Source organism: Pinus tabuliformis, chromosome X (genome assembly GCF_031772625.1).
Source record: "Pinus tabuliformis cultivar Carrire ecotype Pingquan chromosome X, CPIR1, whole genome shotgun sequence".
In the NCBI taxonomy this organism is placed as follows: Eukaryota; Viridiplantae; Streptophyta; class Pinopsida; order Pinales; family Pinaceae; genus Pinus; species Pinus tabuliformis.
In genome coordinates, this window is record NC_142308.1 from 165,324,214 (window position 1) to 165,396,302 (window position 72,089).

Genomic DNA, 72,089 nt, shown 5'->3' on the forward strand with positions numbered 1-72,089 from the left:
TGCAAAGAATGCACTATTGTAAGTTTGTGAATGCTTTGGTGAAATTATGGAACATGATTGTTTCTTTTAGATATCAGACTACTTTCCTTTGTTGATGCACTATTGTATTCTTGGGAGACAATTTGATTTGAAGAAAGAAGTTGGTCTATGTCATTTGTCAAATGAGCAGGACTTCGCACATATGGTACTATTATCTTGTATGATTGATTTTGTTTTCATTTAATTAGTGGAAAAACTTTACTTTCATGAATTGTATGTGAGATTTATTATTTCTATTAAGCATTAATTGCACTTTTGTATGATGCCTAGTTGAAATTGTGATTTTCATATATAACTCATCATATATGCGATATATTTTATAAATTTATTTGACTAACTATTTAGTCAAAGGAATTATCTTTATACGTTATCATCTCTGTTTAGTTGTGATTAATCTTTATTATCACATGTTAAGCAGATATCTTTGTAGATCGCATACCACACAGGAATACTCGGGTTTATATTAGAATAAGTTAGTTAGAGAATTAAATTATAGAATAGGTCATTTATATTATCATTATTCTATTGCAAATACTCATAAACCACCCACTCTCATACTAACACCCACACTGGGAAACTATTCCACTATCCCCAGTCAGAGCCACCACTTTAAACGGAAAAGGAGTTGTCTTAAGGCCTGGACCGGGTGGTTATCCCCCATGTTTCGGCAACAAAATTCTAAGGCCGCAACATTTTGGCACTAGAAGGAGGGCCTCCAACTATGAATGGCATATAAACCTAAAGACCATTCGAAAAGAATTCATAAGAGTCAAACCCCCCCCCCCCCCCCCCCCACAATGTCTATACCTTCTAAATCTCATTTAGAATCTCCTGATCAAAAGTCTCCAGTTGTAGAGACATCTATGTTGAACCTCAGAATTACCCTCTCCTTGACATTTGTTCTCACCTTTTTCTTTCATTTTCTCACAGGACTACAAACCCAATCAATGATAAATGTTAGATTTTATCTTAGGGAAAGCATTAAAATGATCACCATATTATATTTTCATGTTCTTGCTATTTTAATAGATTTTTGAAAAGTAGCTACAGAACGCATCCTATTCTGTAGCTAATTGTGGATTTCATAGATACTCTCATGGTTTGGTAGGTTCCAGGTGTCAAATGAAGAATTGGGCCACATGGGCATTTCTAGAATCATCTCCACATGGATTCTATCCTATTCACTCGGTCCAGATCAATGGAAAAGCAAGCCTAAGGCCATGGTCAAAGATGAAGTCAAAATATGTTATCTAGAAGCAGTAGGACTCTTGATTTTCTCTTTCGTAGCTAATCAAGAGTCTAACAGTTATGTTGAAGATTTAATTCGAATTAGCCACCTGTAGCTGATTAGAAGTTAAACAGTCCTATTACAATTCGAATTAAGCCACTTGTAGCAAGTTTTCTCATAAACAATCATGTTAGATTTAATTTGAATTAGCCACTTGTAGCAAGTTTTTCTCATAAAATAGTTATGTTATTTTCCTATAAATATCAGTTGCATGGAACCAAGAAGTAGTTAGAAGTTAGAAGGAATTACGTTAAGTTCAGGCTTTTTGTTGATACTCTGTATTCAAACTTCATTTTGTTCATAATACAAACTTCATGTTGTCAATGATGGTTTAAAGTGCATCCTTAACTAGCTAGAATTCCAGCCACATCAGTTGCAGAGGGCCCCTGCACTGAAGGAGGTTTTTCATTTGTTGTTTTCAGTTTAATTTCTATTACTATCTTTTCAACAAGTCTGTTTTCTAATTTAGAATGATATTTCATTTCATTTTTTAACAAATAGTGTAAGGATAAAATCACAACTATGCAACCTTGTTCTTCTAATATATTTCATGGAAAAATGACTTTGTTTCCAAACTAAATTAAGATTGAAGTAATAAGAATACACAGTTGCTTAGTTTTCTTACTGTTTTGTTATTCATTCTCTTAGAACAAAATTGTCAATTAATTGTGTTAATGGATGTTTTCAAAAACCATTTCAAAATTATGATGACCTAACTTAAATGGTTAGATATCTAATTCATACATTGATTGAATTTACTCAGCACATTTTTAGTTTTATATGCTTTTACCTTTCTTTTCTGCTTTCCGGTCCTTACTTAGTTGCATCACTGATATTCCAAAAAATCATTTCAAGGAGATTGATTTCATCATATTCCACAATTGAATGGTTGAATATTTAAATGAATGCAATTATTGAGTTACCTTCTTGTTATAGACATATTTTGGCACTGCTACCCCAATCTTATATGTCAATAAACCAAGGGCTCTTTAACCCCTAAAAGTGTTGTTTCATACCCTAAAGGATCATAGTCAACTGATTACATCATTCCCCAAAAGTTCCACCTGAAAAACCACTTAGAACTAGCCCAGACTGGACCATACTGACTACTCCACTGTTAGGGTGTGATGCATACTGACTCCTACACTAGCCAGGTGCGATGCATACTAAAGAGGCCTTCTGTGGGGTGCGATGAGCGAGAATGGACAAATGTCTAAGACAATTTTCTAAGTGGATGCTCATGGAATCTTCTAGAAACTTCTCCTATGACACTTGCCTCTTTGAATTCGCCCAGGGATGAGTAAGAGATCCAAGAAATATCCAAGTGGAACCAAAAACTACAAGTGGAATGACACTAATCAAAAACCCAGAGATGACTCACACCCTTGCAGACATCTATAAATGGATCCCTCATCTGAGAGATCTAGAGGCGGGAATTTTGTAATTTGTAAGGAAGTGCTAACAGTTTGTCTTTGAGAAGAGGCATCATATTGTTGGGTGATCTTTCCTTTCATGAGGTGAAGAGGACTTTGACGCTGGGAGGATGATGTTGGATCAGACAGCTGGGTTGTAATTCTCCCTTCTATTTTAATAAATTTCTTTGAGTTTTCCTCCATATAATCGTGTACTTGTGAATCTTGTTATTTATGAATGCTATTGTATGTTCAATGTATTTCTGATTCTGCATTGTTTATGATATAATAGATCGAGATGTTTTGATGGTGTTTTGTTACTTTGTTTACACAGGTATTCTCTAAGCGGGACAAGTAGGAGAGGAGTTTAAAGCTCTATTAAAGGGGAGAGAAATCAAGCAAGGAGTCAAGCGGAAGATCCAGGTTAGTCCCTTTGCTTCTCTCTTATCTATCATACATAGAGGAAATCTCAAATTACTTTGATTCTTTGTTTCTAAGATAGCTGCCAATCTTAGTGGGACTAGCAGATCGAAAAGACACTAGTTTTCCCGGAAACAAAATGGCAACTCCACTAGGGAGCGAATAGTTTGTTTGTTTGTTATTGATTTTTTGTTTTATAAACTATAGACGGAGCCTGAAGTTAGCCAGATAGCCTTCGAACTGCTCTTGCTCTGCAATTGCAAAGTAGATGAATGTTGCTTCAGTCAATCTCCAGTTTGGTTTATGAGTCAAACATCTGACTTACAAACATTCTAGCTGCCCTTTTGGTAGCTCGATAACCTCCCAAGATCATACCCCTGTAATTTGCTCCTTACTGTCCATAATATCTCAGCTTAACTCACTGAAATTAGTTGCAAAATTAAGCCAAAACCCATCTCAGTTGCATTCCTTGGCCCATCGCACTGTCTGTAACTGGAAGCCAATATGCATCGCACTTCCCATGTGTAGTAGGTGAGATGCATCCCTGTTTCTATGAAGCACAGGTGCGATGACTGAGTAATCCTATTTCTCTCCTTGAAATTTGGGTTTTTTCCTTGTTTTCAGCTCTGTTTAATTGTTTTCGCTGCTTATGAATAGTATCTCATTGCTAAAACCTCCTTGCATTACATAGATCAGCCTCCATTGATTAGGATTAGTAATTTTTTTTAATGTATTTGTCCATCATTTACAGTCCTTCGTCGAAAAGTTGCGTAAATCGAACTGTCGTTTTGGTGCAAAAAGTGTCGTAACTGTCGTTTTGTGTCAAAAAGGAGAATTGTCGTAAAGTCTTCCTTCTCTAGATAGTCGATTGAAGGTTTGTCGTGTATTTGATTTGAATTGTTAATATTTGAAGTGTCGAAAGCATTTTTCTATTCGAAATCAAAAAGTGTCGTTTAGTCTTCCTTTCATTTTGAAAAGAAATTGTCGAAATGTCGTTTTGAAGAAAATAGTTCAGATCTATACTTAGTTTTCCTTTCTGGCATTCTTCACATCAAGGGGAATGAAAAACAAATACATGCATGTGCATTTTCATTTAGACTATGTGCGAAAAATGATTTAGGAAAAGTGCATCTAGTGTGTGCTCTCTGCTCTCTGTTTGAAAAAATCATAATCTTCTTTCCTTAGTAGCTTGGATTTTCATTGCTAAAAGCGAACAACGATTGTTTATCATTTTGGATTGCATATTTAGGAATTTTACATCTACATCACGCGGTGAACCTTGAAAGGCAAACTTCTAAAAAATATCAACTCTAAAATAAATTTCAATGAACATAACAACGCTTTGGAACCTAATGCAACACATCTAGAGGTCTAGGCTAGAGACGTGTTCCGACGTCGTAAAGTCTAGTAACTATCATTTTCATCGAAGGTTGGGTGATTCCTCCTCTTTGATACGACAAGTGCTAGCACGGACTTGTGCTCCCCGTACCGTCAAGTATATATTTGGAGACCACAATAGGCTTATATCCTTTATCCATAGGAAGTTGTCTCTGCCGCCTTATTGATCGCAATGCACTGAACACAGCATTCAGGAAGATTGACTGTCGTACATAAGTCCTTGGTAACTTCTCTTTAATTTATCACCAAGGTGTATATTGTAGTTTTGTGATTGGTTTGGTAATCCCTCTGTCTATATTTCCAGAGTAGTCACTTTCATTCCTTTTCGACTCCTTAAAAGAAAAGGTCCATCTAAGCACTTGTCACTTCAGGCTCATTAAAAATCAAAGGGGACTAGAGTCATCTTTAGCTTTTTCTCGACTCTTAAAAATTGAAAAAGCAAAGTTGTGTCAAAGCGTCATTAAAATTTATTAAATTCAAAATAACATCCCTGTTCCTTTTATGATCTTAGGTTGAGATAATGGATTCTACCAATCAAGGAATCCCTTTTGAGGGGAATCCTAATCCTTTCTCCTCATGGGGAGATATTGGTGCTCCATATATGGCCACATTGTCCCTTTCGGGAATCACAATTGGCCTACCGGTATGGCTATTCTCAACCTCTGTCGTTCAAAATACCGTAATTCCTCAGTAATCGAATCAACAACGAGTTAATACTAGAGTTGACCCTTCGCCTTCCTCTTTGTTTGTTCCTCCCTCCCCTTCTTCCTCTTTGCTTGGTGAAAATAGTGATACTAGTAATCAAGTAGCTGAGAAGAAGAAGAAACGGAAGGAGAAGAAGAAGAAGAAGTCAGCTAAGCAAGGGGGCAACCATGAATCATCTGGTGAAAATCTGCACACTAAATCTCCCAGATATCCTTGTGTAATTTGCAAGGGAACCATTTACAGCGAGATTGTCCTTGCATTCTGTGGATCTTGAGAGAATGGTCTCCCCGTTCACATCGTCCGGTGTCATCAACCTCTAGCGATCATGTTGACAGCACACCATCTGATCAGGTGCTTAAGTCCTAGGTGTTGTAAAAATGCTCAAAATTCAAAGTGCTCAGAACTGGTTCACAGCTGAAAAACTGGAAAGTGCTCGTCCTCCCGATTCCGGCGCCGCAAACGGTTCGGAAAACGGTCGCCGTATGAGGGAGATATGGCCAAAAGAATATTTTGCCCAAAACATTAGAAAATTTGAATTTTTAAAAAAATTAAAAAAAGAATATTCCGAAGAATATTCCTTGGAATATTCCAGGGAATATTCCCTCTTCAACAGCCAATCACAGGCCGCCACGTGGCCCCATGATGACGTCAGCAACTAAATGGGCGCGGCGCATTTCAAAAATGTTTTGGGAGTTCAAGGGACCTCCGTTGTACCACTCCACATTCCTACCGTTGCACCACCGCAGCTACATTTGAAATATGGGCGGCACAAACTAAATTTTAAGGTTTGAAATTTCTGGGCGGGAAAACTAAGGGGGCCAGCCCCCATACCCATATGACCGTGACAACAGAACCGTGGGCTATCCACTAACCGCCAGCCAAAACAGCCGGGCACGCACTCCGAGGCAAACATTTAATATAACAGCAGTTAGACTGGCAGATTTTTTGGCGGAGCGCCAAATTTGGCGGACCCGCCATAATTGGCGGAGTTAACTGGACTCCAACTAAAGTTAGCTGGAGTTCTTTTAGGCCAAACTGGCAGTCAGGAGTAAATGGCCATAACTTTGGCCCAGAAAGTCGGTTTTGGATGAATTTTTTTTTTATTTTGGGTATTTTCGACATTCTGAAGCCATTGGTGCAGGTCTTACAGCCATCAGAGGTCATTTTCATACGTTTTGGAGCCGTGAAAGTTCTAGGAGCCACTAGGGGCCAGTATTGGGAAGACTGTACAGGGTTGCAGGTATCCATTGGAGGTGATCCAATAGTCAATCCTGAAGGATTCATGTGTTCTGAATCCATTTCTACCATCTATTTCTCCTGTAGATGCTTCTATTCAGCTGTATTTTCAATTTGAGCATTTAATAAAAACAAGGACAAGCCCATTTGGAGGCTTTGGACCCAGCAGATGTAGCCCTGGAGGGGGTGAACTGCTTTATCAACTTCTTGTGCATATGTGGTTGGTTTATTTTGCAGAACAAATTCGTTTTTATGTGTTAAACAGTAAAAGGAAATAATTATGCTATGCTTAAATGGATTGTAATCAGCTGAAAAAATCATGTGTTTCATTTCTGCAAGACATGGGAAGCTTTTAAATATGTTTATTTCTGAATTGAATACCTTGCAAACGAATTTCAAGTAGTTTCATATTCAGATCAAGTTGGTATCAGAGCTCAGGGTTTTTGTGCAAAGATCTTCTAACTGTCTTGCAAGTATTGATGCTTACCAGGTTGAAACTTAAAAGAGGGGAAGGACAGTTGACTAGAGAACGAGAGAATCCTCAGTCAAGGAGGGCCAGAGAGCCATCACCTCCACCTTCAATTTCACCCTCAAGAGTCTCAGCAGAAGCTTCAAGGATGTCTGAACATGGAGGAGAAATTCCTATAGAGACAGATCCAAGAGAAGAAGAAAGAATCTTCAGAAAGGCTTTCTTAGATCTCACTGAAATGGTGAGGATATTGTACCAAGAAAGAAATGAGAAATTGGCTGGAGAAGGGTCCAAACATCCACCTGAAGGAGAAGGCTCTTCAGGAGGTAAGAAGGATGATGATCATTCCAAGAAAGGACATGGAGGAAATGGTGATCCACCACCCCCATCTTCACCTTCTTCCTCTTCATCTTCGTCTTCTTCTGTTCATAAGCATAGATCCTCTGGAAAAAGTCCTTTTTTAAAGCTTGATGTAAAATTTGAATTACCTATGTTTAATGGCGAAGTGAATGCAGAAAAGCTTGACAGCTGGATTAGGCAGTTGGAAGTTTACTTGAGGATCCAAAATATGCATGATGATGCCACAAAGATTCAGTTGGCTTCTTTGAGAATGGATGGAGCAGCTTTGGTCTGGTGGGAGGCCAAGACTAAAGAGGAGATCAAGAAATTTGGTAAGGTTACCTTAACATGGCCTGAATTTCTGTTAGCCATTAAAAAACAGTTTTATCCTCTTGCTCACATGCAGAAAGCCATTATGAACTGGCAAAATTTCAGACAACTTAAGGGTCAGAGTGTCCAAGACTACACCCAAGAATTCAGGAGAAGAGCTCTCTTGTTAGGGGTAGATTTACAGTCCCAAGACACCTTGCTGAAATACATTGGTGGCTTGCATAGCTACCTTAGACACACCATCTTGATGTTTAACCCTACTAGCTTGGACGAGGTTTGTGTCCAAGCTACCCATTTAGAGGCAAGGGGAAAAAACACATTTGAAGAGGGTAGAAACAAGCCCCCCAAGGGGAAAAGCAAAGAGAAAACCTCCAAGGGAAAGGGTAAAAAGAATGCATCTGTCAAGCAGGAGAGTGAGAAAGTGATATGTAAACACTGTTCTAAACCAGGCCATGAGGAGAAAAACTGTTGGAAATTACATCCTGAAAAAAGACCTCAATTTAACAAATCCAAAGGGAAACAGAAAACTGTTGCTACTACATCTACACCACAAGATTTAGGGGAAGATTCAGGTGATGAAACCAAAATTGCAGCCATGGGTTTGAAAAACTTGAAGGGAAAAGAAATTGAAACCCAAGCCAACACTAGTACCTCAAATTGCCATGTACAAGCTCCTAATGAGGAAGAAAGAATTGAATTGTTTCATGTGAGGGTGATTTCAAAACATACTAAAATTGACACACTTTTTGATAGTGGGTCACAATCAAATCTTATATCAGAGGATTTGGTCAAGCAGCTTAAACTTGAGACCGTTCCACATCCGAAGCCATATCCACTTGGATGGATTTGCAAGGATGCAAATTTACAAGTTTCAAGAAAGTGCACATTGCGCTTTGCAATTACTGCACATTTTATTGATACAGTTGAACTTGATGTGGTACCTTTTGATATAGCAGGAATTGTTTTGGGAAGTCCTTACTTGTTTGACAGGAAAGCTATCTTTCATCGCCATGAAAACAAGTATCATCTGTTCAAAGATGGCAAGGAGTTCATTGTTAGAGCTCATCGCAAGAAGACAAATATAGCGATGGTAAATGCAGGACAGGTAAAAAGGCTGGTCAATTCAAGTAAGAATTTTGTTCTTCTTATGATTAAGACCAAGGTTGATGTGAATCATGAGTCATTTGAAAATTGTGATCCAAAACTTAAATCAGATCTGTATGATGTAGTTGATGCATATCATGAGATGTTTTAGGAGCCAATAGGTTTGCCTCCTAAGAGGGAGATTCAGCATGAAATACATTTGCATCCAGATTGTCCTCTTCCAAACATAGGCATGTACCGCATGTCTATTATGGAGAATGCTGAAATAAAGAAGCAAATCAAGGACTTGTTGGACAAGGGTTTCATAAGGCCAAGTACTTCGCCATGTGGGTCACCGATTGTATTGATTCCAAAGAAAGATGGCACTTGGCGTATGTGTGTTGATTTCAGGGCCTTGAACAAGATAACGGTAAAGAATCATTACCCACTCCCAAGGATAGATGATTTGCTAGACCAGCTGAAAGATGCTCGATATTTCACTAAGTTAGACTTGCGTAGTGGATATCATCAAGTAAGAATTGAAGAAAGTGGCATATGGAAGACAGCCTTTAAAACCAAACAAGGACTCTTTGAGTGGCTTGTGATGCCATTTGGTTTGTGCAATGCACCTGTAACTTTTATGCGGGTAATGGATGATGTCTTGCGTCCTTTTCTTGATGATTTCGTTATTGTCTACTTAGATGATATCTTAATTTTCAGCAAGTCTAGAGAAGATCATGTCATGCATGTTAGAAAAGTACTTGATGTTTTGAAGAAGAATCAGTTATTTCTTAAAATGTCAAAGTGTGAATTTGGAAAGACTTCTTTGGTTTATTTGGGACACATAGTAGGAGGAGGTGCTTTGAGAATTGATCCTGCTAAGATTGAGGCTATTGTGAAGTGGCCTACTCCCAAATCCATAACAGAGGTAAGAAGTTTTTTGGGTGCAGCTCAATATTGGAGGAATTTTATCTCTAACTTCTCTTCTATAGCAGCTCCTATGCATGCAGTGACAAGTGTGAAGCATGCTTTCCAATGGGGAGGCAAGCAACAAAAAGCTTTCGAATCTTTGAAAGAGAAGATTAGTTCAGCTCCAGTCCTTGCATTACCGGATTTGAGACAGCCATTTGAGATACAAACGGATGCTAGTGATTATGCTATGGGTGTAGTTCTTCTACAGCATGGTAAGCCTATTGCATTTCATTCTGAAACTTTTAATGGTGCTGTTGTAAATTATCCTACATATGATAAGGAGTTGTATGCGTTGGTACAAAGCGTCAAAAAGTGGAAACACTATTTGATGGGCAAAGAAACTGTTATACATACCGACCATCAGCCCTTACAGTACTTGCAATCACAAAGCAAGTTACAACAGTCACGACACTTCAGATGGATGGGCTTCTTGCAACAGTTCCATTTGGTAATAAGGTACAAGAAAGGTACTTTGAATAAGGTTGCTGATATGCTTTCAAGGCCTATTATTGGTGCTGTTACTTTACTTAAGAATGATTCCATTGTACATGATAGTTACATAGAACAATATGCATCTGATGATGAATTTAAAGATGTGTATGCTAACTTGAGTAAAGGGAATCATGTAGAGGAAAATGATTATCACATGCATAACAATTTGCTGTTTCATTTGGGCAAGTTGTGTATACCACAGGGGGAGAGGATAAATGTCATAAGAGAAGCTCATTCTTCTCTTATTGCTTGCCATTTTGGTGTGAGCAAAACAGTTGCACATCTACAGAGGTATTGCTATTGGCCTCGCATGGTAGATTATGTTTCAAGGTTCATAAGAGGTTGTTCATTATGTGCTACAAGCAAGCCTAGCAATAGGAAGCTTGGTTTGTATACTCCTTTGCCGGTACCTTCTAGACCATGGGAGAGCATCTCTATGGATTTTGTAGGAGGTTTGCCAAAATCTAGAAAGCAGCATGATTATTTATATGTAGTAGTTGATCGTTTCAGCAAAATGTGTATACTTATGCCTTGTAAGAAAACTATAACTGCTGAACAAACTGCTGAATTATTTTTTCATCATGTGTGGATTCACTTTGGTTTGCCTACTTCCATTATTAGTGACAGGGATTCCAGATTTGTGGGGAATTTTTGGTCCAATCTATGGGAGATGATGGACACCAAGTTGAAGAAAAGCACCGCTTTCCATCCGCAAACAGATGGACAAACCGAGGTTGTGAACAGAACCATTGTGCACCTCTTGAGAGGTTATTGCAGCAAGCATCCCAAGCTTTGGGATGAACATTTGCACTACATACAGCATGCTTACAACCGTGCCAAGCACTCTTCCACAAACACCTCACCGTTTGAAGCTTGTTTTGGTTACTTGCCAAAATCACCTCTTGATTTCATTCTTGAGAAAGATGTCGCCATTGAGGGACATAGTGATATTGACAAAGCTCGTTCATTCATTGAAAGAATTCAGCAAATTCAAAAACAGCTTGAAAAGAGTCAAAACAAGTACAAGGAAAGACACGACAAGCATAGAGTCAATCACAAGTTTCAAGAAGGGGATGAGGTATGGCTGTACATTAGTAAGGAAAGGATGCAAGGAGAAGGTAGAAAGTTGAAGCCTATTCGTTATGGTCCATTCAAAATCCTCAAGAAGGTTGGAAATAATGCTTTTCAATTAGATTTGCCTTCCTACATGCAAATGTATTCTGTTGTCAATGTGGAGAACTTACGTTTGTATGAACCTCCTTTGATTGCTGATCATGAAAGTGTTGTTCAGCTGCCATCTATAGAAGATTTCTCGCCAGAATTCTTAGATGAGCTGAAAGAAGATACAATCCTTGACAGAAGGACACGTACTTCAAGGAGGGGCAGTGTAGATTATGTTCGGGTTGGTTTGAAAGGCAGCAAACCGAACAAGGAAAAGTGGATGGAGGTGGACAGAGTGAGGGAGCTGTACCCTCACCTCTTTAATAGGTAATTGAAGGCTTTTGGGGTCCAAAAGCTTCCCAATGGGGAGGCGTGATCAGGTGCTCAAGTCCTAGGTGTTGTAAAAATGCTCAAAATTCAAAGTGCTCAAAACTAGTTCACAGCTAAACGACTGGAAACTGCTCGTCCTCCCGATTCCGGCGCCGCAAACGGTTCGGAAAACGGTCGCCGTATGAGGGAGATATGGCCAAAAGAATATTTTGCCCAAAACATTAGAAAATTTGAATTTTTTAAAAAATTAAAAAAAGAATATTCCGAAGAATATTCCTTGGAATATTCTAGGGAATATTCCCTCTTCAACAGCCAATCACAGGCCGCCATGTGGCAGGCCCGGAGGGCACCACGTGGCAGGCCCCGGAGGGCGCCACGTGGCCCCATGATGACGTCAGCAACTAAATGGGCGCGGCGCATTTCAAAAATGTTTTGGGAGTTCAAGGGACCTCCGTTGTACCACTCCACATTCTTACCGTTGCACCACCGCAGCTACATTTGAAATATGGGCGGCACAAACTAAATTTTAAGGTTTGAAATTTCTGGGCGGGAAAACTAAGGGGGCCAGCCCCCATACCCATATGACCGTGACAACAGAACCGTGGGCTATCCACTAACCGCCAGCCAAAACAGCCGGGCACGCACTCCGAGGCAAACATTTAATATAACAGCAGTTAGACTGGTGGATTTTTTGGCGGGGCGCCAAATTTGGCGGACCCACCATAATTGGCGGAGTTAACTGGACTCCAACTAAAGTTAGATGGAGTTCTTTTAGGCCAAACTGGCAGTCAGGAGTAAATGGCCATAACTTTGGCCCAGAAAGTCGGTTTTGGATGAATTTGTTTTTGATTTTGGGTATTTTCGACCTTCTGAAGCCATTGGTGTAGGTCTTACAGCCATCAGAGGTCATTTGCATAAGTTTTGGAGCCGTGAAAGTTCTAGGAGCCACTAGGGGCCAGTATTGGGAAGACTGTACAGGGTTGCAGGTATCCATTGGAGATGATCCAATAGTCAATCCTGAAGGATTCATGTGTTCTGAATCCATTTCTACCATCTATTTCTTTTGTAGATGCTTCTATTCAGCTGTATTTTCAATTTGAGCATTTAATAAAAACAAGGACAAGCCCATTTGGAGGCTTTGGATCCAGTAGACGTAGCCCTAGAGGGGGTGAACTGCTTTATCAACTTCTTGTGCATATGTGGTTGGTTTATTTTGCAGAACAAATTCGTTTTTATGTGTTAAACAGTAAAAGGAAATAATTATGCTATGCTTAAATGGATTGTAATCAGCTGAAAAAATCATGTGTTTCATTTCTGCAAGACATGGGAAGCTTTTAAATATGTTTATTTCTGAATTGAATACATTGCAAACGAATTTCAAGTAGTTTCATATTCAGATCACCATCAACTAGTGAAAATGAAGTTCCTGGACATAAAGGAAAGGTCACAATTCCATGTGGATTATGTGAACGGGACCATCACCTTCCCCGTTGACCTTTTTTGGATGAGGCCAAAAGAGTCTTGCATAACTGTCTTGCTTCACCATAGCAACTTCCATCTGGATACAAGAAACTCTCCCCAAGTACTTTACTAGTTGAAAATCCGACTGACATGACTCAATCATCAGTCAAAATACCTATCGCTGAAAGTGAATCTCCTGAGTCCATACCGGACCAAAGTGAACAGGTCGAAATGACAGTCAACCTAGTTTTACCTTCAGAAGGTCCACCTTCAGGTGATACCCTTCCTGAAAAGAGTGAGAACGATATTGTTCAAATTCTTTTTGTTACTTCAGAGTCCAATGAACTTGGGGGAAATCCACCTGTTCCTTCACAACAGGAGGAAAATCCCCTAGTTCCTGTTACTCAAGAGGTTCAATCAACTGTTTATTCGGTACCCCCTCCAAGCAGTCTAGTCGCTTCCTTCAATTGTAATCGACTAGCGAGACCCCGCCTTCCTTCTAATGTACCATTCAGAATCATAGTACAAGTGTACAAAATGGTCTAGTATGGCACTATCATAGATGAAGGGGCTTTAGTGAGTATCCTTTCCTCAACTGCTTGGAAAGCGCTTGGTTCTCCATCGATTATGCCTGTTACACAGAATTTGTCAGGCTTTAACAAAGGAACCACTTGACTATTAGGGATCCTTCCTAAGTTACCGGTCACTTTGAGAAGGAAAATCATTCATCTGAATGTGATGGTAGCCCAAGGACCGTTAGATTACAATCTACTCCTTGGACATGACTATGTTTATAGCATGGAAGCTATTTCCACACTCTTTTGAGTGATGTGTTTCTCGCATGAAGGAAAAATTGTCCAAATTATTGACAAGCTTTCATTTCTCGGTCCAAACATAGCTCCAAGTCAAACATCATCCCTAAATGGTCTCTTTACATCAAGAGTGTCTCTTCAACCTTCATTCCATCCACCTGATTGTAGCGAGTAGTCTGGTGAATGTAAAGAAGCTTAGGGGGCTTGCACCCTTGTCTATTTTGAGACGAACCCAGCTGAAAAGATAGGTTTCCCTGTAGGTTAAGTGATTGGTCTAACACACCATTCACCTTTGTCTATTCGGCGGACGAAGCCAAGGAAGTTTTTTTGTCTAACCGCTGACAAAAAAAATCTTGCTTAACCGCAGTGACTTCCATATGGTTACCTAGATACTCTCCTTTTCTCGAAGCTTGGGGGCATGCAAACCTTTTTATGCAAGTGGAAAACGACCAATTTCATTTTTTAGCTTTTTAGATTTTTTAGCTTTTTTGTTTTTCAACTTCTTAGGTTAGGTGATTGGTCTGATCCACCATTCAGCTTTGTCTATGCTGAAGGCAAAGTAAAGGAAATGTTTTGTCTAAATTGCTGATGAAACCATCCTACCTAACCTCAGTAGTTCCTTAGCTTTTTAGTTTTTCTAGCTTTTTAGTTTGGTCGTTCCTAGCTTACATAAGAAGGAAAAATGAGCAATGTTTCCGCAAGGTTCAAGCTCGTTAAAAAATAAACTTGCCATTGAGCATATGTTCCCCCAAAGTTCAAGCTCGTTAAAAAATGAACCCACCTTCGGTAAAAAACATTTGTGATTGCCATTCTATTTGCCTTTTGAACCTTGGTTGTGTTCCTGCCATCACCTCCATTCTTTTGGCCGATCATACGCTTCCACTTGATTGTTTACCATTTTGAGGAATAGTTGCGATGAGTGGTCCTGTTAGCCACCCTCTTCACACCACCATGTTTTGAGAAGTTCCAAGATTACCCGGAACCAGTTTTCTACCCTAAACGCCACTCGTTCCTCAAAAGACGAGTCTACTTTAAACTCTTTTCATACTCGCTAAATATGAAAAGTTTGTCGAGAAATTGGCCTCTCCAGCTTGCTAAAGTGATTGGAAGCACCATCCCTCTTGTATTTTAATATTTTTGGACCTGACGGATTATCCCACAAAAAATATCGAGAGCTTGTCTTTTTCTACTCGCTAAAGTGATCGGAAAATTCATGCCTTTTGTATTATTTTAGTCTTTTTCGGACTCAAGGGATTACACTACAAAAAAGAACTACTGGAGTTTCCTTTTCGTCCCTTTTCAAACTCTTTAAACATGAAAAGGATCGAGTTATCCTTGTTTTTAAACTCGTTAAAACAATAGTGACAAACTTGTCCATCCAAACAAGAACGAGTTTCATTGTCGTTAGGCTCGCTAAAACATAGCGACAAGTTTGCCTGAAGGGAAAATTATAGAACAAGCATATGTTATCCTCCTCAAGCTTGACAAAAATAAAGAGGTACTGGTCAGTAATGACTGGGGAAAAAATGGAAGAAAACTCGAAGAACTTTATTGGTAGCAGGTCGCTCTTGAACATGACACTTTCACTCCATCACCATGATTGAGTCAGGTTGGGTTATTCCGTTCACCGGTCATATCACCTTGGTCCTCCATACCATCCATATTTTGGGGTTAATGCTACCAATCCATCTCAGTGTCGCCGATATTTTCAAGAGAATTCATTCAAAGAATTCACCATCCAGTTCATGCCACACCCACTGCAATACCTTCACCCTCCATTTTTCATGACAGCCATTCCTGAACCTTGTATCATCAGATAGTTTTCACCTCCAGAAAATCATTTGCTTCATTTTGCGTCGTAGATGTAGGATACATTATGGCCCTCCTACGATGGGTCACTTCTTTTTGACATCAGCTCATTATCCAAGAAGTTGACTTAGAAACACCCCTTTCAGTACTTTGAAGCTTGCATGCATCAATGGCAAGTTTCTCACTTCTGGCGACAGGTTGACATCAATGGCCTTCGACTGAAATATTTTGCATGGAGTTTGACATCGGATCACTCCACATGAATTGTACTGTAGTACCTTGAGGGTCATTATCATTATCAGTGATTCGCCTCGCACCTGTTAATAGCTTACATTATTGGTTGGGAATCAGGCAATGTCTTTCCATGTTTGACTTCAGGACATCTTTTCACATGGATCGACTTGTACATCGGGTGAAGATTGAATGAGTTTGAAGACCTCGGATCTACTTTCATCCATCTGAGCTGCGATATATTCAGGAATATAAAGACATCAAATGTACACAGAAGCTGCACAAATGATCATCCAAGCTAAGGGATGATGACTCTACATATAAAGAATCACCAGTTTGCAACTGTAGACGATTATCTATTCCATGTACATGGAAATGAATTTATAAAGCTGAGCATGGGAATGCTCGACTCATCTAGATCATGAAAATATTATGATTATGATGTATTGTAATGTACCTTATACAGGTCACCTTCCAGTTCGAATACCTCGGATCCTCATGATAAAGCATTTCACCTGACATCAAAAGATTTACGACTTCATGCTTTAGGGGGAAACTTTTATAGACATATTTGGGCATTGCAACCCCAATCTTATATGTCAATAAACCAAGGGCCCTTTAACCCCTAAAAGTGTTGTTTCATACCATAAAGGATCATAGTCAACTGATTACATCATTCCCCAAAAGTTCCACCTGCAAAAACCACTCAGAACTGGCCAAGACTGGACTATACTGACTGCTCCACTGTCAAGGTGCGATACATACTTACTCCTACACTAGCCAGGTGCGATGCATGCTGAAGAGGCCTTCTGTGGGGTGCGATGAGCGAGAATGGACAAATTTCTGAGACAGTTTGCTAAGTGGATGCTCATGGAATCTTCTAGAAACTTCTCCTATGACACTTGCCTCTCTAAATTCGCCCGGGGATGAGTAAGAGATCCAAAAAATATCCAAGTGGAACCAAGAACTACAATTGGAATGACACTAATCAAAAACCCAGAGATAACTCACACCCTTGTAAACATCTATAAATGGATCCCTCATCTGAGAGATCTAGAGGTGGGAATTTTGTAATTTGTAAGGAAGTGCTGATAGTTTGTCTTTAAGAAGAGGCATCATATTGTTGGGTGATCTTGCTTTTCATGAGGTGAAGAGGGCTTTGATGCAGGGAGGATGATGCTGGATCAGACAGCTGGGTTGTAATTCTCCCTTCTATTTTAATAAAGTTCTTTGAGTTTTCCTCCATACAATCATGTACTTGTGAATCTTGTTATTTATGAATGCCATTGTATATTCAATGTATTTCTGATTCTGCATTGTTTAATATATAATAGATCAAGATGCTTTGATGATGTTTTGTTACTTTGTTTCCATAGGTATTCTCTAAGTGGGACAAGTAGTAGAGGAGTTGCAAACTCTATCAAAGGGGAGAGAAATCAAGCAAGGAGTCAAGTGGAAGATCCAGGTTGGTCCCTTTGCTTCTCTCTTATCGATCATACATAGAGGAAATCACAAATTACTTTGATTGTTTGTTTCTAAGATAGTTGTCAATCTTAGTGGGACTAGCAGATCAAAAAGACACTAGTTTTCCTGGAAACACTTCTGCATCAATATCACTTTTGGTTTTAAGAATTATATCCATGGATTAGGACTAATGATAAGATAATATAGATGCTCTGTTTTCTTATTAGGTTCTAACTAGCCAACAATTCTTGGTCCATTTTCAGGAAATTAGATTAACTTAGGAACCTTTCCTTTCCTTTAAAATTGATTAGATCCACTTAAATTTTCTCATAGTTTCAGGTTGTACATTCGTAGACATCAAAGAATAGAAACCCACAAAACAAACATAAAATACAAAACAACGATGTAAGAGAAAGCTTAATTAAGCACATATAGTGCATCACACTTCATCAGTTTACAAACCTCGATTGATAAATTATGCAAGAAATTTAGGACACTAAATTGCTTAAACATTTTGGCGTCGTTGCCAAGGAAGTGTAATTAGGTAACTTCATCTCTTACATCAAAAAAAAAATGATATGCGTAGAGAAAGAGACTTTAGGGGTAGATTCATAGCTAGAGGAAAGATTTTAATTCCTAAAACACTACTTACTCCACCAAGACTGAGAAGAGATACACCTCCATCTCAAACTTATATTCCTAGCGATAGACCTCCTGAAGTTCTAAGGTCAGAAATCTAATCAAGAGGATCTCCTACTTCATCTAGTGAGGCAGTCCTAGAGGAAAAAAATCTTGGATCTCCAACAGAAGGAGTAGCCTTTTTCACCTCTACAGGGGAACATATTTTAGTTGAAGAATTAAGAATACCTAGTAGAGAGGGAGAAGTAGAACCTTTCTTCCACATAACATTCATAGAGGAACCAAAGGAAGAGCAATTAACCTTGCAGGTTGAATCTTATATTAACTCTGAAGAAACTATAATGGCAGGAAGAGAAGAAGAAGGAGAGGATGGAGAATTTTCACTATTTGGAGGAGGAGGAGGTAGAGGAAATAGGGAAGTTGATAATTCTTTTGGATTCCCTATAGTTGATGAAGAAACAGATGCCACAATGAAAAATATTTCGCCTTCTGTTCTCCCAAATTTTCATGGATTAAAAAGTGAAGATCTTGAAACCTTCTTATTTGAATTTCAAGTCTTGTGCAAAACTTATGATTATTTACAAGACTCTCAAAAACTCAAATTGTTTCCTTCAACATTGAAAGGAGCTGCTTTAAAATGGTTCATGGGATTGGTCACTCAGTCTATTAGAACATGGAATGACATGAAGAAAGTATTTTTGGACAGGTATTTGGATTATTGCATGCCTATCAATCACAAAGATGAAGTGTTCAAAATGATGCAAAGAGAGGATGGAAATTTGGAGGATTTAATTGAAATATTCAACTATAACTTAAAAAGAGCAAAAATGGATAACTTAGATCAAGATACTTTAAAAGCCCTTTTACTAAAAGCCATTAGAGATGAGTGACATTGGATAATTATGTGTTCATCTCTCAAGAGGAAAGTCCAAAACTGGTAAAGGACCAAGAGATCCTTCCCTTGTTAGAGTGAATAAATCTGCAACTGGATTAGTGAGTAGGGAAAAAATTGGAAACATGCTTGATGAATTTAAAACAGATATTCTAGGGAGCCATAGTGAACATATAGACACCCTTAAGTTACAAAACAAGCAGAAATCTGAGACTGATGCTTTAGCTATTTTCTGTCCCAAATGCATAAAGAAGCATGCTTCAAGAGAATGCCCATTGGATGCAAAAATCATAGAGACTTGTTTGATTTGTTCAGAAAACCATGAGACCAAAACTTGTCCTTCAATTCCTGGTCTTAAGGCTATTTTTCAAGACGAAACAATTTCAAATCCAACAGAATCTCTTTTCTTTATCTCTAGAAGACCTTCGAAGGAGCAACAAAACCAGGGTTTTAAAAACCAAATGTATATTCAGCCCCCACCATATTGGAATTCTTGGTGCCAACCTTAGCCTCAATCTCAATCTCAACCTTGGGCTCAAGGAATGAAAAATCCCTAAGGAAGATTCTCTCCATACTATCAATATCCTCCATCATATCCAAACTATCCTCCCCAACAATTTCCTCAGCAAAATCAATAACCCCAACTTCAAAACCAAAACCCTCAACTTTCACTACCATTCCCACAAATACCAAATCAGTTATATGCCTAACCATTACCAAACCCCAACAATAAAAATCCTCATAATACCTCTATGGTGGAAGGACAACAATTTCCAACTTATATAATCACTCCTTTAGATCTCAATGATGTCCAACTGAGATCTGGTAGGATATTAAAAAAGAAAAATCCTTATGTAGTTATTCAACAATAAGACAATTCTGAAGAAGATTCTCTACATCGAAATAAAATTTTTGAAGGAACATCTCTTCAAAACCAAAATACTGAAAATGAAAAAAATAAAGAACCAATAAACTCAACTCCTATCATACAGCAACAACCAGTATCCACTTCTACACCTCCTTTTCCTGAAAGATTACAAGTTGATAGAGGGGTAGAAAAGCATATTATGTTGCCTAATTATGATTTTCTAGATGAATTGAAAAATGTTTGTATCAAAATCCCCTTGTTACAAGCCATTAAGGAGATTCCAATTCTAGCTAAAAAAATAAAGGAATTGAGAATGAAGAAACCAGGAAGAAAAACAAAAGAAGTAAAAAGAATGCATTTGGCAGGAAAAATAGCAGACATAATGATAGGAAAAATTTCCATACAAAAATATGTAGATCCAGGAAGTCCAGTTGTAAAAACACATATCAATGGAGTTGAAATTTTGAATACATTGATTGATTTAGGAGCAACAATAAAAATAATGAGAAAACAAACCATGGAACAACTCAAACTTCCTAATCTTCTTTATACACCTACATTACTGCAATTGGCAGATAGATCTGTAATCAAACTAGATGGTGTGTTAGAAGATATTTTAGTGTCCTTAGACTCTTGGGAGTACCCTGTTGATTTTATGATCTTAACCCCAAAGAACAATCTAGGAGGACATCCACTTATATTAGGAATACCTTGGCTGGCTACAGCTGATGCTTTCATTAGCTGTAGATCTGGTGATATGTATATCTCTGATGGTAATTCAACTAAGAAATTCACTCTATATCCTCCAACAAGAACAATCACAAAGATAGATGACAAAGAATGGATTGATTATGAAAATGATATTCGGCCTCTCTTTACTATTTCAACCATTAGTGAAGATGGTCAAATCTTAAATATAATGGAAAATTTTGAGTCATCTCCAGAATATGAACATGATCAATTCAAGAAAAATCCAATATTGAATATTTGTCATCTAGGAAGATGTATCTTTATTCTATGGAAGAATCTGGTAGATCTATAGTTGAAATCTTTCCAGGAAAAACATTGAACACAAACAATAACTTGGAAAAATTACAACAGGAAAAGCTAATCAAAACATCACAACAACATTCTTCTGCATATGCATGGGAATACACTGACATGAAAGGAATTAGTCTTAAGACTTGTATACATCACATCTACATTGAGGAAAATTGTAAACCTATAAGATAACCTCAAAGAAGGATGAATCCAAATCTTAGGGAAATTGTGAAAGAGGAGTTGCAAAAATTGTTGAATGTACACTTCATTTACCCAATTTCAGACAACCAATGGGTTTCTCCTCTAGTGATTGTGCCTAAAAAGAACGGTAAATGGAGGGTATGTATTGATTATCAAGAATTGAATAAAGCTACCCTAAAAGATCATTTTCCTTTTCCCTTTATAGATTAAGTGTTAGATACATTACTAGGTACTAAATATTTCTCATTTTTGGATGGTTTTAGTGGTTACAATTAGATTCAGGTAACACCTAAAGATCAAGATAAAACCACATTCACCTGTCCATTGGGAACTTATGCCTACCAAGTACTCCCTTTTGGATTGTGCAATGCACCTGCAACATTCCAAAGAGTAGTAGTAGGAAATTTTTCTGATCTAATACATGATTGTGTAGAGGTGTATATGGATGACTTTACAGTTTATGGGAATACATTTGAAGAAGCTTTAGAAAATTTGGAAAAAGTTCTTAAAAGATGTAAGGGAGTAACCCTTTCACTAAGCCATGAAAAATGTTTTATGATGTTCACAGAAGGGATTGTTTTAGGACATCACATTTCAGGAGATGGAATTAAGGTTGATAAATCTAAAGTTGAAGTCATCTCTAAACTATCAATTCCAAGTTTTCAAAAGGATGTTAGAAGTTTTCTAGGATTCACAGGATACTATAGAAGATTTATAGAAAATTTCACTAAACTAGCATCCCCACTCTTCAAATTACTCACTAAGATTGTGAATTCAATTGGAATCCTGATTGCCAGTTGGCATTTGAGACTTTAAAAGAAAAAAATTCTGAAGCACCCATCTTAAGAGGTCCAAATTGGAAACTACCTTTTCACATTTCAACAGATGCTTCAGATACAACTTTGGGAGCTGTATTAGGAAAAAAATATTTGATCCCCTATGCCATCTATTACACAAGCAAGAATTTGACTCCCACTGAGTTAAATTACATTGTAACTGAAAAGGAATTCTTAGTTGTTGTTCATGCTATCAACAAGTTCAGACATTACATAACAGGCTATGAAACCTTTTTTCATACAGATCACTCTGCAATTAGGTACTTAATGAATAAACCTATTACTAATGGCAGAGTTACAAGATGGTTATTACTCCTGCAAGAATTCAACATCATTGTTATAGTAGACCTAGAAAACAAAACAAAGTAGTCGATTTCTTGTCTAGAATTCAAAATATCAAAGATGACACTCCAGTTGAAGATAAATTTCATGATGAATATATTTTTGCAATAACTACTCAGACCCCTTGGTTTGCAGATATTGCCAATTACTTAGTCACAAGAAAATTACCTTCACATTTGTTTCCTAAGGAGAAAAGAAAAATCATTCAAACAAGTGCAAGTTACTCATGGATTACTAATGAATTGTATAAAACAGGTCCAAATCTCATGATCAGAAGATGTGTTCAAGAAGATGAAATGCCTGAAATTATTAAGGCATGTCATGATGAACCTTGTGGTTGACACTTTGTTGACAAGAGGACAACCTATAAAATCATTCATTTAGGATATTATTGGCCCTCCATCTTCACATATGCCAAAGAATATGTCAAAATATGTGATAGTTGCCAAAGGGTAGGAAAACCTGCTCCTTCAGATGAAATGCCACTACAAACTTAGTTACTCATTGAACCATTTGAAAAATGGGCCTTGGATTTTGTTGGACCAATTAATCCTCCATCTAAAAAAAACAAGTATATTTTGGTATGCATTGATTATGTCATCAAATGGGTAGAGGCTAAAGCATTACCTTTTGCTAATGAAAAATCTGTAGTTAATTTTCTTTTTTAGGACATCTTTACTCATCTTGGTGTTCCAAGAGAAATTGTGACAGATCAAGGATCTCAATTTACATCTAAAATGGTGGAGAGACTTGTGGAAGAATAAAAGATCAAACATAGGAAGTCTATTCCTTACCATCCACAAGAAAATGGTCAAGCCGAATCTACCAATAAGGTGATTGAAGGAATTCTCACTAAGACTGTACATCTACATAGAAGAGATTGGGTAGAAAGGCTTCCTGAAACCTTATGGGCCTACAGAACTACATCGAGGAAAACAACATGACATACTCCCTATGAGCTTGTTTATGGGAAGCAAGTACTGTTCCCTATAGAGTTTCAAATTATAACCTTCAAGATGGAAGTCCAATTGGCACTGGATTTATCAGAAGCACAGAAACATAGATTGGAGCAACTCAATGAGCTTGATGAAATCAGACAAGATGCAGTTCAAAGAACTAGTTTAGTCCAACAGCAAAGGGCTAAATGGCATGATAAGTATATCAAGGAGAAGAAGTTCCAAGCAGGGGATTGGGAACTTTTATTCGATTCAAAATTCAAGGATTTTCAAGGAAAGTTTCAAACTCATTAGCTTCGGCCATATGAGATTGAAGAAGTATTTAATAATGGAGCAGTGAGAATAAGAACAATATATGAAAGAAAGGTACCTCTTCTTGTGAATGGTCATCAGTTGAAGATATATCATAAGCCAATTTCAAGAGAGGACTTTGTCAAAATTTTCCAAGATAACACTGAAATGAAGTTGGTGAAGAAGAATTCTTCTTCTCCACTAACTTAGCTTTTTCCTGTATATATATATCTATGAAAAAAACATAAAAGAATAATAATAAAATGTATAAGTATGAAAACCAATTGTTCATTGGCATACTTATACAGGAAATACAGGGTGAAAATCAGAGATTTCTGACATCCTATATTTTCCATTTTCTTTCTGTAATAAGTAGTGACATAAAGCTACATTCATTTGCAGTTCCTAATCTGCAAATTCATTTCATTTCATTCCATCTCACTCCATTTTTATTTTATTTTACAGTTTCATTCCATCTCACTTCACTTTCATTCCCTTTCACTATCATATTCCATTTCCATTTCATTTCACATTCATGTTCCATAGCCATACTTCATTTTTATCATGTTCTGCAGCTGATTCCATTCTGCAGCTAATTTGATTCTGCAGCCATATCTCATTCAATAGCTCTGACATAATTATACAGCTTCCAAACAAATGATGATTGCAGGGAATTGAAGAATCTTGTTTTTGAAGACCAATATGCTAAAAGGGTATCTATGGATCAACATCAAAGAAAACAACAAATGAAAAGGATTGAGTTCTAAAAGGTAAAGTGCAAAAACTTATTTTAAATAGCAAGGTTAAAACATAAAGCATATATAATATGGGTATTCATATGTTTCCTTGACGAATCATCATTTGATTTGATTGCAATCTCCATCATACTACATATCCGCCACATCCTCCATATTTTGTCACATAACAGTCCATAAATAACTCCCTCGTTGTTATTAACAGTCATGACTATGACATGACATACTTTTCTACGTTTCTCCAAAACCCCTACCATCTAATTATTTCATACAAACCGGCACTTCCTTTCACCATATTCGTATTCAATCCATTTCATAAAACCAGGAAGGGTAATTCTGAAAGTTGAGAACTCTGCGTAGTAGAAAGCATGGGGCTAATTGTCAGATCAGAACCAGTAGGAGCAAAGTACATGGAAGGATACCCATAGCTCAAAGAAATGTTGCAGAAAGCTAGATGGCTTAAATTCATCGAGAAATTTGATGGTTTTCATAAGGAGATTACAAAATTCGTTGATCGATTATTTGATGGAACAGAGGTAGAAATTGGAGATATTAAGTTTGCAGTGACTGAGTCATTCATAACCGAGGCTATAGAACTTCCAAGGCATGGTGAAAGATGGTTCAAAAACAAGGAGTTCCACAGTGAATCATGGAAAGTAATACTCAAAAACCCAGGTATGGATGTCTCTGTTTTTAGAAAAGGAATTCCCATTTCAGCTCTTAAAAGTAAGTGGAGGAACATGCTCTTGATATTACAAAAATTTATCACCTGTGAGGGGAGATTTGGTTGCATGTATGTCTACCATATCCGTTTACTGATGAATTTCTTAGAAAATGGGGAAATCAATCTTCCTTTATTCCTACTAAATAGTTTAAGAAGGATGGCCTCAAATGTGCAAAAGAAAATAGAGTTCATAGATACAACCATGTATCATCATGGGTTGATAAAGGTATTGATTGAGTTTCATTTAAAAATCATAGGAGATACCTGGGAGAATTTCCTTATTAGAAACCATTTCCAAGAAGCACCGAGTCACCTAAATAAGATAATGTTAGAAGGAGAAAAAGAAAGAACACTAGTATAACTATTGAAAATAGACCTGAGTCTTCATTACAAAAAGATGATGAAAAGTTAATCTCTGAAGAACTGACAGAAATTGGGAAGCAAATCAAGGCAAGAGGGAAGATAAGAAAGGAGAAAAATGTCACAAATGAGGAGAATGTAAGTCCTCCACAACTTAGAAGAAGCTCTAGACTCTGAGGTTTGGTAAAGAAAACACCATCAAAAGGGATAGAGTTTATAAATTTAAATGAGGAAACCGCAGAAACATCTCCTGTTAACATCTCTTCTACACACAGTCCTCAAAATTCTCCTATTCATCATTTTGAAGGTAGCCCAAGCATAAGTTTTCCAAGCATAGACCCAGTGCAACAACAAATATATGATTACATAGAATCAATGGAGAAGAGAAGTGCCTCAATGAACCCAAAACCTTTTGCCAATCCACAAGAACCTCTAACTGATACTCTCAAACAGGAAATTTATGAATTACAGATATTGAACAGACATATCAAACAGGAGAATGAAACCTTGAAGGAACAAAATAAATTAGATAAGGCAATTCACGATAATACCATTCTGCATCTAGGACTGTGGTATAAGAAAAACAGGAAATTGAAAAGAAAGAATAAGATTTTGAACAAAACAGCCATTAACCTTAGGTACAAGCTTCTTGTGAGAAGACCTAGAATGACAGTCACTTCAAATCAGAGAAAAAGAAGGAAATTGGATGTACTAGTAGAGGTGTCTGATCAAATGCACTAGGGGGGAAGAACTCACATTTTTGGAAAATTGCATGAGGACATGCAATGATTTTGTAGTGGGGGTATGTTGAACCTCAGAATTACCCTCTCCTTGACATTTTTTCTCACCTTTTTCTCTCATTTTCTCATAAGACTACAAACCCAATCAATGATAAATGCTAGGTTTTGTCTTAGGGAAAGCATTAAAATTATCACCATATTATATTTCCATGTTCTTGCTATTTTAATATATTTTTGCAAATTAGCTACAGAACGCAACCTGTTCTACAGCTAATTGTGGATTTCGTAGCTACTCTCATGGTTTGGCAGGTTCCAAGTGTCAAATGAAGAACTGGGCCACATGGGCATTTCTAGAATCATCTCCACATGGATTCTATCCTATTCACTCAGTCCAGATCGACGGAAAAGCAAGCCTAAGGCCATGGTCAAAGATGAAGTCAAAATACGTTATCTAGAAGCAGTAGGACTCTTGATTTTATCTTTCGTAGCTAATCAAGAGTCTAACAGTTTTGTTGAATATTTAATTCGAATTAGCCACTTGTAGTTGATCAGAAGTTAAACAGTCCTATTACAATTCGAATTAAGCCACTTGTAGCAAGTTTTTCTCATAAACAATCATGTTAGATTTAATTCGAATTAGCCACCTGTAGCAAGTTTTTCTCATAAAACAATTATGTTATTTTCCTATAAATATCGGTTGCATGGAACCAAGAAGTAGTTAGAAGTTAGAAGGAATTACATTAAGTTCAGGCTTTTTGTTGATACTCTATATTCAGACTTTGTTTTGTTCATAATACAAACTTCGTGTTGTCAATGATGGTTTAAAGTGCATCCTTAACTAGCTAGCATTCCAACCACATCAGTTGCAGAGGGCCCCTGCATTGAAGGAGGTTTTTCATTTGTTGTTTTCAATTTAATTTCTATTACTTTGTTTTCAACAAGTCTGTTTTCTAATTTAGAATGATATTTCATTTTAGTTTTTAACCAATAGTGTAAGGATAAAATCACAACTGTGCAACCTTGTTCTTCTAATATATTTCATGGAAAAATGACTTTGTTTCCAAACTGAATTAAGATTGAAGTAATAAGAATACACAGTTGCTTAGTTTTCTTACTGTTTTGTTATTCATTCTCTTAGAACAGAATTGTCAATTAACTGTGTTAATGGATGTTTTCAAAAACCATTTCAAAATGATGATGACCCTAACTTAAATGGTTAAATATCTAATTCATACAGTGATTGAATTTACTCAGTACATTGTTAGTTTTACATGCTTTTACCTTTCTTTTATGCTTTTAGGTCCTTACTTAGTTGCATCACTGATATTCCAAAAAATCATTTCAAGGAGATTGATTTCATCATATTCCAAAATTGAATGGTTGAATGTTTAAATGAATGTAATTACTGAGTTAGGACCAATGATAAGATAATATAGATGCTCTGTTTTCTTATTAGATTCTAACTAGCCAATAGTTCTTGGCCCATTTTTAGGAAATTAGATTAACTTAGGAACCTTTCCTTTCCTTTAAAATTGGTTACATCCACTTAAATTTTCTCATAGTTTCAGGTTGTACATTCTTAGACATCAAATAACAGAAACCCCCAAAACAAACATAAAATAGAAAACAACGAAGTAAGAGAAAGGTTAACTAAGCACATATAGTGTATCACACTTCATCAGTTTACAAACCTCGGTTGATAAATTATGCAAGCAATTTAAGACACCAAATTGCTTAAACAATCTCCCTCATCTCCTAAAGTAGTAAGGCAACCACCCTCTCCAGACTACACTCCTGAGTCTCCCAAATTTCATTCTTTGATACATAAATTGGAACAAATATCTATTTCTACCGTGAAACTAGAGAGCCCCGAAGTTTTTGAAGAAAGTGTTACCTCCTTATTACAACAAACTAATGTATTGACTAGACTGCAAAGTGAAAGGCTTGGGGTCACCCCTTTCGAGTTCCCCATCCCTCCACGACGTAGGAAAGTTACTTCATCAAGATCTGAATCAGATACCAATGAGATCACATCACCTTTCCATCCATTCACTTCCCCATTCACTTCTACTCAATCCACGACTTCTCAACTATCCACTTCTCCAATTAGTACTACCATTAGTAGTACTAACCCAGTAGTAAGTTCTTTGCCATCTATACCTACTTCTAGATCGACCTTCCCATCTTCTCAGTCTCCAACTCAAGTTATGGCCAATCAACCTACTCAACCTTGGACAAATCCCGATGTTGTCCTAGTTGCAAATCCAAATGCACTCCCAGCAAACCTAGAAAAATGGTTGCCTAAGTACAATCCTGACGATGCTCTCTCGGCCAAAGAGAATCTAAATAATTTTATGTTATCCATGAATCTTAATGGGGTCACACATGAAGATGTTGTAATCATATTGTTTCCTTATACTTTCCAAGGATCTATTGGATCTTGGTATTTTTCCCTTCCAGTGGGTTCAATTAGAGACTGGGATACTTTTCAAGAAGTATTTCTTGCAAAATTTGGTGATGATAGGACCATAGCATCCTTGATCAATGATCTTTCTAATTTGAAAGCTAATCTAGATGAAAAGATCAAATATTTCAACTCCATATTTAACAAGTTTCTAAATAAGATCCCAACTGCCTCTAAACCTGCTGTAGATGTACAAATAGAATGGTATATATCATCTCTTCCTTCTAATATTTCAATTTTTGTAGATAGAGCCAATAAGGCTACCCTTGTAGAAAACATGAAAGAAGCCCTGTCTGTAGAAAGAAGAATTATAGCTTTGGAAAAGAGATCACAAACAGACGAAAGGAAGTCAAAGAAAGTAACATTTAAGGATGACTCTAAGAAGAAAGCTTCAAAGGACCCTTTTGATCTTGAAGGCCTTCAGAAAGTGTTAAAAACAATGTCTAATGAAATGGTCGAAATCAAAAAATAGGTCGCAGAATCCTCTGCTCCCAAGAAACCTTTTTGCTCATTCAAAAGGAACTCTTCTTCTACATCGCAACCCCCAAACACCATTTCAAATGCTGAGTCTAATCAAGAAGCAGAAGAAGATTCACCAGACGAAGAGGAAGCTGAAGCGGAAGAAGAAATTGAATTAAATGGAATGTGGGATTTCATCCTCCCAACTAAAGAAGAGGCACAAGCAATGCCAGTGACTACAAGGAGAAAAAACTCTCCTGACATGTCTATCACAAATCAGAAACAAAAAACTGCTACTCTTGTAAAGGAGAAAATAGTAGCTAAGAAATCTAAGACTATCTAAACCAATCCTATTCCTCTAGATCCTCCAAATACCTCAAAGACATTGGTAATCTCAGATACAGTGGAATACAATTGTTGGGAGCAGGATCCCCCAAGGGCAGCTTTGGGGCTAAAAGCCCATGTTTGAGTCAAATTTTGTAATAAGAATGTAAAGACTCCACATTTTGTGGTCGCGAAGAGCAAACGTGTTATGTGTCATAAAGGGTAGTCCGCCCTTATTTTTGTAAATTAAAGTCAGTTGTAAGAGATCTACCCATGGTCCGCGAACCATGGGATTGTATAAAAAGAGCTAAGCTATAAGTAGTTTTAAGGACATACAATAGAAGAATGGATGATGTAAGAGAGTTGTAGCTCTAAAGTAAGAAGTCTAAGTCTTGGGTCATAGCGTAGGTAGAGGCTCTACAGCTGAGTGCGTAGATGGCTAGGGTAGAAGTCCGTAGCTGAGTGCGCAGACCTCTGTAGCTATGTGCGCAAGGTGAACAGAGTCTGTAAACATTTGGAAGATATTAATAAAGAGAGATATTCTGCAATTTCTTTGTCTTTGTTCTGTTATTTAATCTTGATGTGTTATGTATGAATTTCCTTTATTATTCTTATGTGATGTGTGAATGAATGAAATTACATTGAATAATTGAATGCAATTACGATTATCTGTTTACGTGGTGTTAACTATAATTATTTGATAAGATAAGCAAGTCACTTAGAGTAATTGGGGAATCTGCATGACACGCTATCATAGCAGCGCGAATGTACCTGAGCAGCAGGTTAGGGCTGCACGAAGGTCGATTGTACCCTTTAGCAGAGGTATTGAAGGCTGATTAGAGGGTTAGTGTTGCAAGCCCTAGAGAAAAGCAACTCGCGCGAAGGTAGGTATAGAGAGAATCAAACAACATCACAACCATATCAGGGAGTGGAAACTTGGTTCCAGCATCCCCCCATACTTCTTCGAGTGAGACTTCGGTCTGCGCTCTGCAGGATGATGCTATAAGGGCTAGTAGTGTAGGGATTTTTTTAGCTAATTAATGTTGAACTTGGGTTAGGCCCCCTCAAGCCAACAAATGGTTCTGTTGTTGGGACCGAAATCTGCATAAGAGATGTGCGATGTCGTATCACTGGAATCCAACTAAGAAGGAGATTGGAGACTGGCTAGATAGAATGTTCCACGAATTCGTGACGCAAGAGAATAGAAACTCGCAACTGACAAAGGAGAAGTGGTTGGACAGATACCTATATATAGAGATCCACGAGATCTTTTTCTGCTCTTTCCCAATCGAGCTATATGAGTGGATCACGAAGCTAGCAGATAGCCAAGGAAGGTGGAAACTTGACGGTCCTATTGTGTGGATCGCAAAGCTAATATAGAAGTTGGAAGCATCTGAGGATAAGATCACTCGTGTTGTCTATCATTGGCTCGATCACGTCATAGCAGGATTTGTGATTGAATTCGCGGTCGACACCTCAGTCAGCTGCAACAAGGCAGAGTGACGCTTTTTCAAAGGACCGCGAGGTACGTACGTAAATACTTTGAATACCTAGATTAAAATGCTATTGTGAAAAAAATAGGTTATGTAGCTACCTTGATGTTCAGAACTACTTGAAGCAGAAAAACTTACAGAAACGAAGGAAAAAGGGTTTGGAGTATAGTCCATTGATTTCACCTCCACGAGGTGACAAGAAAGAGATAGCGAAGGTTTCTCCGTGAAGTACTATTCAATTAATAAGACAAGGATTCTCGTGAATACCACCTCCGCCCACACCACCTCCAAATTCACTGCCATCACCTCCAACTTCACCCGCCCCACCTCCACCTAAACCGCAGTTCAGCATGGAAAATATAGTGAAGCTTCCTTTGTTCAAAGGCTTGTGAAATGAAGACCTGGACCAATTCTGATTCGTTGTGAGGGATGTATGGGAAGCTCAAGGGTTTACAGATGATCATATAAAGAAGGCGACACTGGTTAGCACTCTGCAAGATTGCACACTAACTTGGTATATTAAGTACTCTAATGATAACCCGAATGCTGGAGTGGAAGACATCCAGGTAGCACTTAATAGAGAATTTAGTAGGCCTAAATCTGAGGCACAATCGATTGTGGGATTCAAGGAAATCGTGATGAAACCAAGTGAGACGCCTCAGGAACTAGATCAGAGTTTGAACTGTACAATCCGCAAAGCCAACATGAACCTAACAAATGGACAACATTGCGAGTGGTTTGTTGCTTCGCTCCTGCCACACTTAAGGGCTGCACTGTCACAACAGAAGATAACCACTTAGGTGGATGCCTTGGAGATTTCCATTAGAATACATGAAACTCCGATGCAATATCCAAATCTAGGATTTCAGCCTCCATGCGTAGTTGAAGACTCTGTGCCTTGAGATGCAAAGTTTGAAGCAAGACAAGACGATTTGACCAGAGGTGCAGGAGGAGGTATGGTGCTTGAAATGCAAGAGTCAGAGTCATGACAAAGACCATTGCCCATTCTTTACGAACTATATTGCAGGAGGAGGACCGATGCCTTTAAGGCGAGAATCTCAAGCAGGATTGAGCGTGGCGCCTGCATTATGGTGCGCTATCTATCAGGTAGCTGTAAAACATGCCAAAAATAACTGTCACTTGCTACAAAAGTTTGTACAGACACCACAACAACTGTTCTACAACCATTTTAGGTCAGTAGGGCATGATGAGCGTACTTTTAGGAGAAATGAATTGATGATGGATAGAACTCCCACCTTTAGGGTTCAGGCCAAAACGTGGCCCCTTGACCAGAGCGCAGGGATGGCACGGATAGGATTTTAGGGGTGCGGATGAGGCTGAGGCAAAGGAGGACCTAGCAGAGGTCAAGGGTAGTTGATTTGCTAAAATTATGGAGGACCAAGACACTATGCCCACAATTGCACTAATCCAATGTGTCCATCATGCAAGTATTTCACATTGTTTGATCATGAAATGGAAGACTGTCCTACGCTGATAGCTAGGATACGTGACAAAGGGGCACTACCACCTCCGTTGACTTTGAACCTGCAAATGATGAGATCTGAGCCGCACAAAGAGGATCCAAATGTAAATATAGTGCTCAGAAGTGGAATCGCGACAAGAGATGACAAGGGGAAATAACCAGAAGATAGTACATGGGTTCGCAAAGCTCCGGCGAAGGAGGCTAAGTTTGATTTGGAGCACGCACATGAAACCTTCATGGAAGCTAAGAAGAGCTTTGCTGAGGCCTCCACCTTAGGAAGCAAGGATAAGCCCAAGCAGGAGATGGACCCCTCTATGCTCACAACTTTCTTGGAGACCTGTATAAAGTTACTGCGTTATACTAAGGTTGTGAAAGGGTTGCAAGAGCTCATCAATAGATGTGTTGGAACCACGCCGAGTGAACCACACGTAGTACGAAAGATTGGCAAGCATAAAACAAGGACGAGATGGGAGATGAGACTAATCACGCATATAGGAGAGTATGAAATGGATCAGGTTGTTTTGGACTTGGGGTCAGACGCAAACTTCCTCCTGAAGCAGACTTGGGAACGAATGGGAGGCCCACACTGTAATGGTCTCTGATTTAGCTAAGGATGGCGAATCAGCAGAAGATCATCCCCATGGAGCGGCTGCAAGGGGTGACTGTGGATATTGAGGGAGCGAGCGCGTTGGCTGATTTTGTGGTAATAGAGATAGGGATGACAACAATCCCTATCATGCACTCCTAGAAATTGACTGGGCTAGTGATATGAATGGGGTAATCAATCTAAAGAAGTGAAAGATGATATCTGAGAAGAAATCATTGCACGTAATAATACCCCTAGATCCGGCTAAAGGATCGTGCTATACGGAACTAGTCAGTGATTATGAGAGCGACGATGATATGGATTGTATCTATAAGATAACAATGCGAGACCAATATTGGTTGAATCCCACTACGGATTGATGGATTACATGGGATCGCGAGAGTTCCTACACTTCGAACTCTAATGAGGAGTTAGAACGCTGGCAGAATCGGTTACATGAAGTAACTACGCTGAATTGCAACATGATGACGCAGTTGTTGCATTGCGTGTTCTCAGAGGTAAGAAATCTGCCTACTTATGATGGTTTGAATGAGATAGATATATTTTTGGATGCATTTGAAATGGAGGTACCATAAAAGCAACGCTTCGAGGCGTTGGACTGGGCACTGCATGCTACGCTCCGCAAGGTGGTTGGGTACGCATAATGGAAGCTTTGATGATTAGAACAAATGTAGGAGAATGATGAGAACTCGCTTCGGGAAGCTGAAGATGAAAATGACAGACAAGTATGATAGGCAGGATGATCCACGTGCACATTTGGCCAAATGGGCCCAAGCTTATGGAGAAAAGCCCCAACCTAAATGGGTGCACTTGTTCTGTCATACCCTGCATGTTGTCCCAATGGATTGGTACGTAGAAATAGAGCTTCGCCATGGTATAGGTGAATGGAATATCCTTCGCGAAGGGTTCACGCTAACATTCAGTTTTCAAGACGAGTTTGATAGTATTGATGAAGTGCTACAAGAGGTGAAAGCAACAATCTTTAGGATACCACAGGATCCTTTAGACCTGATTCATCCTAAATGGGCTACTCAGCTGAGTCGCACGCTAGAATTTTATAATGTAACTGCTGAAGAAGACGATGAGGATCCACAGAAGATTAACATTCCAGAAATAGAAGGTCACCGCGAGGTTCAAGGACCGCAGATTGAGAACCCCGATATAACTGTGTCGTTGAAAACGATACAAGTAAACATTGGTACGGAGGAAAAACCCAAATTCACAAAGATTGGAGACTACTAGGATGACGTGATGGTGGATAAGGTTGTTGAATTACTCTACGAATACCAGGATTTATTCCCTACCAATTTTACAGATCTGAAAGGGATAATCAGGGACCTAGGAATGATGAAGATTACATTGAAACCTGACACGAAGCTAGTTAAGCAAAGGCCTTACCATCTCAATCCAAAATATAAGGAAAAGGTCTGCTTAAAGCTAGACAAGATGCTCGTGGCGGCATCATTGAGCCTATGGAAGATTCTGACTAGGTAAGCCCAATGGTGGTACAGGAGAAAAAACAGAAGGATGAAATAAGGATATGTGTGGATCTCAGAAAGTTGAATGATGCTTATGTACATGATCCTTTCCTGACTCCATTCACTGATGAAGTGTTGGACAATGTAGGTGGTCAGAAAGCATATTCCTTCACTGATGGGTTCTCTAGGTACCACCAGATCAAAATTGCGTCAGAAGATAGGAGCAAGACAACCTTCGCGACTAAGTGGGGTTGTTTTCAGTACACTGTAATGTTGTTTGGATTGAAGAATGCGCCTACGATCTTCTCGCGCGTAGTTGTTGCCACGTTCAAGGACTTTATTCATAAGTTCCTGGAGGTATATTTTGATGACTGGACTGTATTTGGGTTGGTTAAACGTCATGTAGCAAGCTTACTCCTGATGCTAGATACCTGTTGAAGATACCAAATCGCGCTCAATCTCAAGAAGTGTTTGTTTTGTGTTCCTTTTGGGAACTTGTTGGGGCATGTGGTTTGTAGAAAGGTACTGATGGTAGACCCAGCAAAGATCACAGTGATATTGAACTTGGAAGCACCGAAAAGTGTGAAACAGTTGCGCGCTACCCTGGGACTTATGGGATATTACAAAAAGTTTATTAAAGGCTATGCCCAGATCACCGTGCCTATGGAGAAATTGTTGAAGAAGGATGTCACATTCTGCTGGAACAATGACTGTAAGAAGAGCTTGGATATATTTAAAGAAAATATGGTTACCGTGTTGATTCTAGTCTTCCTAGACTGGAAGAAAGAGTTTCATGTACATGTCGATGCGTCATCTATAACGGTGGGAGTAGTATTGACACAGGCTGGAAGAGAAGGCTTGGACCATCCTATCGCGTTCGTAAGCCAAATATTATCTAAAGCGGAGAAGAATTATTCCACCACTAAGCGCGAAGGGCTAGCTATGGTGTATGCACTCCAAAAGTATAGGCACTACTTGCTGGGAGGCCATTTTAAGATGTATACGGATCACTCCGCGCTGAAGTACCTGGTCAATAAGCCTGTGTTGGGGGGGAGAATTTGCAGGTGGCTCTTATTGTTCTAGGAGTATGATTTTGAAGTTGTTGTGAAGCCTAGATGATTGAATGTGGGACCAAACTATCTGTCGCACATCAAAACAGGGGAGGAACCCACTAACTTGGAAGAAGGATTGCCTGATGCGCAACTATTTGTAGTGTGCATCGCGAATGGTCATTTTGAGGATATAATACATTTCCTAATGATAGGTACTGCACCGGAAGGATACACTGTCTAGCAAAAAAAGGAATTAGTGGTGTGCACAATAGATTTCTCTGTCATTGTTGGGCATCTGTACAAGATGGAGACCGATGAGATATTGTGATGATATGTACCTGAGTTCAAAAGAAGCATCATCCTTGCGGATGCTCATGGGTATGACGCAGGAGGACATTATGCAGGAAGAGCAACCGCGTAGAATATTCTACGCACAGGGTTGTGGTGGCCAACCCTTCACTAGGACTCAAAAGCATATTGCAAGGCATGCGATGTATGTCAAAGAACTGGTAGGCCATTGCAGAGGGATGAGATGCCTTTGAATCCACAAATGACGTTGTAACCCTTCGAGAAGTGGGCGATCAATTTTGTAGGACCCATTCAGCCACAAGGAAAGACAGGAGCAAGGTACATTATCACCGCGACGAAGTATTTGACTCGCTGGGTAGAAGCGCAGCCTGTGAAGGATTGCACAGGCACGACAGCTGCAAAGTTCCTCTTTGAACATGTATTGACGTGATTTGGATGTCCGAAGATCTTGATGAGTGATTGCGGTACACACTTCCTAAATGAGACGATTAGTGCGCTAATGGAGGAATTTTAGATATACCACCAGAAGAGCACGCCTTATCACCTGCAGGCTAATGGGACGGCGAAAGAGTTCAACAAAGTGCTTGAAACCGCGCTAACCAAGGTTTGTAATGCTCAGCGAAGTGATTGGGACCTATGCGTACCTACAGTCCTATGGGCTTATCGAACGACATGCAAGAAGTTGACTGGACAAACCCCTTTTAGGCTTGTCTATGGTGCTGAAGCAATGATGCAGCACTCACAGGTATGACGGATCGTGGAGCCCTAGAGGAGAGGCTCACACAGCTGGATGAATTGGAGCAAGAAATATTTTTAGCAAGATTTCACCAACAGGTCCAAAACATCAAGATGCGCACATTTAAAGTAAATGACCTGGTTTTGTTATATGATAGTAAGTTTGATAGATTTCCAGGGAAGTTCAAGATGCACTGGTTAGGGCCTTATGTTATTAAGGAGATTATCAATGGAGGAGTAGTACAGCTGGTCAAATTGAATGGAGAACCCTTCCCAGGAAAGGTGAATGGCAATCGCTTGAAGCAATACATCGGCGGTCCAACCATGTGACTAAATGAAAGTAGCATAGTATTAGCGCTCCAAGGAGCTGAAAGGAGGCGTGAGACTATAAACTAAACTACCCGGATTGGGGAGCTGCACGATTGGAAGATGGTGCGAAGCAAGGAAGTGTCACTGGGTCCGCGGTAGTGCAGAGGGAGCTACGCTACCCAGGGAGAAATCACGCAGGTCAGCTAGAAAGTGGCCATTACGGTCACTGTTCATGAAAAGACTGCAGAAGTGAGGCCAAATGGAGCGAACAGCCGAAATTTAAAACGACATTTATGGCTTAAATCCTTGAAAACCTCCTGCCAATCTGGCATTAATGAACCGATTTTGGGGGGAACAGTCAGATTTGAATTCGAAATGCCCTATAAATTATAAGTGGTTTCCCAACGAAAACACTTGCCATTTTGAGAATCCAATTGTTGCACTCTCAGGTGCACATGAACCATGAATTATTTCAAGATCTCATAGCGAGTCCGGCGTTTGAACAATTGTCAAAGGAGACACAGGAACTAGTGAATACCACCATGTCAAAATGTGCAGAAGCTATGGACACCGAGGAAGTGGCAACTGAGGAGAATGTGTAGGAAATTGATATGGAGGTCAAAGAAGCTGCCCCAAAGGTTGTCGAAGTATTGGCAGAGGTCCCTAAGTCACCGAGAACGTTGAGACCAAATCCAACCTTGACCAAGGAGACTGTGAAGGACAAGAAGGGAAATCATCCTGCCATACCGATGCGCGCCTCGCCCAAAACCCACAAAAGCCCACTGCATAAGAGAAAGGAAAGGCTATAAACTTAGAAATAGAGGAGGACATTGAAGACATCCCGATGGACGATGAGGATGTGGGGGTTGAAGTAGAGGAGGTTGAAACCCAGGTTGCAGACCCTATTACACGGTTTTCGAAGTATGTCCCTCTATGCAAGCCTAAATCCAAAGTCCCAAAGGACATTGATGAGAGTAAGACTCCCCTGCAAACCCCTCTGCAACCAGATGAAATTGCTTTCGACGGTCCGCGTTTGGCATGGGTGCCGATACAAAGCTTGAAGATTGGAACTTAGCAAACCACGAAAAGTTCCCATACCTGGCAACCAAGTAGCTGATGCGCCACATCATAGGCACAAATACGAGAATGATTGCCTTGGATCTGCGGAGGTGACTCAAGGGGTTAGAGAAGGTAGGATTGTTGAACCTCCTCTAGGTGCCACACTATAACTGCACCTCGGTGATAGTTTTGGTCATCAAGCAGCTACTGTGCTTGGTGCATGATGGGTGTCTATAGTTGGAGGAACCGATACCCATCATAGATATGTTAATCCATTGAATAACGCACCTGCCGTATACAGGTGAGAATCTAGAAATGATCTTTGGCGGCAAGGGTGGCGAGCAGGCGCTCGTAGAGTCAATGAAGGAGAAATTCAAGCTGGTGAAGAAGTCATGCAGGTACACTATCTCCAGCATCTATGACCCTGTTGTGAAGGTATAAATGCAAATCCTTGTACGGAAGGTGATGCGGAAGTGCCACGCCGATGAGGTGTCGGCGCCTATCATCATGGCCGCACAACAGTGCACGGAAGGAGTCCAGTTTAACAGGTCAGACTACCTTCATGGAGAGTTCCAAGATAACTGCCGTGAAGCACAAGAGAAACGAAAGACATTCCACTATGCATGGCCCTTTCTGTCAATTATGGTGGTAGCGTGGGAGCTACCATAGGACAGTCGATTCCCTTCGGTCATGCCAAACCTTCCTGAAGCAATGAAGTACGCTTCGTTGTGGGTGACCAAGGACGTAGAATGAGTTCGGGACAAAAAGATCTTCTAGATCTTGATGGAGATGAATATCAGGATGGCCATCAATCACAAGTTATGATTGTTTCCCACAGTGTATGCTAACCTGCAGAGCTATGCCAAGTTCAAAGTTGATTTCCATCGAGTATCTATCAAGGCGTGGAAGGACCCTATGCAGAAGTGGTACAACTTTCTGTACCTTGCCACAAATGATGCCATCAATGTGGTGCTCGATCAATGGTCAGCGAAGTGGCACACTACCACGGACTTGGCGGTGTGTTAACGGGAAAAGTGTCTATTCAGAACGACCCTATCCCACTAAGGTGTGACAGTGACCTTAGAAACAAACAGAGAAAACTACTTTTGTATTCTTCTTTATGAACTATAAACAAAGAGAAGTAGGATGAACCAACTTGTGTCTTGCGCTAGTCCTTTGATCCAATCTCTCTCCTCTTTGACAGCTTCCAGCTACCTACTCCCTTACTTGCCCAGCTTCACCAAGTACCTGCAAGATCACAGAAGAAGGAAACTATACAAAGACATGGGTTCATACTCATAAAAAGCTTAGGATCAGATTTAAGCTAAACATACAAATGTAACAAACGTCAATGATACACAAGCATGTAGGAGAAACTCAAATAGTTTTATTGATATAACAAGAAGATCCAGGAGGAGTTACAACCGATGATTCCTGATCCAGCATCAACCTCCCAGCAGAGAATCCCCTCTTCACCTCCAACAAAGCATAAATCACCCAATACTCTGATATCTATCTCAAAACCAACAGCAATTCTTTGCAATGTCCAATATTCCAGCCTCTGGATCTCTGGGATGAGGGATCCATATATAGATGTATGCAAAGAGGATGAGTCAGCTCATGAATTGATTAGTGGCTTCTCTCTGTCAGTTCTTGCTTCCACTTGGAGACTGAGAGCCTCTTACTCATCCTTGGTCGAATTCAGTGAGGCAAGTGTCATTGGAGAAGATTCTGGAAGCTTCCATTGTCTGTCCACCTCGTGGAATGACTCTACCATTTGTCATTTCCCGCTCAACGCACCCTGGTAGTGCATTTAGGTGCGTTGCAACGCACCTAGCTAGTGTATTTGGGTGCTTTGCAACGCAGCTAGCTAGTGGAGCAGCTGAAATGATCCTGATTTGACTGATTCTGAGTAGTTTCTGGTGGAGAACTTCTAGGAGAAGCTATATTTTGTTGACCTTGTTCCTTTAGGAGTTAGAACAACACTTTTAGGGACTTAGGAGCCCTTGGTTTATGGACATTTCATGCTTAGAGCTGTAAGGCACAAAAATGTCTATAACAGTTGCCCCCTAAAGTATGAGGCCGTTTATCGGGTGAAATGCTTTATTAGGAGGATCCGAAGTTCTTTCAATGCTGGGAGGAGACCTGTAATAAGATACAATACAATACATTATCTTCATACTGTTTTCATGGTCTAGCTGAGGCGGGCATTCCCACGCTCAGCTTTATAAATTCATTTTCATGTACATAGGACAGACAATCGTCTGATGGTAGACTGATGATTCTGATAGAGCCATCATCCTTTTGGCAGGATGATTGTCTCTGCTGCAATGTTGTAAATTTCAATGTCTTTATTTTCCTGAATATATATCGCAGCCCGGATGGATGAAACTAGATCTGGGGTCTTCAATCTCGTCTGATCTTCACTCGAAGTACAAGTCGATCCATGTGAGAAATGTTTTGAATTCGAACATGGAAAGACATCGCTTGATTACCAGTCAATGATGTGAACTGTTAACAAGCGCGAGAGGAATCACCAATAATGATAATGACCCTCAAGGTACTGCAGTACAATTCACGTGGTGTGAATAAAGGATTTGGCGTCGAACACCACGCAAAATCTTTCGGTCGAAGGTCATTGATGTATACCTGTCGCCGGAAGTGAGAAACTTGCCATTGAGGCATGCAAGCTTCAAAGTACTGAATGGGGTGTTCCTAGATCAACTTCTTGGATAATGAGTTGATGTTGACAAGAAGTGATCCGTCAAAGGAGGGCCTTAATGAATCCCACATCAATGACACGGAATCGAGCAAATGATTTTGATGGAGGTGAAAACGATCTGATGATATGTGGTTCAGGGTGGCGGTCATGAAAGAATGAAGTATAATGTATGGTAGTGGATGGGACATAGGTGACTTCTCTGGATGACTTCTCTTGAACATGTCGGCGACACTTATGTGATGGATTGGTAGCATTTACCCCAAATGTGGATGGTATGGTGAGACCATGGCGATGTGACCAGTGAATGAAACAACCCAACCTGACTCAGGTATGGAGTGGAAGTGTCATGTTCAAGGGCGACTTGCTACCAATAAAGTTTCTTTGAGTTTTCTTCCCAATTTTTCCCCAGTCATTGCTGACCAGTACCTCTTTATTTTTTGTCAAGCTTGAGGAGGATAACATATTCTTGTTCTATAATTTTCCCTTCGGGCAAACCCATCACTATGTTTTAACGAGCCTAGCGATAGTGAAACTTGTTCTCGTCTAAAGACAAGTTTGTCGCTATTAATCTTTTTAACGAGTCTAACGACAAAGATAACTCGGTCCTTTTCATTTTTAGAGAGTCTGAAAAGGTACGTAAAGGTAACTCCGAAATTCCTTTTTCGTCATCTAATCTCTTAAGTCCGAAAAAGTATAAAACAATACAGAAGGGATGCATTTTCGATCGTTTTAACGAGCTGAACAAAATAAGCGCTCGATCTTTTTGTACAATAATCCCTCAGGTCCAAAAAGATTAAAATCTAGAGGATGGATAGCACTTCCGGTCGCTTTAACGAGCTGGAAGGCCAAAACTCGGCAATCTTTTCATATTTTACGAGTCAGTTGAAAAGAGCTTAAAGAAGACTCGTCTTTTGAGGAACGAGTGATAAAATGGGTAGCAGCTGATTCCAGGTAAGGTTTGGAATTTTCCAATCACGACAGTGTCACAAGGATGGCTAGTGAAATCACTCTTCGCAGCTGTTCCTCAAAATGGGTAAACAATCAAATGGAGGTGAATGATCGGCCAATGGAAAAGTGGAGGTGACGGTGCAAACACGACCAAGGCTTTAATGGCTGAAATGTTTCATTCATGGTGATTATTTACCAGGGGATAGTTCATTTTTTAACGAGCTTAAACGCGGGTGAAACATTTTCTCGTGTCTTATGTTTATTTTTTAACGAGCTTAAACTATGTGCTAAAACTGCTCGATTAATCCAGTCATATGATAAGAATGTCTCATATAAAAACGGAAACTTTTAGATTTTTGCCCCACATCCTTTCTTTATGAAAGTTTGGTGACGACTAGTCCTACGAGTTTAAAGGGTTAGAGGTCCTAAAAATTTAAAAAATAAATAGCCGCCCCTCGCTTGCATGCCAAAAGGTTTGCATGCCCCCAGGTATAAAACAAAGTTTCAAAGTTACCCCTCAATTTGCAGACAAAACATTTGTTCTATCAGGAGAGGCCTACCTCTTACAGGTTACCCAAAGATTGTTCTATTCACACAGCAAATAAAACACTTCTTCGGCGATGTCTACCGAGATAAACAAAGGTGAGTGACGACATCCGCCAACTCACATAACTTTGACAAGAGAATCTTATTCTAGAATAACCCCTCTTCCACCGACGGACGGGGTAGAGACTAGTCATATTCTCCCGCGGAAACCTACCCTATACCCGAATTTTTCCTACCGAAGCAGACCACGACACATGCCCCCTGGGTTTCATTCATATCCCTCCGAATTACTCGCGCTCATCGGGAGGACGAACTGGGGATCGAGACATTTCTTGCGTGAAGAGACCATTTAGGGACGGTATATGACTATTTGCTATGCGTAATCCGGGAAATGAAAGCTGGTCCACGAGCTTGACCACTCTTCCTTCGTGTTGAAAACACATTACTCTAAAGAGTGAGGAGACGATGGCTCCCATGCAATAAACATAGTCTCGTCCAAGGAGTAGGTTATAATCCAAGGGTCCTTGAACTACCATGACGTTCATGCGAACTGTCTTCCCTCTCAATGTTATGGGCACATCGGGAAGGATCCCTAAAGGTCGACTGGTTCCTTTATCAAAGCCTGTCATATTTCTCATCTCAGGCAAAAGCGATGGTGAACCAAGCGCTTTCCAAGCAATAGAGTAAAGGATACTCACAGAAGCCCCCTCATCTATGATGGTACCAGCCATGACCATTCTATATATTTGAACGATAATTCGGAATGGTATGCTTGCTGGTGGGCGGGGTCTTCCTAGTTGATTCCAGTCGAAGGAGACAAACTAGGTTGCTTGGAGGTGGGACCGAGTAGATGGCCGAGTATGGCTCTGACGAACTTCCTTCCTGCGGTAAAGGAACAGGTGGATTTCCCCCATGTTCGTCAGAGTCTGTGTTGATGAAGAGAATTTGGACGGTGTCATCCTTGTTCTCTTCAGTGACTGTATCATCCGAAGATAAAACCTCTAAAGGCAAGACCGGGTCAACTGCCGCCTCGACCTTTTGACTTTCGTCTGGTATGGATTCAGTTGGTTTATCTTCAATGATAGGTGCTTCAGCCGACCACCTGAGCGGGCCAGCTGGGTTCTCAACTAGTGACGGACTCGGCGAGAGTTTTTTATATCCAGGAGGAAGTCGTAACGGTGAAACCGGACGATCATCCAAAACTCTTTTAGCTTCGTCTAAGAAGGGACAACGGTGGAGGGCATGGTTGCCTTCGCACAGTCTACAAGGAAATCTAGCTTTCCCTTTTTGTCCTGGGGCTTCACTTTCACTAGCTGACGGTGTTCTTTCAACATGATCTCCAGAGGTTGATGACACCGGATTGTGCAAACGAGGAGACCAGTCCCTTAGTATCCGGGGGATGCAAGGACAATCTCTGTGAAAGTGGTCTCCTTTGCAAATGACACATGGTGATTTAGGCTTGGTCGGTGCTGTGTGTGGGTTTTCTTTATACGACACTCGTTTTCCCCCATTCGCCTTTGGCTCCTTCTTCTTTTTCTCTTTCTTCTTCTTTCCCTTCTTCTCCTTAGGAACTTGGCTTTTAGCTTTACCAGTTCCATCAAGCGAAGAGGAAGGAGGAGAGGAATAATTAGAGGAAGTAAAAGGATGGTGGGTAACTCTGGACTCATCTAATTGCTGATTCGATCGTTCAGGAATAGTGGTGTTCTGAACGACATTGGTTGAGAAGAGCCATACTGGCAAGCCAATTTTCATTCCTGGAAGCGACAATGTGGCCATATGGGGCGCACCAACATCTCCCCAAGAGGAGAAGGGACTAGGATTTCCACCAAGGGGAATTCCTTGGTTGGTAGGCTCCAGTTTCTCAACCCAAAGATCAACGTAGGAAAAGGGTATGAATATTCCGTTTAAAATAAATTTTAACACGCTTTGACACAACTTGTTTTTTCAGTTTTAAAGAGTCGAGAAAAAACAAAAGATGACTCTAGTCTCCTTCGATTTTTAATGAGCCTGAAGTGACAAGTGATCAGATGGACCTTTTCCGTTAAGGAGTCTGAAAAGGAACGAAAGGGACTGCTCTGGAGGTCTAGGTAGAGGGAGTACCAAACCAATCGCAAAACTGCAGAATACTTTTTACGGTACGGCAGTCGATCTTCGCGAATGCTGTGTTCGGTGCATTGCGATCAGTAGGGCGGTCGACACGGCTTCCTATGGATAAAGGTTTTATGCCTATAGGGGTCTCCCAATATATACTCGATGGTACGTGGGAGCACAAGTCCGTACTGACACTTATCGTCTCAAAGTGGAGGAATCACCCAACCATCAGTGAGGACAACAGTTACCAGGCTTTACGACACCGGAATACGTCTCTAGCCTAGACCTCTAAATGTTGTGCATTAAGTTACAAAGCGTTGTTAAGTCCATTGAATTTATTTTAGGTTGATCTTTCTTATGAAGTTTGCCTTTTGGGATCACCACGAGATGTATATGTAATTCCTAAAATGCAATCTAAAGATGATAAACAAGCTTTTATCTCTTTTCAGCAATGAAAATCCTAGCTACTAAGGGAAAAGAAAGACACAATCTTTTCGCAAAGAGCAAAGAGCACACTGTAAATGCACTTTCCCTAAATCAAGCCAAATAGACTGCCAATATGAAAATGCACATGCATGTGTTTTGTTTTTCACTTTCTTAATATTGATGCCTAAAAAGAAAGTTGTTGTACAAATCTGAATTTGCTTTCAAGTGACAAACACAAACAAGCTTCTTTTCGAAATCAAAAGGTAGAGATGATTACGACACTTTATGATTTTGAAGTAAATACTCGTTTCGACACTAGAAAGTGACAAATTCAAGCCAAAGGCAAAAGTAAAAGCATAATCGACTATCTACAACAAATAAACTTTCTCCTATGATCAAAATCGACACTTGCCACAGATCTAAATCAAAGGACAACAATACTACTATTATACTTTTGCAATGGAAAACTGTAAATGACGTAACAAACACACAAAAACATCTACAGTTTCTTTTATACAACTGAGGCGGAATTACAGCAAAGAAAAGGGGTTTTTAAACACACACATAACAAACACACAAAAACATCTACAGTTTCTTTTATACAATTGAGGCAGAATTACAGCAAAGAAAAGGGGTTTTTAAACAGACACATACACTGATCACGGGCTGCAAAAATCAGAGACAAAACTGGAAAAAATGAAGCAAAGAACCTCAGCTGCATAGGGCTAGGCTGACCAGGGCACCTGTTGCACAGAGAAACTGCATTTCAGCACAGGTAGCCCTCTCGGGAGGTGCGTTGAAATGCAGAACCTCTTCACAGAGCCTGAACTGGGGCAGAAACGAGAGTTCTATCCAGGTTTTGGGTCATGGTTTGCAGTTTAATCTATGGTTTTTGGCCGAGTAAAAGCAATCAGTAATGCACAATCAGAGGGTAGATTTAAAGAAGGTCTAAGAGCTATCACAAAGGGCAATCAGATCATTTGTGAATCAGCTGTTCAAATCATAAACAGATCCAGTGAATGGATTGAAGCAGCAGATGTCTACTTTGCATTTGTTAATGGCAAATGTAGTTCGATTCGCTACTTCTAAGTTTATGAAACAAACAACCAGAGAAACACAAACAAACTAACTAGACGATCGTCCCCAGTGGAGTCGCCATTTTGTTAACGGGAAAAGTGTCTATTCAGAATGACCCTATCCCACTAAGGTGTGATAGTGACCTTAGAAACAAACAGAGAAAACTACTTTTGTATTCTTCTTTATGAACTATAAACAAAGAGAAATAGGATGAACCAACCTGTGTCTTGCGCTAGTCCTTTGATCCAATCTCTCTCCTCTTTGATAGCTTCCAGCTACCTGCTCCCTTACTTGCCCAGCTTCACCAAGTACCTGCAAGATCACAGAAGAAGGAAACTATACAAAGACATGGGTTCATACTCATAAAAAGCTTAGGATCAGATTTAAGCTAAACATACAAATGTAACAAACATCAATGATACACAAGCATGTAGGAGAAACTCAAATAGTTTTATTGATATAACAAGAAGATCCAGGAGGAGTTACAACCGATGATTCCTGATCCAGCATCAACCTCCCAGTAGAGAAGCCCCTCTTCACCTCCAACAAAGCATAAATCACCCAATACTCTGATATCTATCTCAAAACCAACAGCAATTCTTTGCAATGTACAATATTCCAGCCTCTGGATCTCTGGGATGAGGGATCCATATATAGATGTATGCAAAGATGATGAGTCAGCTCATGAATTGATTAGTGGCTTCTCTCTGTCAGTTCTTGCTTCCACTTGGAGACTGAGAGCCTCTTACTCATCCTTGGTCGAATTCAGTGAGGCAAGTGTCATTGGAGAAGATTCTGGAAGCTTCCATTGTCTGTCCACCTCGTGGAATGACTCTACCATTTGTCATTTCCCGCTCAACGCACCCTGGTAGTGCATTTAGGTGTGTTGCAACGCACCTAGCTAGTGTATTTGGGTGCTTTGCAACGCAGCTAGCTAGTGGAGCAGCTGAAATGATCTTGATTTGACTGATTCTGAGCAGTTTCTGGTGGAGAACTTCTAGGAGAAGCTGTATTTTGTTGACCTTGTTCCTTTAGGAGTTAGAACAACACTTTTAGGGACTTAGGAGCCCTTGGTTTATGGACATTTCATGCTTAGAGCTGTAAGGCACAAAAATTTCTATAACACGGTGGGTGGAAGCAAGTCCACCACGCAGAAGAAGAAGGAGGAGGCCAAGCTAAAGATGGTGCAACTGGTTGAAAACAGGAAAAAGGAGGCCGCTGAGAAGGCCCAGGTAGAATAGGTAGCAAAGGAAGCAAGAAAACAGATAGGTGGCACAAAGTGGGGCTCTGACAAAGGCACGCAGTCACCTTCACCTAAGACAAAAGAGGAAGAAGTAGAGCAGCATGGCGTGGATGCTCAGGAGACGTCTACCCGCATTAAGTGTCCAAGAGAGCTAGAGAAGGGAAGGCCTAGAAAGAAATCCAAGGCGATCAAAACCTCGCTGGGCCATATCACATTGACAGAGGGCGACGTACATGATATCGATGACATAGTCAGAGATGTCACCGCAAAGGCCCTACAGCAATTTGAACAGTAGCGGCAAATCATACTCAGGGTTATCCAGACTGAGTTGCAAGAGTTGCAGACCCGCGCATCACAGGCTGGTACGGTGTCTACTAGCTTGGCCATTGGCACTTCAGAGGCTGTCGATATGTTGTGCACGAAGGCTTCCAGTGCGATAGTGTTTCCGGATGGAACACTAACCACAAACAATGAGGCTGATAGGCCCACTATCAGCGCCTTGAAGCAAGTTAGGCTGAACCTGGTAGGGCTTCTGCGTGAAGCACTCCACCTCTTGCAGGATGGAGTAATTGTAGAAATGGGGCCGAGACCATTGCACCCTCTAGGTGATCAGCGAATAGTGGGTCAATAATGAACAGATGGCCCTACAGAGAAATTATGCCATCACCGCTGAGACCGAGGCGACAAACTAGAACAAGAAGATCATGCAGGTCGTTGAGGAGGCATGCATAATTATCCTAGAGTTGGCCATTCCAGAGGAGGAGCTAGTTGAGGTCCGCATCCACAAGTTGGCTTTAGGGGTGCGTGAAACTCAGACTGAGATGGCGCGAGTTCAGCTGGAGTTGAACCTGCAGATTACAGAGCTACAGTTGAGGGCATATCCTTCAACACCGCCAGAGGTAAAGGAGCAGCAGGCAGCCGTTGTCACAGAAGTAGTCACGGCAGTGGAAAGTGCAATAGCAAATTGCACGTAGTTGTTCAAGTAATCCTTTGAGGTCCTGACAAGCTTGCAGGAGGACCCAAATGTACAGAGGCTGGAGACGGAAGCACACGAGCTACAACAGCGCTATAATGAAGTTAAGGGCACAGTGCAAACTGTCGCGCTGACACAAAGGCTAGCCAAGCTGTAGGAGGCCAAGCAGTTGAAGGAGTAGGTGGACGCAGTGCTGCACAAGGAAGCAGTGTTGAAGGTGCAACTAAAGCCCTGGCTAGAGGAAGCTTACACAGTCATAGGAAATATTGAAGGCAAGCTTGTGACTCTGCAAGTGACGCAACAAAATCTTCAGGCTAATAGCGCAGGAGCAATGACTGAGAAGACAGTGGAAGATGCAAAGCAGGCAACAACTCAGTGCACGGCCGAGGTAGCGGTCATACAGGTCGAGCTGGATGGGATTTGTGCAAAGATCTCCGTGCCTACCGAGTGACTCGAGGGCGAGTCATGATGTTTGTGTTGGAGGCCTATTGGGAGCAGGATCCCCCAAGGGCAGTTTTGGGGCTAAAAGCCCATGTTGGAATCAAATTTTGTAATAAGAATTTAAAGACTCCGCATTTTGTGGTCACAGAGCACGAAGGTGTTATGTGTCATAAAGGGTAGTCCACCCTTAGTTTTGTAAAGTAAATTCGGTTGTAAGAGATCTACCCATGGTTCGCAGACCATGGGATTGTATAAAAAGAGCTAAGCTCTAAGTAGTTTTAAGGATATACAATAGAAGAATGGATGATGTAAGAGAGTCATAGCTCTGATGTAAGAAGTCTAAGTCTTGGGTCGTAGCATAAGTAGAGGCTCTGCAGCTGAGTGCACAGAGGCCTAAGGTAGAAGTCCGCAGTTGAGTGTGCAGACCCCTGCAGGTGTGTGCGCAAGGTGAACAGAGTCTGTAAACATTTGGAAGATATTAATAAAGAGAGATATTCTGCAATTTCTGTTGGATATTCCGACACATAGGAAATAGTTAAGTTCAACTTGGTCTAGTATAGAGTTAGGTAAAGTGTGTTTCTTTACCGTTGTACATTTTGTAACTTACAATCCGACGGTCATGATATGTAGTGATCCGACGGTTCATTCTCTCCTCGGTATTACCGACACTTGATCCGTGGCTTGACACCCGATTGGTCCATGAGTTCTATTTAAAGCGCATGGAGGGTCATTGTTCGGGTAATCCGTGCATGAGAGAAGCTTATGTAAATTTTCATTCTTTGATTAATAAATTGCCTGTAGTACCCACGTTGGGACAGGTCGTGGACTGTTTCCCTCTTTGAGGGTTTTAACCACGTCAAAATTACTAGTGTATTGATCTGTGATCTGGTTGTGAGCGGTGTCCTTTTGGTATTCTTTCTGAGGAACTTACCCTGTAAATTCCTACATGATATCGGAGCTATTTGAGGGCCGCGTCCGTTGGTGATCCAAATCTGAAGCCGGTAGAACTGCATGCGGCTGTCGTTTCCTAGATCTGTTGTTTCTGACTGCTTTCGGGCCGAGAGGAGTGCTCTGTTGCGTTCGGAGCATCTGTTCCAGTGAGGAACCCCTTTCGTTTCACGCGAAAAGGTTTCCGGTAGCCCTAGCTGCGTCATTTTTCAGATCGGGAGGTATACAGTGTTTTTTGCAGTTTACTGTTATTTTCTCTCTGCTTATTTCGGTTTCGGTTTATTTAGCCCTTTTTTTTTAACCGGATCTATACCTTTCATTTCTGCGTATGCTCTTTGCCCTGCGACTCTGTGCGATCTGGGCAAATCAGAAAGGAATGATTTTTCTCATGCGTATGCTCTTTTCCCTGCACCTTAGTGTGATCCCAGAAAATGAGAAACATTGAGAAAAATATTTAGTTTTTCGGCTAAAGCTAACTTTGAGATTTTTTTTTTAAAATTCTAGTTTTTTGGCTAAAGCTAACTTCGAGCCGCAAGGTTCATTTTTCTTTGCATATTCGTGTTGGGTTTTGTGTTTTGTGTTTTGTAGGGAAAAAGAGCTTTCTCAAGACAAGCACGCAAACCAAGGCCCCCCCCCCTCCCCCCCTCTCTCTCTCTCTCTCTCTCTCTCTCTCAAATTTTTTGTATAGATCAATTAGTTCAAAGCTATTTTAAGAGAGTAGAGGTCTTGGGTTCAAGTCTCCATTTTGTGGGGGCGGATTTTTTCATTCGCGCACTTTGCCGGCAACGTCAACAATTTTTTTTCAAAAAGCCATAACTTCTTCATCCGGAAGCCTTTTTCAGAGACGTTTTTTTTTAAAACCGCCTATTTTTTCGAGATCTATCCATTGGAACACTTACTTTCAGCATCTTCAGCTTCAGTTTTTAAAAAAAAATGGAAAGTCCATGCCAAGTCATTCTTGACAGCACTAACTACTTCCAATGGGTAGCCTACATGGAAGATTTACTTAGAAGTAAAGGTCTCTTCAGAATAACCACAGAACAAGATAAGAAACCAAAAGATGAAGACAAGGCTGCAAAATGGGAAAATAGACAAGATCAAGCACGTGGTTTGATAGGGATGTCTATTTCTCCTGATCTTGGATTCCACATTGCAGAACTTGAGACTCCTCATGAAGCATTAGAAAAACTCGCTAAAGTTTTTGGGATTAAAAATGAAATTAGAGCCCATCAACTTGAAAATGAGTTGCTTACTTTGGATCCTAATAATTTTTCTTGCATTGAAGATTTCTTGTCCAAATTCAAGACCCTTAGATATCTCTTGGAAGGTGTTAAAGTTAAGAAAGAAGATGGTAACCTTATTTATTCCATCTTTACTAAGTTGAGACCAGCCTACTCTGTATTTGTTTCCACTTTTCATTCTACAAGGGAAGCTTTCATTTGTCAAGGAAAAGACTACAAGGCCCCTTCCTTTGACTCCTTTTGTGATTCCTTAATAAGAGAACAAGAAAAACTCTTACACCTTGGTCTTCTCAATCTTGTAAACTCTTCCACGAAAGCGTTAGCCGCCCAGCAGCAACCAAATTCAAAGAATCCTAAGAAGTCATATCCTCAAAAGAATGGTCCTAAACCAACTCAGCCTCAAAATGAAAGATCATTTCAGCAAAATGATAAGACCAATAAAAACAAATGGAAGAAGACTGATAGACATTGTAACTTTTGTAATCGAGATGGCCACTTAGAATCTAAATGCTTTAAGAAGATGGAAGCCTTGGAAGCCGCAATGAAGAAACATAACATCCATGTGGAGCCTACTTCAACTTCAACTTCCGGAATGGCACTTTCTGCATGTCGTTGTCAATCATCTCAGTCTGGTTATGCATTAAATGTATCTTCTTCTTCTTCTCATTCTCATGAGTGGCTCATTGATTTTGGAGCCTCTTATCACATGGCCAAAAACCAAGCCATGTTTTCTTCTTTAAATGATTGTAACACCAAAAATATATATGTTGGTGATGATAGATCTCTTAATGTTGTAGGGACTGGAACTGTTCATCTAGACAATGGTCAGTTTAATGATGTATTATGTGTTCCAACCTTATCCTGCAACCTTCTATCTGTATATCAGATAACTCATTCAGGTGAAGGTAAAATTGTTGAATTTTCACCTCATGATGTTGTAATCAAGGATCTAAGAGATCCTAAACAGATTCTAGCTACTGGTATTGCTGATGATTCCACAAGGTTGTATAAGTTTCACAACTTTGGGTCATCAAATCTTCCCTCAGTATTTGTTGCTCATAATGATGAAGTGAGCAAACTTTGGCATGAGCGATTTGGTCACTTAAACTATCGCTCCCTTCAGCATCTATGTAAAGAAAATATGGTGACAGGTCTTCCTATGGTATCTTGCAGAGATGGTGTTTGTTCCGGATGTGTACTCGGAAAACATCATCGGGACAGTTTTGAAAAACGTGTCTCTTGGCACGCCTCAACCCCTTTACAGCTTGTGCACAGTGATTTATGTGGTCCACTTCCTGTTGCTTCATTCTCTGGCTGCAAGTATTTCTTAACTTTCATTGATGATTTCTCCAGACGCACTTGGGTATACTTCTTAAAACTCAAGAGGGAATTATTTAACACATTTTTGGCCTTCAAAGCCTTTGTTGAAAAACAATCTAGACATCAAATTCTTAAGCTAAGAACTGATAATGGTGGAGAATATGTTAAAAACACATTCATCAACTTTTGCACCGAAAATGGAATTCAAATGCAACATACTGTTCCATACACTCCACAACAAAATGGTGTAGCTGAAAGGAAAAATCGCACCTTAAAGGAAATGGCTAATTGTATGCTGCAATCTAAAGGACTCAGTCTTAGTTTTTGGGCCGAAGCAATTAATTGTGCAAATTATATAATCAATCGCACTCCTACTAAGGTTCTAAAGAATATCACTCCAGAAGAAGCTTGGAGTTCCATTAAACCAGATGTAAGTCACTTCCGTGTGTTTGGAAGTGAAGCATGGGCCCATATTCCAGATGAAAAGCATAAAGCTTTAGAACCTAAGAGTGAGAAATGTACTTTTGTTGGATATTCTGAAGATGTAAAAGGTTATAGACTTATTCCATTTAAGTCCAAAAATGTTATCATTAGAAGAGATGTAAAATTTGATGAAAATAAATCGGCCTGCGAGCCTAGTCCGGCGGATGTGCCACCTCTTCCTATGTCTTCTACTTTTGAAAACATTTCTTCTTCAAATGATGAAAGCGAGGATGATAATCCTCCCCCACCTTCTCAGGATCCTCAACTTCCAAGATGCGTTCGTGCTACTCGGGATGCAGCAGGTGATCTTGCCGGTGATCCTACAGATCAACGACGTACACGTTCTCAGTTTGAAAGGGCCTCTTCTTTACTGGCTCAAGCTCCAGTAAATCATGATCCTGACACTTTTGCAGAAGCTTCAGGCCATCCACATTGGGAAGCAGCTATGAATGAAGAATATCATTCATTGATGACAAATGATGCATGGGATCTTGTTCCTCTACCAAAGGGACGCAAACTTGTTAGATGTAAATGGGTTTACAGAACCAAGTATGGACCAGATGGGAAAGTTGATAAACATAAAGCTCGTCTCGTTGCTAAGGGCTTTTCACAGGTTGAAGGCATTGACTACACTGAAACCTTCTCCCCTGTTGCCAAAATGAACTCTATCTGCCTTGTTCTTTCCCTTGCTGCCTCTTTAAAATGGGAAGTCCATCAGATGGATGTTAAATCTGCCTTCTTGCATGGGGACTTGCAGGAAGAAATCTATATGGAACAACCCATTGGCTTCATACAAATAGACTCCAGCCTTGTTTGTCGACTTAAGAAATCCCTTTATGGCCTCAAGCAAGCTCCTCGGGCTTGGTATGCCAAAATGGATAGCTTTCTTTTAGAATCTGGCTTTTCTAGGTGTCATTCTGACAATACTGTCTACACCAAGAAAGTGGGCAACTCTCTTATCATCCTTGTTCTTTATGTTGATGATCTTATTCTTACTGGTAGTGATCCCAACCTTATAAACCATGTGAAGTCCAGCCTTAAAAAGAAATTTGAAATGACAGACTTAGGACACTTACACTATTTTCTCGGTCTTCAAGTCTTGCAATCCAAGGAGGGTATTTTCCTTTCCCAGTCCAAGTATGCTTGTGATATTCTTCGTCATTTTCACATGGAAGACTATAAGCCAGCCCCTTCTCCCTTTCAGTCTGGAGTCAAACTTTCAGTCTCTTGTACTTCTCCTGAAGTTGATGCTACCTTATACCGTCAACTTGTAGGAAAACTCTTGTATTTAACCCATACTCGTCCTGATCTTTCCTTTGTTGTTGGCCTTGTTGCTCGTTTTATGCAAAACCCCCGTGAAAGTCATTGGAAAGCAGCTAAAAGAATACTTCGTTATGTTCGAGGTACAGTACAGTTTGGGATTCATTACAGTGCCAAAGCAGCTCCTCTGTTAGTTGGTTTGACTGATTCTGATTGGGCTGGTGACCCTGATGATCGGAAGTCTACTTCCGGTTATGTCTTCACTCTTGGTTCAGGACCTATTACATGGGCTTGTAAGAAACAGGCTGCCATTTCTCTTTCGTCAGCAGAAGCAGAGTATCGTGTGTCGTGGAAGCTAGTAAGGAAGCCTTGTGGCTTCGTCAGATCCTATCAGAGTTTGGCTTTGAGCAGCAGCATCCAACCACACTTTGGTGTGATAATCAAAGTGCCATTCAGCTATGCAAAGATCCAGTCCAGCATCAACGCAACAAACACATTGAACTACACATGCACTTCATCAGAAAGCTCATTCATGACCGTGTTCTTGAAGTGCAATATTGTTCAACAGATGATCAGGTTGCAGACATCTTCACAAAGGCTCTCACAGAGGCGAAGTTCACTAAACTTCAATATATGCTTGGAGTTCAGGAAGTTGTCACTAAGGGGGGATAGGCTCTAGTGCCTCCTTCCTTCTCCTATTGTGTCATATTTGTAAATCCTTCAATCCTATCCCAAGTTGTTCTTAAGGGGGGATGTTAGGATATTCCGACACATAGGAAATAGTTAAGTTCAACTTGGTCTAGTATAGAGTTAGGTAAAGTGTGTTTCTTTACCGTTGTACATTTTGTAACTTACAATCCGACGGTCATGATATGTAGTGATCTGACGGTTCATTCTCTCCTCGGTATTACCAACACTTGATCCATGGCTTGACACCCGATTGGTCCATGAGTTCTATTTAAAGTGCATGGAGGGTCATTGTTCGGGTAATCCATGCATGAGAGAAGCTTATGTAAATTTTCATTCTTTGATTAATAAATTGCCTGTAGTACCCACGTTGGGACAGGCCGTGGACTATTTCCCTCTTTGAGGGTTTTAACCACGTCAAAATTACTGGTGTATTGATCTGTGATCTGGTTGTGAGCGGTGTCCTTTTGGTATTCTTTCTGAGGAACTTACCCTGTAAATTCCTACAATTTCTTTATCTTTGTTCTATTATTTCATCTTGATGTGTTATGTATGAATTTCCTTTATTATGCTTATGTGATGCGTGAATGAATGAAATTACATTGAATAATTGAACACAATTATGATTATCTGTTTATGCTGTGTTAACTATAATTATTTGATAAGATAAGCAAGTCACTTAGAGTAATTGGGAATCTGCATGGCACGTTGTCATAGCAGCGCGAAAGTACCTGAGCAGCAGGTTAAGGCTACACGAATGTCGATTGTACCCTTTTGCAGAGGCATTGAAGGCTAGAATAGAGGCCTAGTCTTGCAAGCCCTAGAGAAAAGCAACCTGCGCGAAGGCAGGGATAGAAGGAATAAAACGACATCATAACCATCTCAGGGTGCAGAAACTTGGTTCCAGAACCCCCCCATATTGCTTCGGGTGAGACTTGGGTCTGCGCTCCATGGGCTGATGCCGAAATGGCCAGTAGTGTAGGGATTTGTTTGGCTAATTAACACTAAACCTGGGTGAGGCCCCCTCAAGCCAACAACAATATAGTCGAAGACATAAAAATACTAGAGCAAATATCTCATTGAACGAGCTCACTAAACTCAAGCAACAACAAAAATTCTATTAAGAGAGTTAAAAGCAACTCCTGTATCTCCTCTGCCATCTGTTGTAGTTACTCAAGCTGCCTACGATATCGGAAAACCTCCCTCATCCTCAAACAAAGTAGATCCTTCAGATCTAGTTCTAATTGGTGATAGGTCTATTTCAAATATTTCTCCATTTCTGCTCACTTATGAAATTTTCAACAAGAATGTTCATAATTTCCTGGTTGATTTAGGAGCCTCTTCAAATATTATGCCAAGGCCTGTGTGCACCAAATTGAACATTACACCTCAAAAATCTGCAGTACACATAGTTCAATTAGACAGGATGAAAGTAGAGGTACTTGGAGAAATAACATGTAATATTCCTAATTAGCCATGGCTAATTGGAATATTCAATTTTGCCCAATTTTTGCCTTCTATAGTTATTTATAAAAAAATAAAATAAAAAATAAAAATGTGAGGACGGGGGACATAACTCACTTTAAGAATAAAAAGTCACTTCCTAGTAGCACAACGTTGTGACTTAAGGAGGAGCCAAGGGGGAAAAAGGGGGATGCAGAAATGGGGCCCACGCAAACACATGGAGAGACTGTGCAGGAGGGAAGAACACATGGCAAGAGAGGAATCACACAGGAGGGGGTGAGCCTAGGGATTGTGAGAGGCGGAAGCTATAAAATAGAGAGGAGGCCCCTCATTTTTTATCATTCAATTATGTGCATTTTGAGCTAGTCGTTTCGACTTCTGAGCATGCTGGCTATTTAGCTGGTCTGCAGCACTGTTTAGTGCATTGAGTGTCTCCGTTCAGAGATCTCACCCTTAGCCCCGGGGGACTTCGAGTGCCTGCTCGGGCAAGGTATTTCCATCGGTATTTCAGCAGTAGTTCTATCAGCATTTCAGCAGCAATTTCATCAACATTTTGGAGGGCTGCGCAGCACTTGGAGAGGGACGCAGTTCTTTTTTGTTGTAGTGTTGGATTGGGGTTTTGCAGGTGGATTTATGCTGGGAAATTGAGTAGGGGTTCAGTTCTTGTCTCATTGGAGGATTTTTGGCAGGGTTTCAGGCAGAGTTTAGAGGGGTTTTCTTCAGTGGCAACGCAGGGCATTGAGGAACTGCGCAAAACCCCAAGAGGGTGTTTTTTGGGGGTCAGCCATTCTAGGAAAGCTTTTTGGGTTTTTCTGGGTTTCTTGAGTAGAGCCCAAATCCATAGTTTCAACTTTTTCCGAGGAGGGGAGCAGCCCCAAATCATCATTTGTTTTCTAGCAGCAACAATAGCACAGCAACAACATCCACGCAGAGAAGCCATTCTTGTCATTCTAAGAGTATTTCTTCAGTTTCCTTGTGCAAGTCGAGGTGCCATCTCTCTAATCACCTCTTGTACTCATTTTATTGCTCAGTATAATAAAATGGATTAGCATTTCTCAATGCATTTCTTATGTATCTGCTTATATTTCCGGTTTACATTATTATATGTTGTTCCACTATTATTTTATCACTTCTGGGTTATTATATCATTTGCACATATTTGGTTGGAGTTTTTGCTGGGATTTGAGGAATATTCTGGGTTAGGAATATTACATAACATCAGTTTCAATTAGGCTATCCTCTAATCCAAAAGCTTCCCAAATAATTGATATTTTGGTGGCTGATATCCCTGAATTTTATGGTTTAATTCTCAGTAGAGATTGGTCTGCAAAGTTGCACAGTTATTTCGCAACAGATTGGTCTCACATGTGATTGCCATACAATGGTAAACCAAACCAAATCAGGGTAGACTGAGAAAAATTCATGAAATATATAGTCACTGACCTTGAGGGAAGCAAAGAACCTATTGCCTTCACCAATAATATCATTGGAAATTACTCAGCCGAGTCATTTTTGGGATCCTTTAATGCTCAAAGGTATCCCTTTCCAGATAACGTTGTAGTTTCTCAAATCAAAAAAATTTCACAAACAGATGCTTCCAAGTGTGCAAATTTAGTAAATAATGTTTCAAATAATTCTTTGTTCTGGACTCTCTATTTTGACAGTTCTAAATATAAAGACAGTACAGGCACAGGATGCATTTTGATCAATCTGCAAGGAGAGAAAACCATGTTAGCCTACAGACTTGAATTCCAATGCACTAATAATATCACTGAATATGAAGCATTGATCCAAGGATTGTATAAATCCATCGGTCTTAATGTTAAATACCTTCAAGTCTATGGTGATTCTAAAATAATTGTGAGAAATACAATTCATTGTGTCTCTGGGCACCTTAAACATTATCAATCGTTAGCCCAGAATTTGACTTCTCATTTTTTTGCTTTTAACATTTCTTCAGTCCCTAGACTGCAAAATGCAAGTGCTGACTTACTTGCTAATGTGGCATCCAAGCTTATATCCTCAAAACACTTTAGTCCAGACAAATTTTCAATAGAGTTAATTTTAGGCCATCTATTCCCAATAATGTAACAAATTAGAGAGTATTCAACAATGATCCGGATATAGTTAATTTCCTTACATCAGAAGGGTCGTATGAAGAATAGATCATAGATGAACATGAACATGATCTAAAAATCAAACATAATCATGATCAAAACCCAATCCCAAATTATGTAGTTAAGATGGAAGATCTCTATGATCTAAAGGATAGGTTCAAGAAAATTACCAACTCCAAAACTCAAAGTTCTACTTTGAGATTTGAAGTAGTAAACCTAGGGTCAACTGAAAAACCTCAAAATGTCAACCTAGGTCTTGGCCTAGCATCTAAAGGAAGAATATCATTCATTAGGTTGTTAAAAACATACAAAGGTGTCTTTTCATGGGATTAAGCAGATCTCAAGACCTACGATACTTCTATAATTCAACATACCATACCTATGACTTAGAACGAAAATCCAGTTCAACAGAAGCTTCGCAAAATTCACCCAAACCTTGAGAGTCAAATCAAATCTAAATTGAAGAAGCTTCTGAAGGCCAAAATAATATTCCCTATTAGACACTCTAAGTGGGTATCGAATATGGTACTCATAAGGAAAAAGAACGACGATATTAGGATTTGTATTGATTTTAGAAACCTGAATAAAGCTTGTCAAAAAGATAATTTTCCCTTGCCTACTATGGAACATATATTGCAATCAGTTGCAGGTTCTGAATTAATATCTTTTCTAGATGGATTCTTAGGATATAATCAAATTCTTGTGCATCCAGATGACAGATTAAAGACAACATTCAGGACAAAGTGGGGAACATATGCCTATCAGAAGATGCCTTTCGGACTCATTAATGCTAGTGCCACATTTCAACGTGCTATGGACATTGCCTTTAAAGGTCTAATTAATAAATCAGTGGTTATTTACTTGGATCACATCACAGTCTATTCTAAGGATAGGAACAATAATTTAAGCGACCTGAAACACATTTTCAAAAGATGCAAGAAATATGGACTTCGTTAAATCCCAAAAAAATGTATTTTGCTTTACCAAAGGGCAAACTCCCTGGGTTTATAGTGTCCAAGAAAGGAATTTAAATTGATCCTGATAGAGTTCAAGAGATCGAAAATATTCCCCTCCCACACAACAACAAAAAACATGCAATCATTCCTAGTCCAAATAAATTTTGCAAAAATATTTGTTCCAGCTTTTTCACAAATCGTCCTACCCCTAAAAGCAATGATTAAAAAAAATGTAGTTTTCAGATGGAACAAGGATGAAAGAGAGTCATTTGAGTTGATTAAAAAATCCATTATTAATGCTCCTTCATTAACAACCCCTGACTTTCTCAAATCTTTTGTATTACATACTTTTTCATCCGATACGTCATATGCAGCAGTTTTAACACAGCTGAACGATGAAGATATCGACACACCCATCTCTTTTTTTCAGTTCTAACTTGCAAGGTGCCGAATTAAATTATTCAATTGTCAAGAAATAAGCATTTTCTGTTTTTAAAACTTTGAAACATTTCAGACCTTTTCTTCTTAAATCCCATACAAAGATAATTGTACCATACCCTGCAGTAAGACAATTATTAATCCAAAGAGAAGTAGGGGAGAAAAGAGCTAATTAGGTTACTGTGCTTCAAGAATATGATGTAGAAGTCCAGCCAGCTAAAATTGTTAGGGCCCAAGGTTTTTTCAGGATGTTAATAGGAGCTTCCCAGTTACCACCAGAAGAAAATCAAGGTAATGAAGTGCAAATATCAAAGGTAAGCCTCAATGATATGCAATCACAATACGCTGATTTGAAATTTTATTTGAAAAACGGATATGCTCCTATGCATCTTAATTATAAAACAAAGCGAGCTTTAATATTGAAATCAAATCACTATGAACTAGTCAATGATGTATTGTTTAGAAAAAAAATATGATTCAGTATTGCTAAGATGCTTGGAGAAACCTGAAGCCGAAAAGGTCATGCAAGAATTACATGATGGACCAGCTGGAGGACATTTCGGGGGAAATACCACAACTCACAAAATCTTGCATGCAGGATATTATTGGCCAACAGTATTTAAGGATGCACATGAATATGCAAGAAAGTGTAAAACTTGTCAAACCACAGTCGGAAGAGAAAGAAAGCCAACATTCCCTTTACAACCAGTTAACATCCAACAACCATTCAAACAATGGGGATTAGACATAATTGGTGAGATTGTTCCTAACTCTTCCAAACAACATAGGTACATCCTTACAGCTACTGATTATTTTACAAAGTGGGTAGAAGTTGTCCCATTAAAGATAGCTAATATAGAAAGCATCACGGACTTCATTGATTAGTACATAATTACCAGGTTTGGCTTACCCTCAGCTTTAATGTTTGATAATGCATCTTACTTTTCTAGAAATACAATGACAAAATTTGCTTTAAAGCGAGGTTTCAAGTTGAAATATTTATCCAATTATTATCCACAAGGTGATGATGGATTAGTAGAATCAACAAAAAAGAACCTCATCAGAATTATCAAAAGGACTATTGATCAAAATCACAGGAATTGGCACAAAGCATTAACATTTGCTCTATGGGCAGACAAAATTACTCAGAAGGCCTCTATTGGTTCTTCTCCTTTTGCTTTAGTTTATGGAAAAGAAGATGTTCTTCCCACAAATGTAGCAATCCCATTTCTTGCCCTAGTACAATTTATCGATGAAAACCCTTCTTCTTCTCTCCAGGCTAGATAGTTTCAGATGCTTAAGCTTGAAGAAGAACGAGAAAAGGCTAAAGAAACCCACTTCCATCATCAACAATTAGTCAAAGCTTCTTTTGATACAACTTCTGCCAGTCAAAAAACTCTTGAAGTAGGTGACTTGGTTTTAAAATGGGACAAAGCACATGAGGAAAAAGGTAGACATACCAAATTCCAAAGACTATGGCTTGGCCCTTTTCAAATCATTGAAAAAATTGGACAATCAATGTTTCTTTTACAAGACTTGTCAGGTAAGAAGGATTCTTTGCTCGTTAATGGGCAAATTTTGAAAAAATACTTTTCTTAGAAGATAACCTCTTCCAATTTTGTAACATATTGCTTTTAAGATTCTTAGGAAAATAATGGTTAACTAGTATTTACTTTTGGCTTTTCAAAATAAAATCTTTGATAATATTTCTGTTTTTCACTTCTATAAGTAAAAAAGAGTTAAAAGAAATAATTAGGACATTTGAGTACTAAAATAAACTTCATTTCTTTGGAAAAACTTGATCATGACTAAAACATTTATTCTACGAACAAACTCTTATAGAGTATGAATGTTTTGTTATCAGTCAACAAAAGAATCTTTAACCTAGTAAGGACTTTCTGCAGATGAGTATCTTAAAAGACTCTATCATTATCATCCAAAACTCTTAATAGAGCCAATCATTCACCCCATCTGATAAAATTTTCTTTTCTCAAAGTGTAATTCTAAAATATACAAAACTTAGAAGATAAAAAGTCTCATTACGAGCTTGTTTACCATGTTCATAGGGAAATAATTAAACTGATATTACCAATACTGCATATCAAAATAGGGTAATAGCTAATGATCTCCTCGATTAAAAGACAAGGGGTCTCATCAAGAGCCAACTTGTTCAGTTTAGTTACAACCAATGAATGGCATTGTCATTATTAGATTACCACACCTAGACAATGTCTTTTAAGAAACCAAAAAGAAAATTATTATATTCAAAAAGAAAAAAGGGACAAGGTCCAAGTGACATTCAAAGCAAGTGAATATCATTTTGAAATTTAAAAATTCCTACAGATGGGATAATGAATCATTGTTGGTTAAAATATAACCCTGTTGAGGCTATGAACGCCTACTGGCAGCAGAGGCTCTATCTGTGATAAATGAGTAAACACCAAAAAACTAATCTGGAGAAGACACCTGTTATATCACTTTAAAACTTATTATTGGATGATGCGGATGTTTATATTTTTATCATTACAAGAGTAAAGTAATTGAATAAGTAGAGTGAGAAAGTAATGATGATTCTAGAGAAATGTTGTTTACCTTATAACTCATGTAATCATTATTCCTATAACTCTAATTACTTTGAAAGTTTTTTTAGAAATTTCAGAAAACTACTCAGAGATAACTAGGTCTACTATAAAACAACCCCCCCATTTATGAAGAACAACGGATAAGGTTAGAGATATAAATGGGGACCCTTTTAAATTTTTAGGCTTAGGATAATAATACCTAACTCTAAGAAAATACCTAGCAAAACCTTGCAAAATGAACTAAGGATGAAATCTGCATTGCAAATCGCACTTTTCCATGTGACTGTCTTAAAACATCTTAAAAAACTTGTGATCTGCAATCAAATCTCCCGTTGTGATAGCCCGATAAATAACACCTTGTCATTTCACAAATTGCACTTCGCAAACTTCATAAGAAATTTACCTATGCCATTAAAATGTCCATTAGCGATTTGTGAAATGTGATATTGTGATATTCGCAATCACATTCAGCTTTATGCATTTGATAGCGCTATATTGTATCCATTTAAAGATTGTGATGTGCGGTTAAGAGCGGTAAACGTGTGAAATAATTATATTTTAATATGAAAATGAATGAATTGATAGGTTAATAAATATTTAGCAGCCCGAGGAAGGATAATCATTTTCCAAGTTATGGGTAGTTAACATCGAGTATCTCATTAAACCTTTCTCACAATCCAAAGTCATTTCAGAGAAGCTTTCAGTCTTAATTACCCAATACCGTCTGCATTGATATATCTTGTCTATTTCAGGCAAGCTACAAAAGACATGTCACTAAGGAAGGTGATGCAGAAAACAGAGCAAGCAGACCATTGCTGAATCCGAGTTTATAGAGATGGCTCCTATTTTCTCTGATACAGTTTGCGACGCTGCCGGAGGTGCAACAGCTTGGGAGGTCATATACAATAGGCTTGAGGACAAACGTCCTAAAATCACTGTCACGAGAGCAACAATTGACTCAACAAGGCCTTTGGGACTTCAATTCAGGGATGCTTCCTGTTCTTTCCTTCATAGGATAGGAGCAAGAGCTAAAATCTTCCCATACACGGATATGATCAGGTGGGTGATCGAAAACCTCATCATTGAAGATAGGAAATTCAAGAATTCAAGAATGGAGCTCATAGGGTCGTTCAGAGCAGAGGACTTGAAGAAAATGTACCACATACCTGACCCTCAGGATATCTATGACAAGACATTTGTGGCCAACTTCGCAAAGAAGAACCCAGACCCCTTCAAGCTAATTCAGGGTTGGAGAGTATTGGACAACAAATTCAAATATGACAAATCAGGTATGTATGTTATAGCCTCTTTGGAAAACCCCTACAACTATGCAGCAACTATGTTATGTAGATTATATGGGTTACCCAATAATACTAAGTTTTCCATAGAATGGATTCCTCTTATTGATGTCTGTGTTAATTCCCACATCATGACTTGCCCTCCATCCTATCTGATAACCTAACCATCACCATTTCCGAATATCGACAGAAGAGAGCCTCCTTTCCAGATAACCTCCCTCTGTTCTATTTCAGTTCCTACATTATGGATGCCATCTGTTTTTGCATGACATTTCCAACCATGGGTTGGAAATGGACCTTACAGGACCCCTACCCAATCCATCTCAATCGTAAACAAATATGGGAATCATATTATATACCTCACTTCTATAAAATATTTCATGCTATTGTTTTTCCCCTACATCAAATAATCTTCAATCAGAGAGCCCCCAGGTTTTCCCAAGAAGCCGTAATAGACTTGTTTGCTGTTAGCAAATATTTTATTGAATAATGGTTCACCTACAATAGGGTTTCTGGTAGCATAGCTGATCCACACATCCTTCCTTTATATGTTTTTGATAAATTATTAGCAAGAGAGATAGCTTACCAAATCGTGGAAAAAGGCCTGATTAAAGTTCTCAAAGACAACAAGAAGTCATTATGGCCCTCTTTTCCTGTCAAGTGTGGTTTCTTTTCTTTAGCAAATTTTGTTCATGCTACTAAGGAGTCAAAACACATGCAAGCCCTTAGGCTTCATACATTTCCTAAGAGGCAATTTGATCCAGACAAAGTGACATATAATATCACTACTACAATAAATCTCAAGCAATACAACCATGAGGATAACAATTTTGAAGACTTGTTATAGTCAGCCGAATCCTTCGAACAAGCATTCGAATGGGCAAAGGCGAATTTAAAACCAGAAGATTTTCAAAGCTTTTAAGAATTCAAAAATTAAAGGCTCGAAGTGATCCCAATGCATTTGTTAAAGCCCAAGGATAAGCCTACACCAAGTGTCATTATTGTACCCCTTATCTGACCACTAGCAACCAGCTGACAGATAAGGCAATCGACTAGACAACCGAGTTTAACGATTTAAACACCAGAATCTCTAAGTTCATTGAATGGCAGGAAACAAAAGACGGAAGGAAAGCCAATCTGCCCGAGATTGAGGAAACTCATAAAGATATTCTCTTCATGAATTGGGACACGAGAATCAAACAAGTCGAGCTAGCAGTCGCAAGGGATGTTGGAGTATCAAAGAATATCATTAAGGCAGTGAATCAAACCCTGTTTCCCACCAACCTGATTAAAGAAAGCAATCTGAAAGAAATGCCCGATTTAAATGCTTTGTATAAAAGCTGGCAAGAAAAGGGGGAGACTCAAAGGGAGGCAATTACAAAATTGACGAGGACCAACTGGGATTCGCATTGGCAGTGCCTCCTCAAGACGCACAACCATACTATGAATCTCAACTGTTCACTTCATACAACTCAACAAATGCTACCGCCTCTCACCAATGCAATTTCACAGGACAACTCAGGACACATTTTGGGGCACCTCCTCAAATTCAACTGATGACTAATATATGCGATTTGAAGGACAGGCTGGAAGACAGCAAGTCATCCTCTTAGTTCTGTTCATTTAGCCACTGTTTATTTTTGGAGTTAGTTAACTAGTTAGGAGGAAGGTTGTTTGAAACCTCCTCAAATTTTGTATAATCTATTTTTTCACATTAGTTAGAATAGTATTTATACCCTTCTCATGCATTTAGAGAAGGGTCCAGAATTTTATCAAAAACATTTGCAAAGAATGCACTATTGTAAGTTTTTGAATGCTTTGGTGAAATTATGGAACATGATCGTTTCTTTTAGATATCAGACTAATTTCCTTTGTCGATGCACTATTGTATTCTTGGGAGACAATTTGATTTGAAGAAAGAGTTGGTCTATGTCATTTGTCAAATGAGCAGGAGTTCGCACATATGGTACTATTATCTTATATGATCGATTCTGTTTTCATTTAATTAGTAGCAAAACTTTACTTTCATGAACTGTATGTGAGATGTATTGTTTCTGTTAAGCATTAATTGCACTTTTGTATGATGACTAGCTAAAATTGTGATTTTCATATATAACTCATCATATATGCGATATATTTTGTAAATTTCTTTGACTAAATATATAGTCAAAGGAATTATCTTTATACGTTATCATCTTTGTTTAGTTGTGATTAATCTTTACATGTTAAGCAGATATCTTTGTAGATTGCATACCACACAAGAATACCTGGGTTTATATTAGAATAAATTAGTCAAAGAATTGCATTATAGAATAGGTCATTTAGATTATCATTATTCTATTGCAAATACTCATGAACCACCCACTCTCATCCTAAAACCCACACTGGGAAATTGGTGACATTATCCCCAGTCAGAGCCACCACTTTAAACGAAAATGGAGTTGTCTTAAGGTCCAAACTGGGTGGTTATCCCCCATGTTTTGGTAACAGAATTCTGAGGCTGCAACAAATTGTAAGGAAAACCATAAGAAGATAGAAAAGCATGTAAAGAGAGATGATTTCATCAATAATAAGCTGATATGAAAGAAAAATAACACCACAGACTCACTGAACAAGTATTCCTGAAAAAATAGTTGTAACTGCACCTTGATTAGCTGTATGAAAACATAAGGTACAAGTCTCTCCAAAAAAGTCCAACCTTTCTCACTGAATGAGAAATCATACATATAGACTCAAAACAACCATTTCCCCACCTTCAGGGGCTGAATCCTTAGGTGGTGGAATAGTTACCAAGAATCTCTCAACAAACCAGAGAGAGTAAGAAGGTCAAATACAAACTCCTCTTTTAGACTTTGTTTTTATTTTTGCTACCTTTATGAGGCTTAATTAAACACTAAAACAACCGTTCATTCCTATTAACTCAATAATTAAATCATCAAGTCTTCAAAATATACAAATTACATCATAAAAGCAAAATCTGGCGAAAATTGAAGTGAAAAAATCAGCTACAGGTATAAGCGTAGTGCATTTGGCTATAAGCGTAGCACATTCAGCTATAAGTGTAGCGCCACATTTCAAGTAGTTTTTGGAGGCCTTTTGGAAGTCAAATTTAAAATGTAAGAGAATTTTCAACTAGAATTTTCTATCTAGTTTCCAGATCAACTTGAATTTTTGGAAATGGAGCATGGGAAGGCCTTCAAAAATCAATTCTCCCGAGGTGGCTCTATAAGCGCAACGCCTGTTCTAGAACAGTGGCAGAAAGTGTCTTTTTCACTCTTTTTTTGACTTTTTCTCTTCACTAGTTTGTTGAACTACTTCCAAAAGTGGATTTTTGAGATCCTTAGGGAAAAATCTATCCAGGCATATAAATTTTTCATCGTTTGGAGCTCTAAGATGAAAAAATAACGTCAAGGCGTTGCGCTTAAAGATTTCCCTGTGTTTTTAAAACAATAAAAGATGACCAAAATTTTGGAAATGACAATTTTCTCCAAATTTCCTCAAAATTGCTGAGTGGGGGTATAATAGGATATGCTATGCCATGAGTTAAGCCTCAGCAAGTAAATCAAGCTTCTCCTTGTCCTTTTTACCAATTAGGTTTTCCTTGAGTTTTCTCTTCAAATGCTTGATCCTGACTTGAGATACTTTGTTTCTGGTATAGTAGTGCATAGCCATATGCCTCTGCAATTTTTTGTTCCTATTTTCCTTCTTGAGGAGCTGCTCCAGGTGTCCATTTACCTTATCAAGCCAATAAATCCTATCTTCATTGATTTTTCTAGTGATTAGGTCATCTACCATAATCTGTTCTTTTGGTGGAGAAACCTCTCTTTGTAGCTCAAGGGCTCTTTTAGCTGCTCTAGTTCTTGGTCTCCCTGATGCACTTTGCTTTCCTTTACTCTTTGACACTTCAATTTCAACTACTTCTTTTCCCTTTGTATCTTCTTTCCTTGAAATAGTTGCTTGTTTGTCTTGAATCATCTAGTTCACATTCAGTTGCATATTCTCTTGTTGCAGGCATGCTATTAGAGCATTTGCCTCTATCAATTCGCCTTCCAATCTCTTTATTTCAGCCTCCTTATCTATGATGATCTGATCTTTAAGTCTGCCCTCCTGTCCTTTGTTAGGATATTCCGACACATAGGAAATAGTTAAGTTCAACTTGGTCTAGTATAGAGTTAGGTATAGAGTTAGGTAAAGTGTGTTTCTTTACCGTTGTACATTTTGTAACTTACAATCCAACGGTCATGATATGTAGTGATCCGACGGTTCACTCTCTCCTCGGTACTACCGACACTTGATCCGTGGCTTGACACCCGATTGGTCCATGAGTTCTATTTAAAGCGCATGGAGGGTCATTGTTCGGGTAATTCGTCTATGAGAGAAAGCTTATGTAAATTTTCATTCTTTGATTAATAAATTGCCTGAAGTGGCCACGTTGGCTCAAGCCGTGGACTGTTTCCCTCTTTGAGGGTTTTAACCACGTCAAAAATACTGGTGTATTGATCTGTGATCTGGTTGTGAGCGGTGTCCTTTTGGTGTTCTTTCTGAGGAACTTACCCTGTAAATTCCTACATGGTATCAGAGCTATTTGAGGGCCGCGTCCGTTGGTGATCCAAATCTGAAGCCGGTAGAACTGCATGCGGCTGTCGTTTCCTAGATCTACTGTTTCTGATGCTTTCGGGCCGAGAGGACTGCTCTGTTGTGTTCGGAGCATCTGTTCCAGTGAGGAACCCCTTTCGTTTCATGCGAAAAGGTTTCTGGTAGCCCTATCTGCGTCATTTTTAAGATCTGGAGGTATACAGTGTTTATCTGCAGTTTACTGTTATTTTCTCTCTAGTTATTTCGGTTTCGGTTTCGGTTTATTTACCTTTTTTTTAACCAGATCTATACCTTTCATTTCTGCGTATGCTCTTTGCCCTGCGACTCTGTGCGATCTGGGCAAATCAGAAACAGAAAGGAAGGATTTTTCTCATGTGTATGCTCTTTTCCCTGCACCTTAGTGTGATCTCGGAAAATCAGAAACATTGAGAAAAATATTTAGTTTTTCGGCTAAAGCTAACTTTGAGCCGCAAGGTTCAACTTCCGAAAATATTTAGTTTTTTGGGTAAAGCTAACTTCGAGCCGTAAGGTTCGTTTTTCTTTGCATATTCGTGTTGGGTTTTGTGTTTTTGTTTTGTAGGAAAAAAAGAGCTTTCTCAAGGCAAGCACGCAACCCAAGGCCCCCCTCCCTCCCCCTCTCTCTCTCTCTCTCGAATTTTTTGTATAGCTCAATTGGTTCAAAGCTATTTTAAGAGAGTAGAGGTCTTGGGTTCAAATTTCCATTTTGTGGGGGCGTTTTTTTCATTCCCGCACATTCGCGCACTTTGCCGGCAACTTCAACAATTGTTTTTTTCAAAAAGCCATAACTTCTTCATCCGGAAGCCTTTTTCAGAGCCGTTTTTTTTAAAACAGCCTAATTTTTCGAGATCTATCCGTTGGAACACTTACTTTCAGCATCTTCAGCTTCAGTTTTTTTTTAAAAATGGAAAGTCCATGCCAAGTCATTCTTGACAGTACTAACTACTTCCAATGGATAGCCTACATGGAAGATTTACTTAGAAGTAAAGGTCTCTACAGAATAGCGACAGGCCAAGAGAAGAAACCAAAAGATGAAGACAAGGCTGCAAAATGGGAAAATAGACAAGATCAAGCACGTGGTTTGATAGGGATGTCTATTTCTCTTGATCTTAGATTCCATATTGCAGAACTTGATACTCCTCATGAAGCATTGGAACAAATCACTAAAGTTTTCGGGATTAAAAATGAAATTAGAGCCCATCAACTTGAAAATGAGTTGCTTACATTGGATCCTAATCATTTTTCTTGCATTGAAGATTTCTTGTCCAAATTCAATACCCTTAGATATCTCTTGGAAGGTGTTAAGGTTAAGAAAGAAGATAGTAACCTTATTTATTCCATCCTTACTAAGTTGGGACCAGCCTACTCTGTATTTGTTTCCACCTTCCATTCTACAAGGGAAGCTTTCATTTGTCAAGGAAAAGACTACAAGGCCCCTTCCTTTGACTCTTTTTGTGATTCTTTAATAAGAGAACAAGAAAAACTCTTACACCTTGGTCTTCTTAATCTTGGAAACTCTTCCAAGAAAGCGTTAGCTGCCCAGCAGCAACCAAATTCAAAGAATCCTAAGAAGTCATATCCTAAAAAGAATGGTCCTAAACCAAACAAGGGTCCTAAGCAAACTCAGCCTCAAAATGAAAGATCATTTCAGCAAAATGATAGGACCAATAAAAACAAATGGAAGAAGACTGATAGACATTGTAACTTTTGTAATCGAGATGGCCACTTAGAATCTAAATGCTTTAAGAAGATGGAAGCCTTGGAAGCCGCAATGAAGAAACATAACATCCATGTGGAGCATTCTTCAACTTCAAATTCAACTTCATCTTCAGGAATGGCACTTTCTGCATGTCGTTGTCAATCATCTTAGTCTGGTTATGCATTAAATGTATCTTCTTCTTCTCATTCTCATGAGTGGCTCATTGATTCTAGAGCCTCTTATCACATGGCCAAAAACAAAGCCATGTTTTCTTCTTTAAATGATTGTAACACCAAAAATATATATGTTGGTGATGATAGATCTCTTAATGTTGTAGGGACTGGAACTGTTCATCTAGACAATGGTCAGTTTAATGATGTATTATGTGTTCCAACCTTATCCTGCAACCTTCTATCTGTATATCAGATAACTCATTCAGGTGAAGGTAAAATTGTTGAATTTTCACCTCATGATGTTGTAATCAAGGATCTAAGAGATCCTAAACAGATTCTAGCTACTGGTATTGCTGATGATTCCACAAGGTTGTATAAGTTTCACAACTTTGGGTCATCAAATCTTCCCTCAGTATTTGTTGCTCATAATGATGAAGTGAGCAAACTTTGGCATGAGCGATTTGGTCACTTAAACTATCGCTCCCTTCAGCATCTATGTAAAGAAAATATGGTGACAGGTCTTCCTATGGTATCTTGCAGAGATGGTGTTTGTTCCGGATGTGTACTCGGAAAACATCATCGGGACAGTTTTGAAAAACGTGTCTCTTGGCACGCCTCAGCCCCTTTACAGCTTGTGCACAGTGATTTATGTGGTCCACTTCCTGTTGCTTCATTCTCTGGCTGCAAGTATTTCTTAACTTTCATTGATGATTTCTCCAGACGCACTTGGGTATACTTCTTAAAACTCAAGAGTGAAGTATTTAACACATTTTTGGCCTTCAAAGCCTTTGTTGAAAAACAATCTAGACATCAAATTCTTAAGCTAAGAACTGATAATGGTGGAGAATATGTTAAAAACACATTCATCAACTTTTGCACCGAAAATGGAATTCAAATGCAACATACTGTTCCATACACTCCACAACAAAATGGTGTAGCTGAAAGGAAAAATCGCACCTTAAAGGAAATGGCTAATTGTATGCTGCAATCTAAAGGACTCAGTCTTAGTTTTTGGGCCGAAGCAATTAATTGTGCAAATTATATAATCAATCGCACTCCTACTAAGGTTCTAAAGAATATCACTCCAGAAGAAGCTTGGAGTTCCATTAAACCAGATGTAAGTCACTTTCGTGTTTTTGGAAGTGAAGCATGGGCCCATATTCCAGATGAAAAGCATAAAGCTTTAGAACCTAAGAGTGAGAAATGTACTTTTGTTGGATATTCTAAAGATGTAAAAGGTTATAGACTTATTCCATTTAAGTCCAAAAATGTTATCATTAGAAGAGATGTAAAATTTGATGAAAATAAATTGGCCTACGAGCCTAGTCCGGCGGATGTGCCACCTCTTCCTATCTCTTCTACTTTTGAAAACATTTCTTCTTCAGATGATGAAAGTGAGGATGACAATCCTCCCCCACCTTCTCAGGATCCTCAACTTCCAAGATGGGTCTGTGCTACTCGGGATGCAGCAGGTGATCTTGTCGGTGATCCTACAAATCAGCGACGTACACGTTCTCAGTTTGAAAGAGCCTCTTCTTTACTGGCTCAAGCTCCAATAAATCATGATCCTGACACTTTTGCAGAAGCTTCAGGCCATCTACATTGGGAAGCAGCTATGAATGAAGAATATCGTTCATTGTTGGCAAATGATACATGGGATCTTGTTCCTCTACCAAAGGGACGCAAACTTGTTAGATGTAAATGGGTTTACAGAACCAAGTATGGACCAGATGGGAAAGTAGATAAACATAAAGCTCGTCTTGTTGCTAAGGGCTTTTCACAGGTTGAAGGCATTGACTACACTGAAACCTTCTCCCCTGTTGCCAAAATGAACTCTATCCGCCTTGTTCTTTCCCTTGCTGCCTCTTTAAAATGGGAAGTCCATCAGATGGATGTTAAATCTGCCTTCTTGCATGGGGACTTGCATGAAGAAATCTATATGGAACAACCCATTGGCTTCATCCAAACAGACTCCAGCCTTGTATGTCGACTTAAGAAATCCCTTTATGGTCTCAAGCAAGCTCCTCGGGCTTGGTATGCCAAAATGGATAGCTTTCTTTTAGAATCTGGCTTTTCTAGGTGTTATTCTGACAATACTGTCTACACCAAGAAAGTGGGCAACTCTCTTATCATCCTTGTTCTTTATGTTGATGATCTTATTCTTACTGGTAGTGATCCCAACCTTATAAACCATGTGAAGTCCAGCCTTAAAAAGAAATTTGAAATGACAGACTTAGGACACTTACACTATTTTCTCGGTCTTCAAATCTTGCAATCCAAGGAGGGTATTTCCCTTTCCCAGTCCAAGTATGCTTGCGATATTCTTCGTCATTTTCACATGGAAGATTGTAAGCCAGCCCCTTCTCCCTTTCAGTCTGGAGTCAAACTTTCAGTCTCTTTTACTTCTCCTGAAGTTGATGCTACCTTATACCATCAACTTGTAGGAAAACTCTTGTATTTAACCCATACTCGTC